This window comes from Ursus arctos, chromosome X, assembly GCF_023065955.2.
Source record: "Ursus arctos isolate Adak ecotype North America chromosome X, UrsArc2.0, whole genome shotgun sequence".
NCBI classification, from domain to species: Eukaryota; Metazoa; Chordata; class Mammalia; order Carnivora; family Ursidae; genus Ursus; species Ursus arctos.
Genome location: NC_079873.1, coordinates 18,519,426 through 18,591,514, shown reverse-complemented (window position 1 = coordinate 18,591,514; position 72,089 = coordinate 18,519,426).

The window sequence follows — 72,089 nt, the reverse complement described above, 5'->3', positions numbered from 1 at the left end:
TCTGCTTGACTTATTTCACTTAGCATTATCTCCTCCAGTGCCGTCCATGTTGCTGCAAATGTTGAGAATTCGTTCTTTCTGATAGCTGAGTAATATTCCATTGTATATATGGACCAAAACTTCTTAATCCAGTCATCTGTTGAAGGGCATCTCGGTTCCTTCCATGCTTTGGCTATTGTGGACAATGCTCCTATGAACATTGGGGTGCATATGGCCCTTCTCTTCACTACGTCTGTATCTTTGGGGTAAATACCCAGTAGCGCAATGGCTGGGTCATAGGGTAGCTCAATTTTTAACTTTTTAAGGGACCTCCCCACTGTTTTCCAGAGTGGCTGTACCAACTTGCATTCCCACCAACAGTGTAGGAGGGATCCCCGTTCTCCACATCCTCTCCAGCAATTGTTGTTTCTTGCCTTATCAATTTTTGCCATTCTAACTGGCGTAAGGTGGTATGTCAGTGTGGTTTTGATTTGAATTTCCCTGATGGCTAATGATTTTGAACATTTTTTCATGTGTCTGTTAGCCATTTGTATGTCATCATTGGAAAAGTGTCTGTTCATATCTTCTGCCCATTTTATGATTTGTTTGTTTCTCGCGTATTGAGTTTGAGAAGTTCTTTGTAGATCTTGGATACCAGTCTTTTATCTGTAGCATCATTTGCAAATATATTCTCCCATTCCATGGGCTGCCTCTTAGTTTTTTTGACTATTTCCTTGGCTGTGCAGAAGCTTTTTATCTTGATGAAGTCCCACAAGTTCATTTTATCTTTTGTTTCTCTTGCCTTTGGAGATGTGTCATGAAAAAGGTTGCTGTGGCCGATGTCGTAGAGGTTGCTGCCTATGTTCTCCTCTAGGATTTTGATGGATTCCTGTCTCACATCAAGGTCTTTCATGCATTTGGAGTTTATCTTTGTGTATGGTGTGAGAGAGTGGTCAAGTTACATTCTTTTGCATGTAGCTGTCCAATTTTCCCAGCACCATTTATTGAAGAGACTGTCTTTTTTCCACTGGATGTTTTTCCCTGCTTTGTCAAAGATTAGTTGCCCAAAGAGCCGAGGGTCCATTTCTGGGTTCTCTATTCTGTTCCATTGGTCTATGTGTCTGTTTTTGTGCCAGTACCATGCTGTCTTTGTGATCACAGCTTTGTAGTACAGCTCGAAATCCGGCATTGTGATGCCCCCAGCTTTGTTTTTCCTTTTCAACAGTTCCTTAGCGATTCGTGGCCTTTTCTGGTTCCATACAAATTTAAGGACTATTTGTTCCAGTTCTTTGAAAAATGTCATCGGTATTTTGATAGGGATGCATTGAAAGTGTAGATTGCTCTGGGTAGCGTGGACATTTTAACTATGTTAATTCTTCCGATCCATGAGCATGGAATATTTTTCCATCTTTTTGTGTCTTCCTCAATGTCTTTCAAGAGTGATCTGTAGTTTCTTGAATATAGATCCTTTACCTCTCTGGTTAAGTTAATTCCAAGGTAACATATGATTTTTGGTGCTATTGTAAATGGAATCGATTCCCTGATTTCTCTTTCTTCAGTCTCATTGTTTGTGTATAGAAATGCAACTGATTTCTGAGCATTGATTTTGTATCCCGCCACATTACTGAATTGCTCTATAACTTCTAATAGTTTGGGAGTGGATTCTTTTGGGTTTTCCATATAGAGTATCATGTCATCTGCGAAGAGAGACAGTTTGACTTCTTCTTTGCTGATTTGGATACCTTTTATCCCTTTTTGTTGTCTGATTGCTGTTGCAAGGACTTCTAGTACTATGTTGAATAATAGTGGCGAGAGTGGGCATCCTTGTCATGCTCCTGACCTTAAGAGAAAGGCTTCCAGCTTTTCCCCATTGAAAATAATATTTGTTGTAGGCTTTTCATAGGTGGCTTTTTATGAGATTGAGAAATGTACCTTCTATTCCTACACTCTGAAGGGTTTTAATCAGGAGAGGATGCTGTATTTTGTCAAATGCTTTTTCTGCATCAATTGAGAGGATCATATGGTTCCTGAGTCTTTTCTTGTTGATATGATGTATCACGCTGATCGATTTGCGAATGTTGAACCACGCTTGCATCCCAGGTATGAATCCCACTTGGTCATGATGGATAATCCTTTTAATGTACTGTTGGATTCTATTAGCCAGGATCTTGTTGAGGATTTTGGCGTCCATATTCATTAGGGAAATGGGTCTGTAATTCTCCTTTTTGATGGGGTCTTTGCCTGGTTTGGGGATCAAGGTAATATTGGCCTCACAGAATAAGTTTGGTAGCTTTCCTTCTGTTTCTATATTTTGAATCAGCTTTAGGAGAATAGGTATTATTTCTTCTTTGAATGTTTGGTAGAATTCCCCAGGAAAACCGTCTGGGCCTGGAGTTTTGTTATTTGGAAGGTTGTTTATCACTGACTCAATCTCTTCATATTTAATTGGCCTGTTTAAGAAATCAATTTCTTCCTGTTTCAGTCTTGGTAGTTTATAGGTTTCCAGGAAGGCCTCCATCTCTTCCAGATTGCTTAATTTATTGGCATAAAGCTGTTGATAAAAGCTTCTAATAACCCTTCCAATTTCATTGGTGTTGGTTGTGACCTCTCCTTTTTCATTCACAATTTTATTAATCTGGGTCCTTTCTCTTTTCTTTTGGATAAGTCTTGCCAGTGGTCTGTCAATTTTATTGATTCTCTCAAAGAATCAGCTTCTACTCCTGTTGATCTGCTCTACTGTACTTCTGGTTTCTGCTTGATTGATTTCAGCTTATTTTTGGTCAACTGCTTCCTCGTGCGTGGATTAGGCCTGTCCCTCTGTTGCTGTTCCAGCTTCTTGAGGTGAGAATATAAAAACTGCATTTTAGATTTTTCTATTCTTTTGAGTGAGGCTTTGATGGCTATGTATTTCCCCCTTAGGACTGCCTTTGCAGTGTCCCATAGGGTTTTGGACCGTTGTGTTTTCATTCTCGTTGGTCTCCATAAATTGTTTAAATTTTTGATTTCCTGGTTTATCGAATCATTCCTGAGCAGGATGGTTCTTAGTCTCCAAGTGATTCAGTTTCTTCCAAATTTTTCCTTGTGGTGGAGTTCCAATTTCAAACTGTTGTGGTCTGAGAATATGCAGGGGATAATTTCAGTCTTTTGGTATCGGTTGAGACCTGTTTTGTGTCCGAGAACATGGTCTATTCTTGAGAATGTTCCATGGGCATTAGAATAGAATGAGTATTCTTTGGTTCTGGGGTGTAGTGTTCTATATAGATCTATGAGGTCCAACTCGTCGAGTATGGCATTCAAAGCCTTTGATTCTTTGCTTAGTTTTTGCAAGGTTATTCTGTCTGTTTCTGATACTGGGGTGTTGAGGTCCCCTACTATTAATGTATTTTTATTTATATGTCTCTTTATTCTGGTTAAGAGTTGGCTTGTGTATCTTGCTGCTCCCCTGTTGGGGGCATATATATTTATAATTGTCATATCCACTTGTTGGATACATCCTTTAAGAATAATATAGTGCCCTTCTGTGTCTCTAACTATAGTCTTTAGTTTAAAATCCAATCTATCTGATATGAGAATTACTACCCCAGCTTTCTTTTGAGGTCCATTTGTGTGAAAGATGGTATTCCATCCCTTTACTTTCAGTCTGAATGTATCTTTGGGTTCAAAATGAGTCTCTTGTAGACAGCAAATGGTTGGGTCATGTCTTTTTATCCAATCTGCAACCCTTTGGCGTTTATGGGAGCATTTAGGCCATTTACATTGAGACTGAATACTGAGAGAGATGATTTTAATTATGCCGTGTTGCCAGTAAAGTCTGTGTTTGTATCGGTTGTGACTTTCTGTTCTGTATCACTCTTGGGGCATTTTTACCTTTATAGAACCCCCCTTAATATCTCCTGTAGGGCTGGTTTCGTAGTTACGAAATTGGTTAATGACTGGCGGTTCTGGAAGGTCTTTATTTCTCCATCAATTCTGAATGACAGCCTTGCTGGATAAAGGATCCTTGGCTGCATGTTTTTCTCTGAAAGAGATTTAAAAATGCCCCCCCCCAACCCTTTCTCTCATTCCGGGTCTGTGTAGACAGGTCTGACGTAATTCTGATACCTTTGCCTTGGTACGTGAGAAATTTCTTTGCCCTGGCCGCTTTCAATACTGTATCCTTGGATCTAATATTTGCGAAATGCACTATGACGTGACGTGGCGTAGGTTAGTCATGGTTGAGCTTGGGAGGGGTCCTCTCTGCCTCTTGGACACGAATGTTTATTTCCCTCGCTATTAGGGAAGTTTTCAGCTACAATTTGTTCAAATATCTCTTCTAGATCTCTCTTTTTCTCCACCTCCTCGGGGATGCCGATGATTCTGACATTGGATCGTTTCATTGAGTCAGTAATCTCCCATAACCTACATTCTTGGGCCTGGATTTTTTAAATTCCAGGTTCTATTTTCATTTTTTCTTCTACTAACCCATCCTCCAATTCGCTAATATGTTCTTCTGCCTCATTTACCCTGTCCGTCAGAGCCTCTAGTTTTGACTGCATTTGGCTCATAGAATTTTTAATTTCTGCCAGATTCGCTCTCATTTCCGCCCTTAGAGATTCTATATTCTCATTAACATTTTTGTTAATACTTTTTTCAAGTCTACACATCATCTTGAGCATTGTTACTCTGAATTCCATTTCTGATAATTTGGTTATATCCATACCCATTAGTTCTGTGGCAGAGGCCACAGACTCACTGTCTTTTCTTTGCTGGGGGGTTTTCTCCTTCTCATCATTCTGATGAGGAGAGGGTGCGGGGTTGTCTAGAGCCCAAATTATTGACCGGGACCCAGGCCTTGCGCCCTTGTTTTATAGGGATCTTAGGGATGTGGGCTTCTTGATTTTTCAACGTGCCTTCTGGGGGAGGGGCCTGCCGCGCCGATACTCAGGCAACCCTGTTTGGGTAGGGTCTCTGTGTCCCCTGCGAGGGGGGATGGGGATGGGCACACTGTGAGCTGGTGTTTCCAGGCTTTTGTTCTCTGGCGGCTTTCCCTGGCGGTTTTCTGTGCCTCTTCTGAGAGTCAGAGCAGCAGTGGCCGAATCTCAGCCTCTGTCTCAGAACAGAGGGGATAGCGGGCCGTTCTCTTATGATCTGGCCACTTTAACTCTGTTTCTGTTGGTGCTGCTAAACCCTGCAGCATCCCGGGATGTGCGCCCCACACCCGGCGTCCCAGCCCTCACTTCCAGGGCCGGCGCGTCTCTGTCCTTTGTGTTTCTAAGGCTGCCAGCCGCCAGCCACCCCCGCGCGCTCCCAGAGCTCCCGGTCTCAGTTTGGATCCAGTGAGCGCACCGGAGTTCCGTGAGAAGTATGGTCGCGTGCGCTCCCGGCTCACGGTCTCAGTCTGCTGTCTCCCGGGTGCCGTGCCGGTCCGCGAGTCCGCCTGCTCCCCCGTGCAGGTGGCTACTGCTTCCCGGCACCCGAACGCGGCGGCTCCCTCCCTCTTCCGTTTATCTTCCGATATCTGTGCGCGGTTTCACGGCTCCCCGCTTCGTACCTCAATACTCAGCGCTGGAGATGTTCATTTGTAGAGATCCAGATGCATCTTCCTGCGTCTCAGGCTGATTCCGTGGATGTTCAGGCTGGTCTGGTACCTATCCAGCTCGACTCAGGGGACCGGCTGAAAAAGGGGTCCCCTACTCCTCTTCCATCTTAACTCCTCCCTCTAAACTTGTTTTTTAAAGGCACACCTAAAATGAAATAAAAACTATGATGTTCATTGAACAATTGTATCTGTCATTTAGATAATCTTGCCAGTGAGTTTTGTAAAGAACAACTCATGCTCTAGAGTTAGAGTTTGAATAGAAATTTGTTTCTCAGGGATATGATTACATTAGATTGAGATAATTACAGATGAACTCAACATGGTAATACCTTTTAAAGACAATTATAAAGACAAAAAAATTATTGTAGTTGACATACAATGTTATATTCGTTTCAGGTGTACAACATAGTAATTTTGACAATTTTCAACATTATTCAGTGCTCACCACAGTAAGGGTAGTCACCATGCAACATTATTACAATATTGTGGACTATATTCCCTATGCTGTATTTCTCATCTCTGCAGCTTATTTTCTAACTGGAAGTTTGCACTTCTTAGTTCTCTTTACCTATTTCACCCATCCCTGTATCTCTCTCCTCTCTGGCAACCACCAGTTCTCTGTATTTATAAGTCTGTTTCTGTTTATTTGTATGTTTGCTCATTTTTTTTTTTTTTTTAGATTTGACACTTAACTGAAATCATATGGTATTTGTCTTGCTCTGCCCGACTTCTTTCACTTAACATAATACCCTTTAGGTCCATCGATGGTGTCACAAATAGCAAGTTTTCATTCTTTTTTATGACTAATATTCCATTGTATATATATTATATATTTTTTATCCATTCATCTATCGATGGATACTTGGGTTGCTTCTGTATCTTGGCTCTTGTAAATAATGCTGCAGTGAACATCAGAGTGCATATATCTTTTTGAATTAATGTTTTTGCTTTCTTTGGGTAAATACCCAATAGTGGAATTACTGGATTGTATGGTATTTTATTTTTATTTTTTTAAGGAACTTCCATATTGCTTTATAGAGTGGCTATACCAATTTATATTCCCACCAACAGAGCACAAGTGTTACCTTTTCTCCACATTCTTGCCAACACTTAAGACTTCTTGTCTTTTGGACACTAGCCACAGGTGTGAGGTGATATCTCATTGTGGTTTTGATTTACCTTTTCCTGATTAGTAATGTTGAACATCTTTTCATGTGTTTGTTTATTATCTGTATTTCTTCTTTGGAAAAATGTCTATTCAGGTCCTCTGCCCATTTTTAAATTGGACTGTTTGGGGGATATTTGGTGTTGTCTGTTCTGATCTTTATTATTTTCTTTCTTCTGCTAATTTTGGGCTTTATTCTTTTTCTAGTTCATTTAGGTTTAAGTTTTGATTGTTTGAGATTTTTCTTTTTTTGAGGTAGGTCCTTATAGCTATAAATATCCCTCCTATATCTGCTTTCTTTGCATTTTTGAAATGATTGTGGATTGTTGTGTTTCTGTTTTCATTTGTGTCCATGTAGTTTTTGATTTCTTCTTTGATTTCTTTGTTGACGCATTGGTTTTTTAATGGAATGTTATTTAGCTTCCATGTGTATGTGTTTTTTTCCAATTTAAAAAAAATGTATTTCTAGTGTCATGCTGTTGTGGTCAGAAAAGATGCTTGATATGATTTCAATCTTAAGTTTATTGAGAGTTGTTTTTGTTTTATTAGTTTCAGAGGTAATTTAGTGATTCATCAGTTGCATATAACATCCAGTGCTCATTACATCACATGCCCTTCCTAATGCCCATCACCCAGTTACCCCATCCCCCCAAGCTCCACTCCTCCAGCATCCCTCAGTTTGTTTCCTATAGTTAAGAGCCTCTTAGAGTTTGTCTCTCTCTCTGTTTTTGTATTATTTTTCCTTTCGTTTTCTTATGTTCACCAGTTTTGTTTCTTAAATTCTACATATGAGTGAAATCATATAATTGTCTTTTTCTGACTGACTTACTTCACTTAGCATAATACCATCTAGTTCCATCCATGTCCTTGTAAATGGCAGGATATCGTTCTTTCCGATGGCTGAGTAATATTCCATTATGTATACCACATCATCTTTATTCATCTGTCAATGGACATCTGGGCTCTTTCCATTTTTGGCTGTTGTGGACATTGCCGCTATACACATTGGGGTGCATGTGCCCCTTTGAATCGCTATGTTTGTATCCTTTCAATAAATACCTAATAGTGCAATTGCTAGGTCATAGGGTAGCTCTATTTTTTAACTTTTTGGGGGTTTTCCATACTGTCCTCAAGAGTGGCTGCACCAGTTTGCATTGTTCCAACAGGGAAGAGGTTTCCCTTTTCTCTAGACCCTTGCCAACACATGTTGTTTCCTGACTTGTTAATTTTAGCCATTCTCACAGGTGTGAGGTAGTATCTCATCGTAGTTTTGATTTGTATTTCCCTGATGCCCAGTGATGTTGAACATTTTTTCATCTGTCTGTTGGCCATTTGTATATCTTCTTTGGAGAAACGTCTGTTCATGTCTTCTGCCCATTTCTTGACTGGATTATTTGGTTTTTTGGGTGTTGAGTTTGATAAGTTCTTCATAGATTTTAGATACTAGCCTTTTATCTGATAAATCATTTGCAAATATCTTCTCCCATTCTTTAGTTGCCTTTTAGTTTTGTTGACTATTTCCTTTGCTGGGCAAAAGCTTTTTATGTTGATGAAGTCCCAATAATTCATTTTTGCAGTTGTATTCCTTGCCTTTGAAGACAAATATAGCAAGAAGTTGATGTGGCCAGGGTCACAGAGGTTGCTGCCTATGTTCTTCTCTAGGATCTTGAGGGATTCCTGTCTCACATTTAGGTCTTTCATCCATTTTGAATTTATCTTTGTGTATGGTGTAAGAAAGTAGTCTAGTTTCATTCTTCTACATGTGGCTGTCCAATTTTCCCAGCATCATTTGTTGAAGAGCCTTTTTTTCCATTGGATGTTCTTTACTGCTTTGTCGAAGATTAGTTGACCATAGAGTTGAGGGTCCATTTCTGGGTTCTCTATGTGTTCCATTGATCTTTGTGTCTGTTTTTGTGCCAGTACCACACTGTCTTGATGATTACAGCTTTGTAATATAGCTTGAAGTCTGGCGTTGTGATGCCACCAGCTTTGCTTTTCTTTTTCAACATTCCTGTGGTTATTCGGGATCTTTTGTGGTTCCATACAAATTTTAGGATTGTTTGTTCCAGCTCTGTGAAAAATGTTGATGGTATTTTGATAGGGATTGCATTGAATATGTAGATTGCCCTGGGTAGCATAGACATTTTAAAATTATTTGTTCTTCCAGTCCATGAGCATGGAATGTTTTTCCATTTTTTGTGTTTTCTTCAATTTCTTTCATACAGGAATTCTGCAAAGTTGCAGGATATAAAATCAATGCACAGGAGTCAGTTGCATTTCTATACACTAACAATGAGGCAGAAGAAAGAGAAATCAAAGAGTTGATCCATTTACAATTGCACCAAAACCCAGAAGATACCTAGGAATAAACCTAGCCAAAGAGGTAAAGGATCTGTACTCTGAAAACTATAAAACGCTCATGAAAGAAATTGAAAAAGAGACGTGTTTTGTGGCCTCACATGTGATCTATCATGGAGAATGTTCTATGTGCACTTGAATACGTATCTTCTATTTTTGGATAGAATATTCTGTATATATCAGTTAAGTCCATCTGGTCTAATGTATCATTGAAAGTCACTGTTTCCTTACTGGTTTTCTGTGTTGGTGATCTATTCATTGGTATAAGTGGGATGCTGAAGTTTCTAACTATTACTATATTATTGTCAGTTTCCCTCTTTATGTCTGTCAATATTTGCTTTATGTATTTTAGTGCTCTGATGTTGGGTACATAGATATTTACAATTGTTACATCCTCTTGTTGGGTTGGTCCTTTTTAAATTCTGTAATGTCCTTTGCATCTTGCTATAGCCTTTGTATGAAAGTTAGTTTTGTTTGATGTTAAGTATTGTTACCTTGTCTTTTTTTTTTTTTGCTTCCATTCGCATGGAATATCTTTTTCCATTTCTTCACTTTCAGTTATGAAGACTTCGAAATACCGATCAGATTACAGAACATCAGGAACTTAACTATATACCATATATAATACATATATGCATATATAACTTTATAATGCCATGATGTTTAGAGTCTCTGTCTCCACGGAGTTTATGGTATCTCTTTACAAGTGAGAAAGGTTAGTTCTTTTTCAAGATTACTTTTGGGGTGTTTTGTGATTCCATACAAATTTTAAGATTGTTTTTTCTGGACCTGTGAAAAATACCATTGGAATTTTGATAGGAATTGCATTGAATCTGTAGATCACTTTGGGTAGAATGAACATTTTAACAGTGTTTTTCCAATTCATGAACACAGGGTATATTTTGTATCTTCTTTGTTTTCTTATATCACTGTTTTACAGTTTTTAGTGTACAGATCTTTTACCTAGTTGGTTAAATTTATTCCTAAGTATTTCATTATTTTTGATGCTATCGTAAATGGGATTTTTTCTTACTGTCTTTTTTGGATAGTTAAATATAAGTGTATAGGAACCCAACAGACTGTTGTTTGTTAATGCATCCTACAGCATTACTAAGTTTATTCTAACAGAATTTAGCTAGAATCTTTGGAGTTTTCTCTATAATCATGGCATCTGCAAAAAGACAATTTTACTACTGCTTTTCTGATTTGGATGCCTATTGTTATTATTGTTTTTATTGCCTGATTGCCCTGACTAGGACTTCCAGTACTATGTTGAATAGAAGTGGCGTGTCACCATACAGTACATCATAAGTGTTTGATGTAGTGTTCAACGATTCATTATGCACCCAGTGCTCATCACAAAATGTGCCCTCCTTAATATCCATCATCGAGCTACCCCATCCCCCCACCTCCCTTCCCTCTGAAACCCTCAGTTTGTTTCCCGGAGTCCATAGTCTCTCATGTTTCGTCTCCCTCTCTGATTTCTCCCCCTTTAGTTTTCCCTCCCTTACGCTATGGTCCTCTGTGCTATTCCTTCTGTTCCACATATGAGTGAAACCATATGATAATTGTCTTTCTCTGCTTGACTTATTTCACTTAGCATAATCCCCTCCAGTTCCATCCATGTCGATGCAAATGGTGGGTATTCATCCTTTCTGATGGCTGAGTAATATTCCATTGTATATATGAACCACATTTTTATCCATTCATCTGTTGAAGGACATCTTGGCTTAAGGGCTGTTATTAATTCATCTTTAAATATTTGGTAGAATTCACAGTCAAGCCATATGGACCTGGACTTTTCTTTGTTGGGAGATTTTTGATTACTGATTGCATCTCATTTTTTTTAAGAAAACCAGATTGGATTGGACTAGAAAGCTTAGAATATTTCATTGAAATTGAAAATAAATGAGGGACAAGTTCAACTGATGTTAAATTTCCAACACCAAAAAAGTGTCATTAGCTACAAGTTAAATACGAAATGTTTTAGGATAGTGACTAAAAGGATAGACTCTGCTCAAAGATACTTGCATTCACATTCTACATCTCTAACTTCTGAGTGGAGCAAATTTCTGCACTTTGCCATATTTGTTACATTATAAAATATATATTATAGTAATTGTGATTATTTTGCAAGCTTGTTTTCAGGATTAAATGCATCAGAAAACCTGATATTACTATTTTTCATTGGAAAAATACTAATTTATAATGGCGCTTTATCACTTTGGTTCTCCTATTCACTTTGCATATTCTAGGTAGTCATAGGACAGATTCTTTTGAAATTACTGTGCAAATGAATTATAGGTAAATCTTTATATTTCTCAGCATACTTCTCATTTTACATTCATTCACTAAAAACAATATGCAGCGATTATCCCCCTCTTTTTCCCTAGTTAAGAGAATGTTCAAATGGGTAAGGTAAATTTTTCCTATCCTAAATTTTAGGCATACAAAGTGGAGGAGAAAAATTATATTGCTGATGTGCTATAGTGTTGGCATGTTGAAGCAACAGAGTTTAATTTAGCATTCTAAAGTACAATTTTCATATTGTCATGGAAAAATGTCATTATTAGAATGTGGTCATTAAAGTCTTGATAAAGTACATTAGTCTTAGAAAATAAGATTTATAATTTTCATCTATTATATACCAACAGGTTTCACTTCTTTCAAAATTCCACTACTCCAATATGGGTAATGACTCCTTTTTATTTCTACTTACTTATTTATTTTTGAACACTTAATTACATTTACTTTATTTTTCGTTTTTTAAATTCCAGTATAGGTAGCAACAGTGTTAAATTAGTTTCAGGTGTATAATAGTGATTCAACAATTCTATACATTACTCAGTGCTCATCATAGTAAGTATTAATCACCTATTTCACCCATCCCTCTCCACCTCCCCTCTGGTAACCATCAGTTTGTTCTCTATAGTTAGACTCCATTTTTTGGGTTTTCTTTATACTTTTATTTTTTAAATTCCATATAGGAGTAAAATAATAGGGTATCTTTCTTGCGCTGACTTATACCACTTAGTGGTATACCTTCTAGATCCATTCATGTTTTTGAAAATGGCAAGATAGCATTCTTTTTCTTGGCTTAGTAATATTCTGTCACACACGCGCGCGCACACACACACACACACCCCACTTCTTTACCATTCATCTATTAATGGGCACTTGGGATGCTTTCATGATTTGGCTATTCTAAATAATGCTGCTATAAACTCAGGGATACTTGTATCCCTTTGAATTAGTGCTTCTGTACTTTTTGGGTAAATACCTATAGTGAAGTTACTGGATCATAGAGCAGTTCCATTTTTAAGTTTTTGAGTAATGTCCATGTGGTTTTCCACAGTGGCTGCACCAGTTTGCATTCCCATCAACTGTGCAAGAGGGTTCCCTTTTCTCCACACCCTCACCAACATTTGTTATTTCTTGTGTTGTTGATTTTAGTCAACTGCCGGTGTGAGGTATCTCATTGTGGTTTTGATTTGCATTTTCCTGATGATGAGTGATGTTGAGCATCTTTTCATCTGTCTGTTGGTCAAATGGCTGTTCATGTCCCCTGCCTATTTTTAATTGGATTATTTGGTTTTTCTGGTATTGAGTTTTATGTTTATTTATGTATTCTGGATACTACCCTTTATCAGATATGTCATTTGGAAATATCTGCTCCCATTCCATAGGTTTTAGTTTTGTTGATTGTTTCTTTGCTGTGCAGAAGATTTTTATTTTGATATAGTCCCAATAGTTTATTTTTGCTTTTGTTTCCCTTACCTCAGGAGAAATATCCGGAAGAAAGTTGCCACAGCCAGTGTCAGAGAAATTATTGCCTGTGCTCTCTTCCAGGATTTTATGGTTTCAGGTCTCACATTTAGGTCTTTAATCCATTTTGAGTTGATTTTTTTGGATGGTATGAAAAAGTGGTCCAGTTTCATTCTTTTGCATGTAGCTATACAGTTTTCCTAACACCATTTGTTGAAGAGACTTTTTCCCATTGCATATTCTTACCTCTTTTGTGGAAGGTTAATTGACCATATGTTTTTGGGTTTATTTCTCGGATCTTTTCTGTTCCATTGATCTATGTGTCTATTTTTGGGCCAGTACCATACTGTTTTGATTACTATAGCTTTTTTGTATATCTCTTGAAATTTGGGATTGTGATACCTCTAGTTTTGTTCTTTCTCAAGACTGTTTCGGCTCTTTAGGGTCTTTTGTGGTTCCACACAAATTTCAATATTATTTGTTCTAGTTCTTTGAAAAATGCTGTTGGAATTTTCATGGGATTGCAGTAAATCTGTACATTGCTTTGGTAGTATGGACATTTTAACAATATTTGTTCTTCCAATCCATGAAAATAAAATATCTTTCTATTTGTGTTGTTCTCAATATCTTTTATCATTGTTCTATAGTTTTCAAGTACAGGTCTTTAATCTATTTGGTTAGGTTTATTCTTAGGTGTTTTATTCTTTTTGGTGCAATTGTAAATGGGATTGTTTTCTTAATTTCTCTTTCTGCTACTTCATTATCGGTGTATACTTGTGCAACAGATTTCTGTACATTGGTTTTGTGTCCTGCAACTTTACTGAATTCATTTATCAGTTCTAGTAGTTTTTTTTTTTATGGAATCTTTTGGGTTTTCTATATTATTATGTCATCTGAAAATAATGAAAGTTCTTCTTCCTTGCTCATTTGGATGCCTTTTATTTCTTTTTGTTGTCTGATTGGTGTGGCTTGGACTTCCAGTACTATGTTGAGTTGAGCTGGTGAGAGTGGACATCCTTGTCTTGTTCCTGACCCTACAGGAAAAGCTCTCAGTCTTTCCCCATTGAGTATGATGTTTGCAGTGGGTTTTTCATATGTGGCCTTTATTATATTGAGGTATGTTCCCTCTAAACCTACTTTGTTGACATTTTTTTTTTATCATGAATACATGTTGTAGTTTGTCAAATGCTTTTTCTGTATCTATTGAAAGGATCATAGGTGTTTATTGTTTCTCTTGTTGATGTGATGTATTATGTCGATTGATTTGCAAATATTGCACCACTCTTGCATCCCAGGAATAAATCCCACCTGATCATGGTGAATGATTTTTTTTTAATATACTGTTGGATTCGTTTAGCTAATATTTTGTTGAGGATTTTTGTGTCTATGTTCATCAGGGATATCGGCCTGTAGTTCTCTTTTTTTACGGTATCTTTATTTGGTTTTGGTATCAGGATAATGTCAGCCTCACAGAATAACTATGGAAGTTTTCTTTACTCTTCTAATTTTTGGAATAGTTGAGAAGAATAGGTATTAACTGTTCTTTAAATATTTGGTAGAATTCTCCTGTGACACCATCTAGTCCTGGACTTTTGTTTGTTGGGTGTTTTTTGGTTACTGATTCAGTTTCACTGGTGGTAATCAGTCTATTGAAATGTTCTATTTCTTCTTGCTTCAGTTTTGGAAATTATATGTTTCTCATAATTTATTTCTTCTAGGTTGTCCTATTTGTTGGCATGTAATTTTTAATATTACTCTCATATTTCTTTGTATTTCTGTGGTGTTATTATTTCTGCTCTTTCCTTTCTGATTTTGTTTGAGTGTTCTCTCTGTATCTTTTTTTTTTTTTTTTTGGATGAGTCTGGCTAAAGGTTTATCTGTTTTGTTGATTTTTTTCCCCCAAAGAACCAGCTCCTGATTTTATTGATCTTTTCTCTTGTTTTTTAGTTTCTATTTTGTTTGTTTCTTCTCTAATCCATATCATTTCCTTCTTTCTACTTGTTTTGGGTTTTGTTTGTTCTTTTTCTAGGTCCTTCAGGTGTAAGATTAGGATATATATATATATATATATATATATATATATATATATATATTTATATTTCTGTCTTGGGGTAGGTCTGTATTGCTATGAACTTCCCTCTTAGAATCACTTTTGCTGTCCCAAAGATTATGGACCATTGTATTTTCATTAGTCTCCATGTATTTTTTTTTTATTTCCTCTTTGCTTTCTTGGCTGACCCATTCATTGGTTACAAGCATGTTATTTAACTTTCATGTATTTGGGCTCTTTCCAGATTTTTTCTTCCAGTTGATTTCTAGTTTCATAGTGTTGTAGTTGGAGAAGATGTACAGTATGACTTCAATCTTTTTGAATTTGTTCTGTAGGCTAATATATTATCTTGAGAATATTCCACGTGCACTTGAATGTGTATTCTGTTGTCTTAGGATGGAATGTTCTGAATATATCTGTTAGATATATCTGGTCCAATATGTCATTCAAAGCCACTGGTTCATTTTTGATTTTCTGTTTGGATGATATCTTCATTGTTGTAAAGGTGGTGTTGAAGTCCCCTACTATTATTACATAGTGTCCTTCTTTGTTTTTACTACAGTTTTTGTTTTAAAGTCTGTTTTGTCTGATGTAGATATTGCTATCCAAGCTTTCTTTTTGCTTCCATTTCCATGATAGTTATTTCTCCGTCCCTCATTTTCAGTCTTCAGGTGTCTTTTTTAGGTCTGAAATGAATCTCTTGTAGGCAGAGTATGGATGGATCATGCTTTTCTTAATCCATTCTTTCACTGTATGTCCTTTAATTGGAGCATTTAGTCCATTTACATTCAAAGTAATTATTGGTTGGTATGTACTTATTGGCATTCTGCTACTTAATTTTGGTTGTTTTTTTTGGTTCTCTGTTCCTTTCTTGCTCTATTCTGTCAGTTTGCTGGCTTTCTTTAGTAATGTACTTGAATTTCTTTCTCTTTATTTTTTTGCATATTTATTGCCAGTTTTTGGTTTGAGATTACCATTCACTTTCTACATAACATCTTCTGCATATGTCAACTTGATGGACACTTTAGTTTAAATGCATTTTTTACTTTTCTTCCCCTGTGTTTTATGTTTATGATGTCATACCTTATGTCCTTTTATTTTGTGGATCCCTTGGCTGAATTTATACTTTATTGCTTTTGTCCTTCTTACTTTTTTTTTTTTTTTTTTACTTCTGCAAAGGGTCTTTCCTTTCCACACCAAGAGTCCTCTTTAATATTTCTGGTAGGGCTGGTTTAGTGGTGTTGAATTCCTTTAACTTTTGTTCATTTGAGAAACTCTTCTCTCTCCTTCTCTTCTTAATGATAGCCTTGCTGGATAAGGTATTCTTAAGGTTTTTTTTTTTTCTTTTTTCACTCTGAATTTATCATGACACACATATTTTTGGCCTGCAGTGTTTTTGCTGGAAACTTAGCCAATGGCCTTATGGGGTTTCCCATTTGTATAACTCTTTTCTTTTCTTTGACTGCTTTTTAAAATTCTTGATCACTACTTTTTGCTGTTTTAATTACTGTGTTTCTTGGTGTGGATCTCCTTGGGTTGATTTTGCTGGGGGCTCTGCGTGCCTCCTGGATCTGGATTTCTGTTTCCTTCCTCAGATTCAGAAATTTTCAGCTATTATTTGTTCAAATATGTTTTCTGCCTCTTTTCTCTCTTTTCCTTCTGGGATTGCTATAATGTGAATGTTATGATGCTTGATGGTGTTGCTGTGTTCCCTAAATATCTTTTCATTTTTTATTGTTTTTCTTTCTTCTTTTTAGCTTGATTGCTTTCCATTACTCTGTACTCCAGGTCACTGATCCTTTCTTCTGCTTTCTAATTCCATCTAATGTATTTTAAATTTCAGTTATTGAGTTCTTCATCTCTGATTCTTTATGTTTTCTGTCTCTATATTCAAGGTCTCACTGAGGACTTTCACTCCTCAAGTCCAGTGATTATCTTTATGACCATTTCTTTAAATTATCTATGAAGCATATTATTTATCTCTGTTTTGTTTAGCTCTCTTGCTGTGATTTTGTCTTATATTTGGGACATACTCCTCTCTCTTCTCATTTTGTTTAACTCTCTGCGTTTCTATATTTTAGGAAAATGACCACATCTCCTGCTCTTGAAAGTAGTGGCCTTATGAAGAAGTGGTCCTGTAGTGCCCTGCTTTACAGTGTCTCCTGTTCACCAGAGCCTGGTGCTTCGGAGGTGTCTCCTTTGTTTGTTGTGTATTCCCCACTATTGTGGCTGAGCCACTTTTTCCTTCAGTCCAGTTGTCTGCAAAGACTCTCTTTACCTGTTATGGGCAGTTTGGTCCCTGTGTTGTTACTGGGCCAGTCTGGGGCTGCCTTTATCTTGAGTTGAGTCAGACCAGACGTTTGCTAGAGATGCAGTGGCACCGAACTATAGGGTGCTTCTCCTGTGTTGTCCCCTGAGAAACTTTCTTTGGTGGTTGGGGCCTGTAGTGAGACCAGATATCTGCTCCAAGACCGCTGCTGGTTCCACAGTTGGACTGCTGTGTGCAGTTTTCTTCTCCTCTCCTTGGAGTAGGAGTCACTTTGGAATGGTGCTGTCCCCTGTCATGGCTACTTGCCCAGTGCGAGGCTTGTGGTAGTGCTTTGGATGGGCTCTGGCCAAGAGGATTTTGGAGGGGGTGTATTTGCAAGGGAATGTGTGGGGGGGGGGCATTCCCTGTTAGCAAGTGAAGTGAAGGGGGTTCCTGCTATGCTGGTTCCCACAGGTGTCTATGTATTTGGGCTGGGAGGTGGGTATGGGAAATTGTGACGGTCAGCTCTTTTGTTCTCGGAGAAGTCCCCCCAAAACATCCCTGTACCTCCAACACATGCTCTGAGATTAATAAATAAATCTCCCTTCCACCCAGGCATTTTTTCAAACTGCTGTTTCTGTGCTGTATCTCAGCAGGGCTGTTTATTGTGCTGTCTCTTTAAGGGCTGTGATTCTGCTCTCCAGGCTCTCTCAAAACCCAGCCAGCTGATACTTAAAGTTCTAGTTGTTGAGCTCCACTTTGATTTTCAAAGCCAGATGTTATGGGAATTCATCTTCCCTATGTGGGTCCCCTGTGTCTGAGGTGCCTGGCATGTGGTCTCATCCTCTCCCCTCTTTGCACCTGCACCATCCCTCCCTCCCACAGTCTCATGGGTCCATTTAGCTTCCCACCACATCACTGGCCTTCCTACCCTCTTTGATGTACCTCTTCTCTACATTTAGCTGTGGGGAGTCTATTCTGCCAGTCTTCATGTGTGTTACCTGGTTTTATCAGGGGGTTGAGGTGAGCTTAGGGTCCTCCTACTGTGCCGTCTTCCCTGGAAGTCTTTGGAGTGATATCTAGTTTTATAAGTAGTTTCAGTCTTAGAAAAAAAGTAGCTTCAATCTTGATAATATAACCCTGGTACAGAGATTAATCAATATGATAGTAAGTGCAGAAATTCCCAAAGATGCATCTAGGTTCTTCATTCATGTTTTATTAAACAAAGAAACAGGCACAATCATTTCCTGTAACATGTAATCATGTTTATGAAACTATAACAAACGTTTCCCTTTGCAGTTAAACAAATTTAAAAATAATCATGAAAAGAAAGATAAAAATTGCATGCTGCAATTTGTGAGGTGTCATACCTCAAAATGACAGAAACATATTTTTCAGAGCACTTAACCTTGAAATTTGAAAATTACTTTTATAATTCAAATTTATTTTAAAATTTTCATTAAAGTCTTTAATGCAGAAAGAAATCTATTTCCACATATTCTATACAAATTATTACAGAAAAACACAAACATCTTTCAGCTGTTACCTTTGGGCATTTATCTGCATTTCTCTAAATAACATATTTTTATTTCTGCTTGTTGATTTCCCAGATTTGAATATTATAGGTTGACATCCCAGAAAGGAAAATGAAGATTTAGTTTCCTTTTCTCTCCATCCATAAACATTCAGACTTGTCTCTCTGTTTTCCTATTACAGTTATATCATAGTGTAAGTTCATGCAGCTTTCAGTGTTTATGTTGAACTATATAAACACTATCCATAACTGAACTGCATAATATATTCTGAGTCTTTTTTTTCTATTTCTTGCAACACATTTTCCCCTGAAGCTAATAATTACCTTGTATTATAATTAGTTCATTTTCTGTGCACTTGTCAGTAGTTCAGCTCCTTTCCCAAATTATCTAAATCTTGCCTTAGTGCATTCAAATACATCAGGTATTTAGTTCAGTTCCAAATTGGACTAGTTACTTTCCATGACTGGTACATGTCTGTCATCCCAGGATACTTGTGTTTCTGAGATCCAGGTTTGCTGCATTGTATTTCTTCCCCTGTTCTGGTTAAATGCTTCATTTTGGTACAACACATGTTTTAGTAGCTAAATGAGAAAGGGAAGCCAGGAGATAATCTTTGGATATGTTGCATACCTGAAAAAGTTTTTATGTGATAGTTCGGCTGAGTATAGACTTAAAGATTGGATATAATGTTCCCAAAAAAGTTTGGAGGTGTTGCTCCATTGCCTTCTAGCTTCTTGTGTTGTTGTTGAAAAGTTAGAAACTGTCCGATATCTTTTTTCTAAAGATTTATTTATTTGAGAGAGAAAGGGAGTGCAGGGGGGAGGGGTAGAGGGAGAGGAAGAGAGAGAATATCAAACAAACTCCCTGCTGAGTGCAAGCCTCACACAGGGCCCAATCTCACGACCTTGAGATGATAACCTGAACAGAAATCATGAGTCGAATGCGTAACTGACTGAGCCACCCAGGCTCCCCAACAGTCCAGTTTCTGATCCTTTGTATGTCACCTGCTTGTCCTCCCCTGACCCCCCCCCCAAAGTTTATAGTATATTCACTTTGTCCCAGTGTTGTTAAATTTCATGGCAGTGCTTCTTTGGTGAGGGCCTGCTTTGTTGTATTATCCTGGGTAGTTGGTGAGTCCTTTCAATCTGGAAATGTATCTGGAAAATTCTGAATTTTATTTTTTGCTGATTTTCTCTCCATTTTTTTCTCATCTCTCTTCCTGGAACTCTATCACTATTAGTCATGTTGAAGGTTGGAACTTATGGCTTGATCCTTTCCTTTTTCTTTCATTTTTCATTTCTGTCTTTTGTTTTACATTTTGGAAATTTTTCTTCATTTTATCTTCTAAATTTTTAATCTAGCCTTTCATTTTATGTTTATTCTCCAGAGATGAACCATCCAGTTTCTTGCTTGGAGCATCAAAGCTTGGATGCTGAAATTCTGGAGCTGATGGCAGAGAGATCAGTGGTCTCAACATTCAGTGAGTGAATTTTCCTTTAATTCTCTGATTTGCTGTATGCTACCTTACTTTCCACTATGCCTAGTATTCCTTTAGGGCCCTTTGAGTTCCATCTCCAGCTTCTCTACCCTGCTCTGTCTTTTAGGAATCTGACCTCTATGGAAATTACCAGCTGGGATTGGGTTTGGCCAATGGGAGGGAAGTGACTCTACACCTGTATTACAGGGAACAGGATGGCCCTTCTGTACAAATGCTTTTCTTCCTGGTAGTTGATCTCTCCCCCTGCCCTTCCAGTCCTGCTTTTGGTAACCATTTCCTTTTCTTGCTAGGCCCAGGTACTTCCCTGTAACCACAGATGGACGTTAGTTTTCCTTTGTCAAATTAAAATAGATATTTGGGTCATGTGTAAAGTGGAAGTGCAGATATATTCTGCATTAAAATAATGAGATACATATGTATGGAACTTGCAAAATATACGTTAGTAGGTATTTGGGGATGGTTTAATTCTTGACATAGAATTCCTCACAGAAAAAAAGTAACTTACTTGAAATGGATTTAAAATAAGATTTCTGTAATTGAAATTTAGTTTATGCACAACTTTATACAGTATGTCAACTGATTAAGGCAGACATGAAACTGAGAACAAAGAGGATTAGTGACAGTGGGAAGTTGTTCAAATTGAGTGTGAAGGCTGACAGATTTTGAATACTCACATAGAAGAATGTATACTATCTAATGACTCTAGTTTTACCATTTTGGTTTAAAAATTATGCTCTTGAATCCTTAGCCAAATTAAGTGATTTTGGTTCTGTGGATTGATGAGGATGTAATTTTATAACTGTAGGGCATGGCTAAAATCGAATATGGCAAGCACTGGAAAAACACAGCCTCTTTTACATTTAAGGCTCTTCAATTTGTCATTACTGATTAAGAGCTATCTGGATTGGCTCTTCTGGTCTAATTATCCCAAGAGCTATCTCATTACTAGGAGATGCTCCCATGAGATCACCATCTGTTTTATTCCTATGCATTATGGGCATTTCAGCTTTGATTTTGGGTGGTACTCTTGGGCTCTACAGTGGATCACTACCAGACTGTACCTTCAGTAATATATCTCAGAAGCCACATGTGAATTGAATCATAGAAAAAGGAATCTTAAAGGGAAATTTTAGCTTAAACTTATCTGCCAAGGACATCGTTTCTTAATCATTGCATGAGCCACATTTCATATAGTGATTAAATTCATGCTAACTAAAAGGTTCAGTCTGTTTCAAGGCCGTTTATTAAAGCAATTATTCTCTTAAGTAAAAGGTGTTAATAGGGAAAATCTTCATACCTATTGGCATAGGAGAAATACAGTGGCAGTTTACCTTGGAAATTTCAATGATGCCGAATTTTTAAAGTCATAGTGTCTACTAGAACCTTGTTACTCAAGATTTGGTCTTCAGATCAGTAGCTTGGACATCACCTGGGAAATTGTTAGAATCGCAGACTCTCAGGATTTGTCCCAGACCTTCTAAATCAGAATCTGCATTTGAACAAGACCCTTAAGGTGTTTGTGTACGTGTTAATATTTGAGAAGTATGAGAATAAAGTATAGTTTTGTGGTCATTGGAAACATGAAGATGCACTCACATTTGGCTCTGGAATATCTTATTTTCCACTGCTAACAGTACCTTCAAAAATAGCAACCTGCAGCACAGATTTTTTTTTTTTTTTTGCATTTTACCCTGGAGTTACATGGCTTATTTTTAACTAAAATATTAAGATGAACTAAGAAGGTATTATATGATAACATGGTAGATGATGTTATAATTTTGAAAATGTGTAATTAAAATTCTGGTAGGAGCAACTTTCTAAATGGGAAAAACTTCTCCCTGATTGCCTCACAGCAACACATCCATGTTCTATTTGTAATACTGAATTTCTTCTCTGAAAAAAGCCCAGGCTGTCCCCTTCTCCAGAAGGTACACAACATTACATTTAGGGGCTGAGAGAACAAAACTGCTTCTTTAACATATCTCTAATGTGAAGTGTTTGGAAGAATTAATCTAATTTACATTGCACTTACAAACAACCAATGACACCTTTTAAACATGCTATAGAAAGATTAATTGGAAATTTTTGGAAAGAATAGGTTTTCATTACTTTGTTGCTCCTTTATTTGAAATCTCTGAACACCTAAAGTATGCTAGAGTAATGTAGCTGTACAAGGAGCAAAGTCCCCTATAGCCTGGCTGTCATATACTTCTTCCTTTCTTCAATAAACATGTATTGGTTATCTACTGTGTACCATAAATGAGAATACAAAGACTAAATCTCCATTCTAGGGTTGCTTGCAATCTCACAGGGAAGAAGGTCAAAGACACCAGTACAATGCCATATTATAAATGCTATAATAGTGTTGGCAACACACGATGGAAGATAAGCAAAGAAGGGCCTAATTCATTCCTGGGAATCGGAGACTGATTCATAAAAGGTGACTGCTGTTGGCATCTTGTTAGTGTATGATTTATGATACAAATATGCACAAATGTTGGCTTGTGCTCTCAGAGAAGGTAGTTGAATGAATCTTTAAGTATTGCCAAGCCTAATATTGGCAGTTTTGATTAGACTGAACATTGTCCAAAATGTAACTTGATGGACAAGATTAGAATGAAATGATGTCTGCTAACATAGTAAAACAAAAGTAAATGGTTTCGCGAATGAGTCTGAATGATTAGCATTAAAATATGCCCCCCACGCCCTGAACAGTTGTACTATTTGCTGCAGTGGAGATAACGGGGCATTAGTAGGATAATCATAAAGATAACAGCTGACATCTGCAGTTTATATAAAGTAACTTCATACTCATTATCTTATTTAATTTTCACAATAACCACATGAGGTAGGTATCATTTGCATTTCTTAGTTGAAAAAATTTTGTCAAAGTAGGTAGGAGATCCTGGATAGAAAACCAGATATTTAAGACTCCAAGGTTATTAATATTCTTTCTTCTAGAACTAGAGCTCTCAAATCTCAATAGAAGTCTCTATTAATCCAGATGTTATAAAGAAACTTCCCTCCTGACCTGGGGCAGCTTCATTGGCGAGAATTTCAGAAGGCTGGTATTGAAAGTTGGGTTTTTCCTCTGAACAGAAGCTCTTATTTCCCCTGCCAAATCCAGTAGTCCTTCTTTACCCTTTGTCTTACGGTAACCAGCAAACTGTGATGGTTGAAAGTGGGAGATTCAGGCATAATGGAATTGAAAATTACTCTCAGGTTTTTAACTTGAGCATGGATGAAAGGTGGAGCCTTTAAGGGAGATAAAGAATAAACATAGGCTTGGGTTTCAGGAGCAGACTGAGTCCTAGTACTGTGAAATTTGGGAATTTGGGTCAATTTAGGTCTTGTCTGTCATCACTAAGTGGTTGGGCATGGCACCACGTGTCTTGAGAAAGTGGTGGTCCCGGAGCTGAGAGTCCTGGGTTATGGTTGGGTATTGTCCATCTCATTTGGAAGGGACCTGACCACTGCCTGGAACATAAGCACAGTTGGACGAATTGGCATCAGTCAGGATGTCAACTTTCAGCCAACAGTCTGATCAATGCAAGGGGATTGAGAAATCCCAAATCAGAGAAAACCAGGGCTTAGAGCTAAGTCAAATGGCCTGGGCTAACATGGCAAGGTCAGGGAAAAAGAGTCAGGTCAGTGACATACAGGAATCCTACCTTTTAGGCGGAACCCAGAACAAAGTATGTGTTGAAAATGGAAAGTTCCTCCCAGATATGTTCAGTTTATGATAAAAATCACTTGCTTTTAATTTTTTTGATGTTAGGTAAGAGATTTTGAAACACTCCAGCATTATTTAGGGCTGGCTCAGGAATCATCAGGTTTAAGTCAACAGGTTTGGGCAAAGCTGAGGAAAGTGTAATTTGTTCTGTTCAGTAGGAATGGATTATCACACATATTACAACATAATTTATATTATTAGTTTACTAGAAATGCAGTACAGTGGCAAAATCGAATCCATCAGATTTAATATAAAATTCTTTGATGGTATTTGTGGTCCCTCAAAGATGTCCAGGTCCTAATCCCTAGAACCCATGAGTATGTTACCTTACATGGCAGAAGGGGCTTTGAGGATAGGATTAAGGTTAAGGGTTTCAGGATAAGCAGATTATCCTGGATTATCCAGGTGATCCCAATCTGATCTCATGAGTCCTTGGAATCTTCTGGCAGCAGGAGAAAGACTCAATGAGCCATTGCTAGTTCTGGGATACAGCGATCTGTTTAAGGAACTGAATTCTGCCAAGAACCATGATGACCTAAGAAGCAGATCCTCCAGAAAGGAACATAGCCCAGTCCATGCCCTCATTTTAGTCTGACAAGACTGGCTTGCTATGTCTTTTGGACAAAGTTTATAACCTCTTCATGCTTTCTTTTTCTCTTCTGTAAAATTGATATGGTAGTACTTTTCTCATAGGGTGGCTGTGAGAATTAAATGTTGAATGAGAATTTAATGATGGCTTCCAGTGGGAATATTGAGGAAGAATTCGATAAATGGTGGTTATGATTTGTTGTTGTTGTATTCTAAAATTGCTCCTTCTGTTGCTGTCACCATTGCTACCATAATCAAACTGAGGAAAACAGGTGTTTTGGAAAAGTATACATACCACAGTTAAAACTCATACCCACCTTACTACTTTGAGTTTATTATGGTCCAGTACCTACTATTTAGCAATTTATAAATGTTGCATCATTTGCACAAGTTTTTAGTCACATTGACTGCTGAGTTTTGAAGTCTGTCTGTGTGGCTTAGAGCATAGACTCATGTGTATAAGTGTGGTAGGTGGTATTTTCAAAGATGGCCTTAACAGTATCTCCCATCTCATACACTGTTTTGCACTGCGATCTGCCATGCCCCCATCAAAAGGTAGAGTCTGTTTTCCCTCCCTTTGAGTTCTGTCTGTCCCTGTGACCTGTTAGGAATGGCATACTGCTCGAGTGATACTGTGTAACATCCAAGGATGAACCTTAAGAGATATGCAGCTTCCTCATTTGCCTTTTTGGAATGGACCTTTTTAGAACCCACATATCTCACGTTATGAAAAAGCTCAAGTACTTATGTGATCCTATCCAGAGGAGAACTAAATTCTTCAGCTGAAACACTTGGCTGAGCAACCATTTGGCAGCCAGCCACATGAATGTAGCCTTTTTTTAAAATAATTTTTTATTATGTTAGTCACCATACAGTATATCCCCAGTTTTTGATGTAAAGTTCCATGATTCATTAGTTGCGTATAACACCCAGTGCACCATGCAATACGTGCCCTCCTTACTACCCATCACCAGCCTATCCCAATCCCCCACCCCCTCCCCTCTGAAGCCCTCAGTTTGTTTCCCAGATTCCATAGTCTCTCATGCTTCATTCCAGATATCCCTGTGTCTCAGTCAACATCATGTGAACTAGAAGAAATGCCTGGTCTGTTTACAGAACTATGGAAGATAATAAATGGTTTTTGTAAGCCACTGAATGTTGGTAGGCTTGCTATACACCAATAGATAAATGAAATACCAAGTTCGGGTGATGAATAATTTTCTTCAGAATCTCTAAGTGCCCACGGCGATCTGTGGCTATAGAATTGCATAATTTTGCTAGTGAGGACTAGCAGTGCAGGTATTAAGCCACCATTTGGAATCATCTTTGCAAGTTTCAAGATCCCTTTGAAGAAGTAGAGGCTAAAGAGGGGTGAGGGATAATGAATAGGTTTTCAATACTCATCATTTAGTGTGAATTAAAGTAAAATTTCCTTCTACTGATGTCAAAGATTCCGTAATTTAGTACAGTGTATTACTTTTTCAGCTTCTCATGCTCACAACTCACCTTTTGCTTTCTTACTACCATTCTTTCACTCCTGTGTTTTCCTCTGTTTAAAAGGCCTCTCCAATGTTGAATTTCTTTTTTTTTTTTTAAAGATTTTATTTATTTATTTGACAGAGATAGAGACAGCCAGCGAGAGAGGGAACACAAGCAGGGGGAGTGGGAGAGGAAGAAGCAGGCTCATAGCGGAGGAGCCTGATGTGGGGCTCGATCCCAGAACGCTGGGATCACGCCCTGAGCCAAAGGCAGACACTTAACCGCTGTGCCACCCAGGCGCCCGCAATGTTGAATTTCTTGATTAATACCTAGTTATTGTATGAAGGCCAGCTCAAATGCCACATCACTGATTCTCTCAGTCAAAAATTCTGTGTATGCCAGAATATGGCATAGCATCCAAATCGGTTAGTAGGCAAAATAAAAAATGGTGCCTAACTTGTATACATGAACTATAGGAGTAAAGACTGGTCAAATGTCTACTGAAAATACCAAATGTATCAGTGGAGTTACACATACATGTTTAAAATTACATTATGTAAGATATCAATTTTTTTAAACTGCTTTGTTCTGGTCCCACAGTTTTTGAACATTTTTATTCGGTTTCTAAACCTTCGACATCGTTGTCTGTATGATCACGAAAGGTCACTACTTTTGTTCTTCTTACATGGTTTTCCAGAAGATACCCTTTTCTCTTCCACTGATATTGTTCAAGATATTCCACTTCCTGTGATACTGCCGATAGAAACTTTAACCCATACTGCAAAAAACCCATTCATTCCTGTGTGTTAAGAGCAGTTTTACTTCTTTATTTTCTATTCTTTCCTTTAGGCATTTATTAGTGATTTCCACAAATTAATCATGTATCATCATTTGCAAATGTAAGGTCACATGCCCCAGGAATAATTACTGAATCAAGGTCAAATGTATTCACCTTTTTAAAAAAACTCATTATTTCAGCTGAAATTGATTGACATTTAAAACCTGTGTTTTCAACCCTGGCTTCACCCTCGAATTACCAGAAAAAACATTAAGAACTATGAGTAGGGCACCCTGGTGGTCCCTTCCTCAATACTATTATCTAATTTATCTGGGATGGAACCTCAGAATTTTAGTTTTTTTTTTTTTTTTAATTTTTTAAAACTAACTTTTTTTTTTTTAAGATTTTATTTATTTATTTGACAGAGATAGAGACAGCCAGCGAGAGAGGGAACACAAGCAGGGGGAGTGGGAGAGGAAGAAGCAGGCTCATAGCGGAGGAGCCTGATGTGGGGCTCGATCCCATCACGCCGGGATCACGCCCTGAGCCGAAGGCAGACGCTTAACCGCTGTGCCACCCAGTCGCCCCAGAATTTTAGTTTTTGAAATGTCTCCAGATGATTCTAATGTGCAACTAGAGTTGAGAACCACTGATCTAAAACTAGCCTGGCTAGAGTAGTGGTTCTCAAAATAAGGTCCACAGACCAGCAGCAACAGCATCAACTGCGTATTTGTTAGAAATTCAAATGCATGAGCTCTACCCTAGACCTAAACAGAAACTAGGGATGAGGCTCAGCAGTCTGCTTTGACAAGCCTTCCAGGTGATTTTGATTACACTAAAGCTGGAAGCCCAATGATTTAGGCTATTGTTGGAATAGTAATTTGTTCTCCAAATTAATTGATAGAACAATATGTAACGTGACAAATTTATAAGGAATCTAATATAAGGGAGAGGTAATTTGGGGGAAAATGACTTGCCTAATATGCAGACATGTATAGTAACTTCTTATATGGTGCTTTGACTCCTGTAGTGCTTTAACTGTGTATCTTTTAAGCACTGGGCAGTGGGTAGACCAAAGAATTCTCGTATGAGGGCTGACTAGCTCTGTGTATCTTGAAAGGACAAGCAAGTGTTCTCTACCCAGAGGTACCCACTAACTCAGGGGCTACAGGAATAGGTGCATATAAAATACAGGTATTTTGGCCCTAAAATCCTATATGTCTCATTAAAAAATATATTTTAGGAAGATGTTATTCACCAAGGTATCTTAGGGCCCAAGTAAAGGCAGGTAAGACCCCGAAAGCACAAACCTCCTTTTTAGTGGTTATTTTAGGATTCAGCCACACATGGCTTATTCCGTTGTACAGATATAAGAATGTAGTGTTCTAGTGTTATCTCAAGGCCTTAATTTAGGAATTATAAACCTTTGGTTTCCACTCTGGAGAAGGAATCAGTAATAACTTTAAAATACCCTTGAGTTTCCTTCTGCTCATTTATCTCCCAGATCTATACTTCATGTTTACTCTCCGTGATATCCTTTTTCTTTTAATAATTGACTTCTGAGATTCATAAATTCTTGAAAGCATGGAGAAAAATGAAAATTTGTCTCTTTGAGAACAGGGGCAAATAATTTTTTAAGAGAGAGAAATGAAAAGATACAGTTATTGTTTTTAAAGCCAGTGGCAGATTGTGCCGGCAATAAAGGTAAGCTTGTGCAGTGCTTTATGGAATCGAAGGTGTCGTCTTTACTTTCCCTGCATACTTAGCCTATTCATCCGTCCTTTCAAAACCTCCAGCATTTTTATAAACATGAAAAACACAACCAAAAAGCCTCAGACCTTTAATTGCTCTTGAAATATGCTGTAGGAAAAATACAAGGCTGATGATGTGTACATTGAACATTCATTGCTTTGTAACACTATTAGAAGAAAACAAACACGTTGAGATGGCACCAATTTTGATCACGTCTTTCCTCAGGGAGTGCATGCAGGAGCAATCCCATGAGTTTGCATGAGATGTGAAGCGAATTTCTTAAAAAGGATAAGGGGGACATGACAGTGGTCTGTGGGGGTGCCTGGGTGGCTCAGTCAGTTAAGTCTCTGCCTTTGGCTCAGGTCATGATCCTAGGGTCCTGGGATCGAGCCCCAAGCCCCACATCAGGCTCCCTGCTCAGTGGGGGGCCTGCTTCTCCCTCACCTCTGCCCCTCCCCCGGCTTGTGCTCCTGAGCTCACTTGCTCGCTCTCTTTCTCTTATAGAATCTTTTCTTTTTTAAAAAGAAGAAAGTTGTGTCTGCTATGTATCACACAGTAGACTTGGTTGCTCAATACCACCCCAGTCTGTTTCTACTTGCCTTCCTGTGCCCAAAGATGGGAATATTAAAGATCACATTACCCAGATTCATTGAAGCTGGCATTTCTCATGTGATCCAGCATTCTCTCAGGGAGTATATGCACACTAGAGGTTAGGAAGTCAAAAGCAAACACCATATGGCATGGCCCAGCCGTTCTTTTGGTATGCATGGTGGAGAAATAACTTGTTTCTTAGGAGGCATGCGTGGAGAGGTTGATATCATTGGTGTCAAGTAGAGGGCAGTGACAAAAACAACACCTGGGTGTTTTCCTGGGACATTTCTATGATGTGATTGAAATTTCTCTTGGCTACATGGCTGTTGGCTATGTATCATCCAAACTCATTTGTTTGAATCCTTTCAAAACTACTTCAAACATCTGGCCAAAAAAATAAAAATAAAGGTAAAATATTTTTGAAGGAAAATTTAGCACCCAGGACAACTTCGAGTTTTTTTTAAGAAGGGAAGGGATATTATAAACAAGGTAAATACTTTGAAAAGAATAAAGTGCATTTTCCATCTGATTCTCTACATCACCCCAAACTCCGACACTCCCTTCCCCTTCTGCAGTTCTTTACATATCCATTGCCAGTGCTTGTGTCTTGTACCAAAATGAGTTTTGGAGTCTCATAAGCTGAGGTGGCATCTGTGTTCCATCTCTTACTAGTTATGTGACCTTTGGTGAGTCAGTATTCCTCTCTGAGCCCACATTGTAAAACAACATCTTCCTTATTCATGTCTGTGTACCATCACGTTGTTTCTCTTAAATGACTTATTTAAAATAGATATGGACTCTGGGAAACAAACTGAGGGCTTCGGAGGGGAGGGGGGTGGGGGATTGGGATAGGCCGGTGATGGGTATTAAGGAGGGCACGTATTGCATGGAGCACTGGGTGTTATACGCAAACAATGAGTCATGGAACACTACATCAAAAACTAAGGATGTACTGTATGGTGACTAACATAACATAATAAAAAATTAAAAAATTAAAAAATTTGTTACTCTACATCAAAACAAAGCTAATGGAACCAACTCACACATGTGTATGCATGCACATACATACCTAACTATGTCAGGTTCCTTAGTTATCTGTTGAGGCTGCCATATATCGTGTTTGCAATCTGTAAGTCATAGGCACTTGAAAGTAGACCTGACTCTTCTCCCTTTAGAATCTCTATCCCTGGTTTTAGGAGAGTCCAGTGTCACCTAGAGCATTTACGTTTAACAAATAGGCTATTAAAAGGAGACTTATGAAGGACCAGTGACAAGAACGGTGGAGAACCAAGGAATCTGATAGAGCCAGGTTGTGTGTGTGTGTGTGTGTGTGTGTGTGTGTGTGTGTGTGTATGCATGCACACATGTTTGAGTCTGGTTTTATTTGGTGGCATATCAGGGCAACTCAAATTAATATTTCCATTTGTTTTAACTGATTTGTTATATGTGAATTGTATATGAATATGAATGATAAAGATAGGATGTTTTACAATACCAAAATAAGAAAGACTGTTTTAAAAAGATAATTTTTAAAATTTTTAAATTTTATTACTGAAGTATAGTCAACATACAATCTTAAATTAGTTTCAGGTATACAATATAGTGATTCAAAAATTGTGTACATTACTTGGTGCTCAACAAGATAAGTTTAGTTACCATCTGTCACCATACAATGTTATTACGTATTATTAAATATATTCCCTATGCTGTTCTTTTTATCCCTGTGACTTACGTATTTTATAGCTGGACGTTTGTACTTCTTAACCTCCTTCACCTATTTCACCCATACCTTCATTCCCTTCCCCTCTAGGAACTACTAGTTTGTTCTCTGTATTTGTGAATTTGTTTCTATTTTTTGTCTGTGTTTTAGACTCTGTATATAAGTTAAATCATATGGTATTTGTTTTCTTCTGACTTATTTCACTAATATTTCGTTCTGTATAAGTATATACCATATTTTCTTTATCCATTCATCTATTGATAGAAACATGGGTTGCTACCATATCTTGGGTATTGCAAATAGTGCTGCAGTGAACTTTGGGGTGCATGTATCTTTTCAAATTAGTATTTTTGTTTTATTTAGGTAAATACTCAGTCGTGAAATTGCTAGATCATTTGGTAGTTCTATTTTTAATTTTCTGGGGACCCTCCATACTATTTTCCCAGGGGCTATATCAATTTACGTTCTTACCAGCAGTCCATGGGGGCTACCTTTTCTCCACATCCTGACCAACACTTGATATTTCTTGTAAAATGATCATTATTTATTCCAAAAGTGTTTTCAGATAGGAAAAGAAAGATTTTATTTTATTTTATTTTTATTTATTTGAGAGTGAACACAGCAGCAGTTGGGAAGGGCAGAGGAACAGAGAGAATCTTAAGCAGGGTCCATGCTCAGCACAGAGCCGACTAGGGGCTCAATCTCACAACCCCGAGATCATGACTTGAGCCAAAATCAAGAGGAAGTTGTTTAACTGACTGATCCACCCAGGCGCCCCAGGAAAGAAAGATTTTATCTCATTGCCAGTGATTTTAAAGCAGAGTTGAAAGATAACTGAAAAGGGACAGGAATCTACAGTGTGCTGCTGGAGGAGCAACCATCTACAAAAACTGTCATGATTGCAGAGGGAGATCTCTGATCAGTCTAGTTTTTTAAAAAGCATTCCCAAAGCAATATTTCATTATATGTAGAAACATACCTCTCTCTCTCTTTCTCTCTCTCTCTCTCTATATATATGTATGTATGTATGTATATGTATCACGTGATACATATATATGATATGATATATCACGTCTTCTTTATCCATATTACTAAGCCATGAAAAGAATGAGATCTTGTCATTTGCAACACCACGAATGGACCTAGAGGGTATAATGGTAAGTGAAAAAGGTCAGAGAAAGACAAATACCATATGATTCCACTTGTGTGCAATTCAAGAAAGAAGACAAATGAAAAAAGAAAAAAAAGACAAACGAAAATATAGACTCTTAAATATAGAGAAAAAACAGGTGGTTGCCAGAGGGGAGGTGGGTGAAATAGATAAAGGGGATTAAGAGTGCAGTTATTGTAATGAGCATGGAGTAATGTATAGAATTGTTGAAACATTACATTGTACACCTGAAACTAATAGAATACTGTTTGTTAACTATACTTCAATAAAAAATTTTTTTAAAGCATTCCTGAAAGGAAGATGGATTATAGAAGAAACAAGAATTAGAATTACTTAATTCTTAGGTATTTTTATTTTGAGGAGAATGGTACTAAAAGTATAGCAAATAGAATGAAAATGATGAAGAGGGAAGTAACCCAACAGCTATGTGATGAATAAGGCATACCTAGCTGCTTTAAATCAATCTGTCTTCAGAGCTAGGTAGATACAGGATCCATCCTACAAGGATACAGGAAAACATGTTTGTATATGATAAAAACATATAAATTATTCTTGAGAATTTTGGGCAAAATGTCTGCAGTTAGAGAACACATATTCTAGTATAACAGTAACTTTTGTTTGTTGAAATTATAAAACCAGTTGTAAATATATTATGATTGAGCATTTTGTGAAAAAAACCATGATTAGTAGAAAATAACGTAGGTTCACTAAGAATAAGTCACGTCAGACTAATTTTGTTACACAGTTTTTTAATTGTAGATGGAAAGGTGAGAGAAACTTCATAGACATAATATATTTTGATTTAATTAATATATTTTATAAAAATATTTTATGGAATCTATGTAGGGAAAACAATGGAGAAATGTATGCTCTATGATACTCAGTTAAATGGATTTATGGTTTGTCAAATAATTTGAGCTTCTTATCCCACCCCATGTATAGTCCTTACTTCAAAACAAGTAAGATGTATAATGTCTTTGCCCTTGGTCTTGTCCTACTCAACATTTTAATGATATGTATAATGACATAGAAGGCATACTTATCAAATTTGCAGATGACATAAAGCTTGGAGCAATAGCTAATACGCTGAGTAACTGAATCTTAATTCAAAACAATCTTGACAGGCTGGATCTCTGGCCAAAGCTAACAAGATGAAATTTAATGGTTATAAATGTTAAGTCCTGTATTTAGGTTCAAAAAATATCAACTGTACAAATGCTGGGTGAGAGAAAATTTGGCTTAGAAGCTGTTTTTTTGGGGGGGGAGCTTATTTTTTTCTGCCTATAAATGCAACCTGAGCCTCCAATCTCTGTTGGTGGAAGCCCATTCATTGAAAAAATATTGGTTACATCCCCACTATGTGCCAACTACATGTATTATCTTCTTCAATTCTTATAGTATCTCGCCAAAAGAGTTACATTTATCCTTACTGTATGGGTAAGAAAATTAATGAGTTTGTCCATCTGTATGCTGCTATTAAATGCTAGAACTGCAGTTCAAATTTAGCTTTCTCTTTGCAGGTTCAGCATTTCAGTATAGCTTTGCTATTCGGTGTATGGCCCATAGATCAGTACCTTGTTAGAAATGTGGGATCTCAGGCTTCTACCCCAGACCTACTGAATCAGAATTTGCATTTTAACTAGATCCTGAGGGGAAATGTCTGCGTGGTAAAACTTAAGGAGCACTGCATTGTATCACACTTGCCTCAGGTTACCATTATAGAGACAGGATGTTACTCAACATTTTGGGAGACTGGCGTGTTGACCATGGTTTCAGCAAGCCTCAGAGGGTAGTATTATTTTTCTATGCTGTCTGTCAGTAATGATACCTGCACAGGTTAGATAACACCTGACAATTCTTACTCATTTCTGTATGCCAGATTTTAAGATGGAGTATTAATCAACTGGCAGGTCCAAAAGACAGTTAAGTGATGAGAGATGTTAAAAACAGTTCCTCAGAAGAATTAAAGAAATCATGTATAGCATTGAGAAGAGTCTCAAATCAGGCAGGATAGTTTTTTTCAAGTATTTTGCAGGGTGTCCTTAGGATAAAGGACTTAAAATGTCATTGGTTTGTCTTTTCCATTCTTTTTTTCTCATCAAATATTTATTGCACACCTATTGTGTACATGTTATTGAACTGTACATATCATTAAATGTAGAAAAAGACCAAGGGCAGAGATATTTTACCTTTATTTTTTTGGTGAGCAAAGACTACACATAGGGTTGGGTAAGGAGCTTGTCATTGTGATAACTGTTGTGAACAAGAGAGACAAGGTGGCTCTTCTAAAGGAGGTAACAACCCACTGGTTATCTAGTAAACAGTTCACTTTACGTATATTAAATAAACATATGTCAATATTTCAGAAAATGGTTGGTGTTCTCCAGCTAAAGAAGACTTGGGGGAAGCTAGTTTAGTTTGAGGGATCAAGTGGTCAAGGAAGACCTCTCTGAGGAGATGACATTTGAGCTAAATCCTGAGTGACAAGATGGAGGCAGCTGCTTGAAGAGCTAGTACAAGAGTGTTACAGATGGAAGGAAGAGTAAATGCAAAAGCTGAGAGTAAATGCAAATGAGGAAGGAGTGAGACTGGCATGGTTTAGGTTAGTCCCAAACTGGGTATTAAGAGGTTGAGAGGGCCAGATGTCCAAAGGTAGATTTTGATTCATGGAGTTTGGAGGACCTTTCTACCAATGTCAACATCCGGTGATGAAATGAATAGTGAGCTCCCTGTCACATTATGTCACATAGCCAGTGGAGGTTAGATGATTCATCAGAGAAGATTCAGAGCAGAATCACAGGAAGAGATTGGAGGTGGTGTTCTCCAAGTCTTATCCACCCTAAAAGTTAAGACCCTGGTTAACGATCATTTTAAAGATTTCTAAGAAAATGTGTTTGCTTCTTATCGCTAGGGTTCTACCTGTAAAAAAAAAAAAAAAAAAGTTGCTATTCAAAAAAGCCTGTGTTACTACTTTTCTCCTTCTGCCTACCCCCACCCTTGACGTGTTGCTTTCCCCTCTCTTATTGCCTCCCTCTGCTTACCCCCTTTCATAATTGGATGCATAAATCAATCCCAGGGGAAATTATGGCTATAATTAAAACATTATATTAGCTTAATTATGAATAAATAGCTCCTCCACAGTTATCTCAAGATTGAATGTATGCAGTGATGGCTAGAGTACCTTATTTCTCCTCTGTGTCACTCTCAGCTATGGTGGCAGACTGAAACGGTAACTGATCAGTTACCATGGTTTCCAATGGAGGCAATGTAGCATGTAATTATTGCATACAGCTATCATTACTAAATTCTGTATGGCATTTTGATGTAATTCAATAAATAATTTGAGTCATAACTCTAGAAGAAGGGTACAACTGCTTGCAGGGTAATATTTTAAGAAAAAATTACATAAAATATTTTTTTCCATACAGCTTGCCTACCAGGGGCAGTGATGAATAAAATTTGGTAGTTGGTTCTAACTGCTTTTGTCTTACCTCAAGAAAAATTGGTAAAAGGAGGTTTCAGGTGCCTTGGTAGGTAAAGTAGTGTTGATTCGGGTACTAAATGAAGCAAGACACTTCATTTGATTTTTAGCATGGTATTTAGTGAATCTTATTTCTTTAGGTTTGTACATCTTTAAAAATGAAATAAAAATTCATGCTTTGTGAAACATGTAATAGAGGAGAAAGAGAGACTTTTAAACCAATCTACCATCTCCTCCCTCCCTACAGATTCCAGAGCAAGTTTCCTCAATTTGTCACTGAGTGCTAACTAATTAAGGAGTTGTCACTTTCCTGGCCTCCTCTCAGTGCTATGCACACTACAGGATATAAATGTGGGTGTGAGGGTAATTCTTCATTATGTATTCAAGGGAACTGCCAAGTGTTTGCATTTGTATTGTTATCATTTGAAGATAAATCATTTCAATTTATTTTAATAAAAGGCAAGCAGACATGTAACTGCTTTAGGCTTCTTCATGCCATTGATAACCCACACTCAACAGATTTTCCCAATCACTTGCTTTCTGTATTACTGTGTGAGAAAGCCAAAGTCTTAACCAAGTCACAAATTGGCACCAACACATGGAAACAGAGAGAGACTGATGCAAATTTGTTCTTAATCTTTTTATGAACTATGTATTCTTCTGTAAGGTTTTTAATTCATCAGGAGTAATCTGGAATACTTGTAGGAATCTACTCATTGACTTCTCTATCTCATACGTTCTTTTCCTTGTCTTTCTCAAGTGCATGCATGTTGTCATATGCTCTTTGTCATTCAAGATGATGTGGGTAGATATAGAGAAGTAGAAGAAAAGGGATATTATACACAATTGCTTCTCTCACAAAGTGTATGGTCTACCTGAGGGAAATGAGAAGCACATACAACACAGACAGCATAGCAGCAAGAAAACAGACATTATAGTGTGTCTGAACTGTGTTTAATACCTTCTCCCATTTTACCTGCAGTGCTAATTCACCTCTCTGGGTCTCCGTTCTCTAATATGTCAAATGGGGATACTCAAAGCTGGCTAACAGTGTGCATACAATAATTCAATCTGATAAAATATGTGAAGTTTATACTGTGCTTGGTACATTGTGGATATTCAATAGAAATAGAACCAGAAATAATGATGAAGGTCAAATATTTCACAGAGATGCTGCACATGATATAGTTGGGTAGGAAAAGGGATAGGAGTGATTTGGGGAAGACATCACAAAGTAGGGTTTAAAGTTAGACCTGAAGGGAAGACATGTCTCAAGGTATGAATCAAGGTGAGTCTTTCAGGTGAAGACAATAGCATATAGAGATGTGTAGATATCTTCACAATTTTTTTCTCTCAATATGACCTCCTTTAAAAAATTATTTTAGCATTGAACTGTGTTTTGCTTTTTAAGCTATATTTGCGTTTGCAGTTCTGTAAGGTCATGTTGAGATTTTGTTTATTAGGTTGTTTTCTTGTTATTTTAAGAATCAGTGAACACATGCTCTGTTTCCCACCAGCTATTAGGTGAAAATATCCTAAGGCACTGCTCCCAGGACTGCCAAGAAAGCAATACAGAAAGGGCCAAATATAAGCAAAATATGGAAAGTGGAAGTCTTCTGCAACAGTTTTGCTTTGGCCCAGTGTGTTCTTATGTTCATCCTTTCCCCATTCCATACATTTATTCCTTTTATCCAATAGGTTCATGTTGTGCCTTGCCTGTGCTCTCCAATTCCAGTACAGCAATGGGATAAATGAGTATCATTAAGCCTAAATGATGACTGGCCGTAAACTTGGTACCACTCAGGAAGTATGGACATTTTCAGAGTCAGGCAAGAAAGAAAAAGCAATGTCATGGTAGACCCTGTTTGAAGTGTGAACTTGGTATTACTTAAAGTATAGAGCATTAGTGAAAACTCCAACTTTAAATAAGGCAGACAACCTAGCCATCTGTATTGAAAGTGGGGGCAATGGTTAGGTCAAATAAGAATGGATATCTAATTCAGTATGCTTTTAAGGAGATGAGAGGGTATTTGAATGGACTCTTCCCTTGGGAATGGACCTTCATGGATTTCATGTTGGTTGAGAGGCAGCTCTGTCTTCAGAGTCATGGAAGTGTCTCTTTGCCTGTCCCTCTCCCCATTGTATCTGCTGAGGGATGCTCTAAATTAGGAGTGTGTTGCAAGTGAATGCTGCTGGTAAGGCAGACCAGTGTTTAAGAAATTTAGTTTGGAGATGTGTAGTAGACATATACATCCCATATCTCCTTTCACTGAAAGATTTATTCTCTCCATTGCTAGAAAAACTGCCAGCAAATAGCCTCCAATTTTCAGCCTCTTCAGGGATTGTCACAGTTTCGGATGGCATCTTGTCTAACATCTTGGCCCTTCCTGAGGTGGCTTACATTCTTTCACTGATAGATGTGGAAGTAAAAAGGCATGGCCCTCTTGATCCAGATCCATGGCCATTCTAGCTCCAGAGCTCAATATGGGTTTTGCTGAAGCTGCCATTGGGCATGGGTTGTAGCTGAACCTCTCTGCATACTTCTGCTTCCTTCCCTCCCTTCCACAAGTGTTGGTAACAGGGGCACTATTTAATAAATGCCCTATATGCTTAACTTTATCCTAGAGGGTGATTACCAGGGCACCCAACTTGCAGTAAGATCTTTTTTTTAAGGTAAAGTCAGCTTCCCACTCTGTGTAATGTGGGACACTTGCAGGAAACACAGGAGTTTGTTGTATTGAGATATTTGTTCTCTCAGGGTCAGCATGATTGGGTCTGGCCTAGAGTAAATGGAAGCTGAGATGGTCTTTCAGAGTCGCTAGATGCCTTGACCACTTATCCAAGGTGCTTTGCAAGCAGTTTGATTTTCTGTATGAGCCATGCCATTTGAAAGTTGGTGAATGCACTGTGTTTTCAGATATGCTCCAAAGACACCCTGTTATTTCTAGGAGGTATAGTTAATTTTTGCTATTAGACATTATCATCTCAAGGTTGACACATTTTTCATCTAAACAGTTGGAAACTGAAAAGAGATCCTAAAATTCTGATGGACTAAGGTGTACGGTAGTTAAGTTTTGTTTGAAGAGTAAAAGAAGATGGGAGTTGATACTGAACCTGGAAAAGTGTCTAGTTAAGGACTCTTTACAGCTACTTTACAAATAAATCAAAATAGCTGAAGTTTATTCTTTTAGACTGTGCTCTGCTACTGCTTTCTTTTTTTCTGTACCACCCACTCCGATTTGTTGATCTCCAAAAGCCACACATAGCATTTTTTAATAATACATTATATTAATTTCACAGCTACACTTTAAATAGTGGCACAGCTGCAGTTGTCATTGAATAGTGTATGAAATAACCTTGGAGTAGTAACTTGTTTATTCTTACAGTGATTTAGGTTTAACTGTATGTGGGCTTTGCCTTAACTTATAAAAGGTATTTGTATAATCCTCATTAATAACTGTAATTCTAGAAGTTAAGAGTTATAATAGTTCACATTTTGATAATACCATTCATACTAGTACCTGAAGTACTTTGTGAAAAAGGAATTCTAAAGGGTAGAACTGCTGTTATTTGGGTTTTAAATATTTGTAGTCTTTGGATAGAAAGAATCATTCTAAAGTCACTTGGACATAGAGTTTTCCTTTGTTTACTTTAGCTTCCAACAACGTTGCCTCCTTTAGAACATAAAAGAATTGCTTGGCAGTGTTGGCAGGGGATGGATAATCTTATATATGTTTAAAATATTCTTGAAATTACTGCAATATTATATTTAAAATTATCTGCCATTGGTGTGCTGGAGCTGGTTCCCACCACCTGTGAGAGCTGATTGTGGCACGTCTATTCTTAGCACTGTGTCCAGTCACATCATGATGGTAGCTTGAAATTAGCTATGGTGGGACTATTTACACTACTGTTTAAGTTAGAAATCAGCACCCCATCCTAATGGAGGCAGTTATTAAACATTTACCAGTATATCACTGTTATCTACTCATACATACCCTTCACATTATAAAGTATAGTTTTACATGGAAAAAATTTAAAAGACCTAGTGTAGCAAAGTCAAAAGAATGGGGCAGGAAACAATCAAAATCCTAGAAGAGAATACAGATAGTAACCCCTTTGACATCGGCCATAGCAACTTCTTACTAGATCCGTCTCCAGAGGCAAGGGAAACAAAAGCAAAAATAAACTATTGGAACCTCATCAAGATAAAAATGCTTCTGCACAACAAAGGAAACGATCAACAAAACTAAAAGGCAACCTTTGGATTGAGAGAAGATATTTGCAAATGACATATTGGATAAAGGGTTAGTATCCAAAATATATAAAGAACTTACAAAACTCAACACCCAAAAATCAAATAATCCAGTTTAAAAATGGGCAGAATACTGATGGCTGATGAATGGTAAAGAAGATGAGTGTGTGTGTGTACGTGTGTGTATGTGTATGTGTGTATACTAGAGTATTATTCAGCCACAAAAAAAAAAATGAAATCTTGCAATTTCCAATGGCGTGGAGGGAGCTAGAGTGTATTATGCTATGAAAAATAAGTCAGAGAAAGACAAATGTTGTATGATTTCACTCATGGATGGAATTTAAGAAAAAAAAACAGATGAACATGGGAAAAAAAAAAGCAAACCGTAAAACATACTTTTAACTGTAGAGAACAAACTGAGGGTTGCTGTAGGGAACCTTGGCAGGGGGATGGATTACATGGTTGATGGGCGTTAAGGAGGGTACTCGTTGTAGTGAGCACTGGGTGTTATATATAAGGGATGTATCTCTAAATTCTACTCCTGATATTAATATTACACCATATGTTAAGTAACTGGAATTTAAATAAAAACTTGAAACAAGCAAAATGGATGGAAGACATGAGCAAACATTTCTCCAGAGAAAACATACAGATGGCTGACACATGAAAAGATGCTCAACCTGACTCATCATCATGGAAATACAAATCAAAACTACAGTAAGACAGGGGCGCCTGGGTGGCACAGCGGTTAAGCGTCTGCCTTCGGCTCAGGGCGTGATCCCGGCATTATGGGATCGAGCCCCACATCAGGCTCCTCCGCTGGAAGCCTGCTTCTTCCTCTCTCACTCCCCCTGTTTGTGTTCCCTCTCTCGCTGGCTGTCTCTCTCTGTCAAATAAATAAATAAAATCTTTAAAAAAAAAAAAACTACAGTAAGATAGCACCTCACACCTGTCAGAATGGTTAAGATCAACAATAAGGGAAATAATAGATGTTGGCAGGTTGTGGAGAAAGGGGAACCCTCTTACACTGTTGGTGGGAATGCAAACTGGTTCAGCCACTCTGTAAAACAGTATGGGGGTTCCTCAGAAAGTTAAAAATAGAGCTACCCCACAATCTAACAATTGTACTACTAGGTATTTAACCAAAGGATACAAAAATACTGATTTGAAGGGACACATGCACCCTGATGTTTATTAACATTATCAACAATAGCCAAATTACGGAAAGAGCCCAAATGTACATTGACTAATGAATGGATAAAGAAGAAGTGGTATATATACACAGTGGAATATTACTCAGCCATCAAAAAGAATGAGATCTTGCTGTTTGAAATGACATGGATAGAGCCAGAAAGTATTATGTTAAGCAAAATAAGTCAGTCAGAGAAAGATACCATATGATTTCACTTATCTGTGGAATTTAAGAAGCAAAGCAGATGAACATAGGGGGTAAAAAAAAAAAGGCAAACCATGAAAGAAACTCATAACTATAGAGAACAAACTGAGGGTTGCTGGAGGGGAGATGGGTAGGGGGTGGGTGAAGTAAGTAATAGGCATTAAGCAGGGCACTTACTGTGATGAACACTGGGTATTGTATATAAGTGATAAATCACTAAATTCTACACATGAAACTAATATTATACCATATGTTAAGTAACTGGAATTTAAATAAAAACTTAAAAAGAATGGGCAATATCATTTCTGAATTTCAAAAGAGTCTGGAATCTGGAACCTTGGTGAAAGATGGATGAACTCACAAGTTTAGGTAACTTTGGAAAGGTAACTTCCTGCATCTTATCCTATGCCTCAGGCCAAGCATTTTCTAACAGGAATGCCACTTGGCAAGTGTTTTCTATGGCCAAGTTTATACTCTAAAAGAAAGCAGAAGTGCTTTCCTCAGGGAGTTGAGGTGACTTGCTTTCTGGATTTGAAGGTATTGTACCTGAGGTCAATGAGTTAATTAATATATGATGAATCTCACTAGCATCTTGATATAAATAATTAACTTAGCTTTAAGCATGTTGCTTCAAGGTGGAGCTAGAGGGTGATGAAAGAGTATCCAGCATTTGCAGAATTGAGATAGACCATCATCTGTCCAGTCAGAAAGGTGGCCAGAAACTTGGAAATCTTGCCTATGAAGCAAGCCATCCTCTTTGCCTCCCTCAGGGTGTGTGAATTCTGGCATTTTCACAAGACAAATATGAACACATTAAACTTTGTAGGTAATAAAGCCATGGTTGAAATATAGAATATGAAACTTTCCATGTATTTATGCTTGGACTTTTGTACCTAGGAGGTTTATAGTAAGTGTATGCTCTCATATTGCTCCTCACTGAGCCCTTAATAGTTGTTTACCTTAAAATATGTAATTACCTCTAAATAGTCCTTAAATATTACACAGAAATTATAAATTAGGCAGTGCATTTGGTTGTAATAAGTAAGTATTCTACACAAAACAGATGAAAGCTTGCGGTAATAGAAACTAAATGAAATAATGATACACATAGAAGACTGTGAAACGATGGCTAAAAGGAACAAGATCACAGAAAAGTCCTCTTCTGAAGCCAAATTAGCTAAACAGAAAAAGTAGTTTGTCAAAGGCTAAAAATAAGCAGTAATCAGACAATTAAAAGTCAGAGAAGTTTATGCTATCAACTTGAAAGTGACAGAAAAACAATTCTGTGTTCTAGGGCAGCAGAAAATACACTTAGCAAAGGAGAAGTCAGTAAAATCCTGACAATTTTTTTAATACCACTCATTTTGGGATAAAACATAATAAAGGGATAAAAAAGCAACACTGGGAAAAATCCAGAAAAAAACTTTGTGACCATATGCACTTAAATTTAGGGGGCAAGAAGATTGCAAGTCTTGTTTTCCAAGGAAAGCAAAGTTGAGTAAACAGGCCAAATGAACTGGGCCTTGGTAGAACATTACAGAAGGGGAGGACCTGACAAGTGTTTGTACCATTCAAACCAAATGGTGATTTCTTCTCCATTTCCAAAAACTGGGGCAAGGATTGAAAGCACTCAAACTGATCCTTAAAGGAGCAGGAAAAAAAGTCTTAAATAAGGTGTGAATGCTGTCAAGGATAATTCACTAAAACATGTGTCTGAACTAAAAGTTAAGTGTGAAATGTATTAAGTATGAGAGAGATGAAAGGAACTGAAATAGCTATTATAATATAGAGCAAAAAAAAAAAACAGAAAAGAAAAATCAATAAATGAAAAAGGAAAGAATGGGTGAACATAGTAAAAGAACTCAGTCTTGAAAAAAAGCAAAACTAAGATATAGAAGAAAGTGTTGTAAAATTGTTTATGCTGAAGAACAATTTACAAAAGGTATTAAATAAAAGTAAAAAAACAGGGTAAGAAGATAAAAGAGAATAAGATATATAAGAAGATTGTATAGTAAAATTGAGAACTCAGATAACACATGTTATGAGCTTACAAATGAGAAAGCTTAAAATGAGATTTTAGTATAAAAGTTGGAAAACAAAAATATTTAAAGATGTGATAGAGGAACATGTCCCAGAAATAAGGAAAAAAACTAAAACTTAAAGGAGCATACCTCAGAGCAGAAAAAATTACTTGGAGTCAGTGACACTGAGACATATTCTGGTTAATTCATTATACTTAACAATAAGGTCCCGTTCGTAAAGAGCCACAATTATTCACATATTCAGAAAGAAAAATTGATTCACAAGATAAGAAAAATTAGGATCTTCTCAGAATCCCTCATAGTAACATTTAGTGCCATGAGACAGCGGTGGGATTGCTACAAGTTCCACTGGAAAAGAAAGTGGGACCGAAGAATATTGCACAGAGCCAAGTAGTTATTAAAACAAAAAGCCACAGCAGACACTCCTAGACTAGAAAGAACTCCAGGAAGTCTTAAAACTCAAAACAAAAACTCTCAGCAATAATATCAAAGAACTAGATTAAAAATTTGAGGGGTTGTGGCTGCAGATTGAATGCTTATGGGCATTGGTGATAAAGAAGTTTAAGTGGGATAACTACCTTACCGTCCATAGTGTCTGGTCACATCTAAACTCAAAGCAGGTACATTAAAGAAATACTCCAATCTTTAAATATTTTTAAAATTTTTTTCTTTAATATTAAATTTCACACCACTCACATTTTGGGCTAGATGAATCTTTGTTGTAGGGGCTCTCATGTACATTGTAGGATGTTTAGCAGCATCCTTGGCCTCTACCCACTAGATGCCAGTAGTACCCAGTTGTAACATCCAAAAATGTCATCAGATACTGCCAAGTGTCCCCTAGGCTACAATAGTTCTCCTATTTGAGAACCACTGCCTTAGATGAGTCTTTCAGAAGCAAGTCTTTTTGTGATTAAGGAACAATTATAATTATACTCAGCATTTCCTTGAGTTTCACCTTTGTTCTGTTATATTTTACTGGAATTAAATTTAGTATTTCAAAAACAGTAGCTTATATGTTGTATGAATCCATTATGAAAGTCATTTTGGCTATTTATCTGTCTCTACCTGTCAACTGATCTATCATCTACCTGTTATTTATCTCTCTTTGCATTTGTATATATGCACAGGGAGATACTAGTAAAATAACACTAGATGTCTGGTTGATGACATTTTAAGTTAATTGCTTTTTATACTATTGCTTTATTTTTTAAGTGATGAAATACGGTTTCAGTAAAAAAGCTCTTACTCTAAAAACAGTATTCTTAATTTTGTTTAATTCATTTATTTATGACAAAGCATTGTTGTTAAGCCTGAAAAATACACATAGACTTTAATATTTTACTTCATGTAATGCAGCTGAATGGAATAATAGAAAAATGTGTTAAAAGTTGATAATACTGAAAACTTAAAAACCACACAAATGCTTTATTATAGGTTGGCTTAACAAATAAAAATATACCTATTTATTAGAATTATAGTCATACATTGATAACAAGATTGTAGATAAATACTTTTTGTGGATAAATATTCATTACATGGAAAGTTATTAATGCTATATTAAATGAAAAAGTAGATTTTTAAATGTCCCTACTATATTATGCCTAGTTTATATAAATAAAGTGTTATATAGTTATATAAAAAGATGAATTATGCAGATAAAGGTTTTTATCTCCAGGTGATAGGTAATAGGTGGCTTTTATTTCTTTCTCTGTAATATTTTTTTCTATATGGAAACTTTATTATAGTAATTTTATAAATTTATTTTTTAATAATAAGAAATACTATAAAAGACACTTTTAATTTCAAAATGAAGATAGTATCGTAGGTATTCTTGACTCTTAGTATTAAGTAGTTATACTAAATTTCCCCCTAACCTTCTTTGCTCAAAGTTGCATGATGAAAATGGACATTAGGTAAGAAAGGATTTTATACTAAAGAAAGTTAGTGATTTCAGTTTTTGGCCCAAAAATTGTATGACAATCGAGTAAAACAGAACAGACCTTGAGAATAACTCCTCAGGAAGAAAAGTACCATCAGAGTTGCAAGGAAGAGAAGGTCAGCAAAAGCTTTTCAATACCTAGATTACCATTGTAGAAGGGGGGGACAAAGATAGGATTAACCAGAAGAGGAAGGATGGGCTTGGACATGAGTCATCTGTATGTTGGGCAACCATATTTAACCATTTTTCTGCTTTTCCACCTTGTGGGTGTGCTAATGCATGCATGCACAAAACTACTGGTGTGCAGAATCCTATAAAGAATGCAATAGAACATTTAGCATCAACAGCCATAGAACCAACCCTGTGCACATCAGAGATGCATCATAGGATTTCTGGAGCATTTTTTAAAACATTTATCATAAAACACTTATTTTACAAATGAATCTCATTTTTCCTTATTCGTGTAACACATATACATATATGTACAACCGTATATATGCAGTCATATGTATATGATCACTTGTGTAGTACTGAATGCTTTGGCATTTATAAACCTCACTCTTCAATTTAATAGCTTTTATAACTTTGATTATTACAAAGCATATGTCCTTAAATCAGGATTTGTGAACCTTATATAACTTAATAAAACTGAAGACAAGGAAACAGAGAAACCTGAGTTCTGTACTTTAAACTGACACTATTGTTCATGAAGTAATGGATTTCCTAATCAAAAATACTAGCTTAGTTTAAATTTCAAAATGAAAAAAAAAAGGCCTAGGGAAAGTAAATGACAAAAGTAAACAGCAGATTTTACACTAGAACCCAAATACTCTGATTTGTGGTCAGGCATGTTCACCACCAGATATACAGCCTCTTTCACAAATGCAAAGTATCGTGACATTTTTTATTCTGTATTTTAATTCAGTATTGATCACCTTTGCCCTATAACAAAAACTTTTTAAAAAGTTTTTTTAGTTTAAGTTTTTACTGCTTCGGTAAGTAGAGATGAATAAAAAACGGAAAGACAGAAGGCATCAGCAAAGAAATGGAAAATAAGAATTGGAAGGACATTTTAGAATTGAAATATAAAATAATTGGAAGGATTTAATAGCAGAAGGTGAAAGAGGAAAGAATCTGTGGATTTGTAGGTAGATGAGTAAAAATTACCCAATTTTTGAATAGTTGAGTAAAAAAAAAAGGTAAATGAACAGAGCCTGGAACCTGTGAGATAATAACAAAAAAAAGTCTTTGTGTTATTTGAACCCAGAAAAAGAAGAGGACTGACTTGCAGAAAAATATTTGAGGAAATAATGGCCAGAAACTTCATAGATTTGTAAAAGACATGAGCCTACTACAGATTCGAGAAGTTCAGCAAACTCAAAACAAGATAAAGCCAAAGAAATCCAAACCCAGGGACGCCTGGGTAGCTCAGTCATTAAGCATCTGCCTTTGGCTCAGGGCATGATCCCGGAGTTCTGGCATCGAGCCCCCACATCAGGCTCCTCCGCTGGGAGCCTGCTTCTTCCTCTCCCACTCCCTCTGCTTCCATTCCCTCTCTCGCTTGGCTGTCTCTCTCTTTCTCTGTCAAATAAATAAAATCTTAAAAAAAAAAAAAAAAAGAAAAATACTTAAAAAAAAAAAAAAGAAATCCAAACCCAGACACATCATAATCAAATTGCTGAAAACTAAAGTCAAAAAAGGAATCATGAAAACAACCAGAAAAAAAATCACATTGTTTAATGGGGAACGATGATTCAATTGAGAGGTGATTTCTCATCAGAGATGGTGGCTGAAAGAAGGAATTAAAACATTTTTCAAGTGATAAAACAAATGTTCAATCCAGAATTCTTTATCTAGCAAAACAAATTCTTTAGCAGTAGAGGTGAAATAAAGACAATTTCAATTAAAGGAAAACTAAGAGAATTTGCTGCCACCAGACCTGCTGTGAAAGAATTTCTAAGGGAAGATGATCAGAAAGGAGGGAGAGGATACCAGAAGGAAGCTTGAAGCATCAGTAATAAAAAAAAAAAAAAAACCTAAATGGTAAATATCTAGCTTAATATACTAGATTAATCTTTTCCTGTTAAGCTATTTAAAATGTTAGGTCAAAAGAAAAAATTATAATGTTGTCTGATGGGTTTTTAATGACAGTGTTATTCATAAGACAATTACAGCCTAAAGGGAATGGGTAAAGGGACATGTATGGTGGAAAGATTTTCTTTGTACATTTGAAGTGATAAAACATTGATTCTATATATACGGTAACAAGTTCAATACGTATACTTTATAGAGCAAGCATTCCAAAAAAAAGAAACACAAGAAGATAAATTAAAAAAAGATAGTAGAAAATTTAAATAGAATACTAAAAATGTTCAAATAACCTAAAACAAGGCAGAAAAGAGAGAACAGAGGGATGAAAAAGAGAGGGAAAAGCTAAAAGCCAACTGCATTTATATTTGGGGACCTTAATAGTTTTCTCTCAGTAATTGATAGAACTGATAAACAGAAAATCAGGAAAAAATATAGAAGAATGTGCAGTATCATCAATAAACTGGATAGTAACATTTACAGAATATTCTACCTATCAACAGCTAAATACACATTCTCCTCAAATGCACGTGTAACATTCACCATGATAGATTGTACCATGTGGCATATAAAACAAAACTTAACAAATTTAAAAGAATTGAAACCATAAAAAGTATGTTCTATGACAATTAAACAATTTAATTAGAAATAAATAACAGTAAGACAGGAAAATCTTTGATCATTTGGAATTAAAACAATGCATATCTAAGTAGTCTGGGAGTCAAAAGGAAGTCTCTAGAGAAGTTAGAAAATATTTGATTGATAATACAACCTATCTTATTTGTGCAGTGCAGCTGAAGCAGTGCTTTGGTGGAAATTTTTAGCATTTAAATACTGAGAAAAGAGGAAAGATCTGAAATCAGTGACCTAAGGACTTCCATCTAATGGAATTGGACAAAGAAGAGCAAAGTAAACCCAAAACATTGAGAAGGAAAGAAATAATAAAGCAAAGAGGAAGGATCAATAATATTAAAAGCTATAGAGAAAATCAAATAAGTGATACTGTAAAAAAAATCAATTAAATTGTTAAACTGCACTAAGGCTTACTAAGAGTAAAAGACGCACATTACCAATACCAGAAATGGAAAAGGAGTTCTAATTATACACTCCACTTATATTAAAGGGTAATATACACATGATCAAGTGGGATTTATTCTGGGTATGCAAGGATAGTTCAACATCCGCAAATCAGTAAGTGTGATACACTACATTAGCATAGGCTAAAAACCCTACTTTTATCCGTATAGATGCAAAAAAAGCATTTAACAAAATTTAACATCACTTTATAGTAAAAAACTCTCAACAAAATGGATATAGAGGTCATTTCAACATAATAAAGGTCATATATGACAAGCCACAGGTAACATCGTACTTAACAGTGAAAAGCTGAAAGCTTTTCCTCTAAGATGAGGAGCAAGACTATGACACCCACTGTTACTACTATTGTTTGCTAGAAGTTGTAGCCAGGGAAATTAGGGAAGAAAATGAAATAAAAGCCATCCAAATTAGAAAAGAAGTCGTTAAATTGTATTTGGAGATGAAATGGTATTATTTATAAACCTTCCTGAAGACTCTACCAAGAAACTGTTCGAATAAACTCAGTAAAGTTTCAGGATACATGATACAAAGTCAATATAAAAAAATCAGTTGCATTTTTATACACCAACAATGAATTACCAAAAGGAGAAATTACCAGTCCCATTTACAATAGCATCAAAAAGAATAAAATAGGTATAAATTTAACTAGGGATGTGATGAAAAAAACTGTACACTGAAAACTAGAAGACAATGATGAAAGAGACTGAAGAAGAAATAAATAAATAGGAAGATATTCCATGGGCATAGATTGGAAGAATTAACATGGTTAAAATTTCTGTATTACCCAAAGCAATCACAGACACAAATGCAATTCCTATTAACCTTCCAATGACTGTTTTTTCACAGGGATAGAAAAAATAATCTTCAGATTTGTGTGGAACCACAAAAGACTTTGAGTCCCCAAAGCAATCTTGACAAAGAAGAACAAAACTAGAGATAACATCCATTCTGATTTCAAACTATATCATAAAGCTATAGTAATCAAAAATGGATGTTATTGGCCTAAACACAGACGTAGATCAGTGGAACAGAATTGAAAGCCAAGAAATAAACCCATGCTTATATAATCAATTAATTTAGAACAAAAGAGCCAAGAATATGCAGTGGGAAAAACGATAGGGTGTTCAATACATGGTGTTGGGAAAACTGGATACCCACATGCAAAAGAATCAAACTGGACCCCTATATTTTTTTTTAAGATTTTATTTATTTATTTGACAGAGAGACAGCCAGCGAGAGAGGGAACACAAGCAGGGGGAGAGGGAGAGGAAGAAGCAGGCTCCCAGCAGAGGAGCATGAGGCGGGACTCCTTTCCAGAATGCCGGGATCACTCCCTGAGTTGAAGGCAGACACTTAATGACTGAGCCACCCAGGCGCCCCAAACTGGACCCCTATCTTAGACCCTACACAAAAATCAAGTCAAAATGGATTAAAGAATAAAAGACCTAAAACCATAAAGCTCTTAGTAGAAAACATAGTGGGTAAGCTCCTAGACGTTGCTCTTATTAATGATTTTTTTTAAATTTGGCACCCAGAGTATAAGCAATCAAAGCAAAAGTAAAGAATTGGGATTATATTACACTAAAGACCTTTTGTACAGCAGAACAAATCAACAACAAAATTCCTATGGAATATTTGTAAATCACATATCTGGTGAAGTGTCTATATCCAAAATATAAATTGAACTACAACTCAATAGCAAAAAAACAAAGTAACCCAATTTTAAAAACTGGCAAAAGACCTGAATAGGTCTTTTTTTTTTTAAAGATTTTATTTATTTACCAGAGAGAGTGAGCGAGAGAGCATGAGAGCATGAGCAGGGGAGCGGCAGGCAGAGGGAGAAGCAGGGTCCCTGTTGAGCAAGAAGCCCAGTGCAGATCCTGATGCAGGACTCCATCCCAGGACCCTGGGATTATGACCTGAGCTGAAGGCAGATGCTTAACTGATTGAGCCACCCGGGCAACATGACCTGAGTAGATATTTTTCTAAAGAAGACATACAAATGGACAATAGGTTCAAGAAAATGTGTTCAACATCACTAATCTCCAGGGAAATGCAGATCAAAACCACTGTGAGACATTGCCTGCACTTGTTAGTATGGCTATTATCAAAAAGATGAGACAACAGATGCTGGTAAGGATGTGGTAAAAAAGGAACCCTTGAGTACTTTTGGTGGTAATGTAAATTGGTGCATTCACTATGGAAAACAGTATGGAGTTTCCTGAAGAAGTTAAAGTTAAGACCATCATATGATCCAGCAATCCCACTTCTGGGTATATATCTGAAGAAAATGAAATCATTATGCTAAGTGAAATAAGCCAGACAGAAAAAGACAAATACTGCATAATAGCCTTTAGATACAGAATCTTTTTTTAAAAAAAAAGTTGAAACTCAACCACAGAGTAGAAAGTCATTGCTAGGGGTTGGGGAAAACAGGGAGAGGTTGGTAAAAGGGTACAAACTTTCAGTTATAAGATAAGTAAGTTCTTAGTATCTAATGTATAACAGGGTGACTATAGTTGGTAACACTGTTTTGTATAATTGAAATTTTCTAAGAGAACCAAACTTAAATGTTCTCACCAAAAAAAAAAAAAAAAGTAAATACCAAAAAAAAAAAAAATGTGACATGATGGATGTGTTGATTATGAGAATCCTTTCAAATGTATATTATATATATCAAATTATTATGTTGTGTACTTTATATATCTTAGAATTTTATTTGTCAACTACACCTCAGTAAAGCTGAAAAACAAACAAAAGGATAGCAATAGTATGAACAGTTCTCCAGACATTTCTATAAATGAAATAGAGAATTCTCAAACTCACAAACTATCAACACTGATGAATAAGAAATAGATTGTTTGAATAATCCCATAACCATGAAAGATATTGAAGTTACAGTTAAATTCTTCAAAAAGGATATGTACATGCTAAGATGGTTCCACTGGCAAACTCTACCAAACATTTAAGGAAGAAATAGCACTAATTCTACATAATGTTCCCCCAAAAAATTGAAGAGGAAGGAACATTTCCAAATTCATTTATGAGACCAGCAATACCCTAATAACAAAACCATACAAAGAAAACACAAAAAAATAAAACTGCAGACCATTATCCATCATGATCAGAGACCTAAAACTCCACAACAAAATATTAGCAGAAAAAATTCACCAACATATAAGAAGAAGAATACAGGAAAATCAAGTAGATGTTCATTTCAAGTGTGCAAGGCTGCTTTAATATTTGAAAATTGATCACTGAATCCCACAGTATTGACAATCTAAATTAGAAAAAAAACATGATTATGTCAACTGACAAAATTCAACATCCATCATGAGAAAACTCCCCAGCAAATTAGAAATAGAGGCGAACGTCCTGGTAAAGGACAGCTGCAAAACATCAAGAGATAACATTATTTACTGATGAAAGGCTGAACACTTTCCCCCTAAGATCAGAAATAAGGCAAAGATGTCCATCACCACTGCTGTTCAACACTGTACTGGAAGTTCTGGATAGTTCCCAAACAACATGATTGTTCATGGGAAATATCCCAGTATCTACAAAAACTTCCTGGAACTAGTAAATGGGTTTGAGGTTACAGGATACTGGGTAAAAACACAAAAATCAGGTGTAGTTCTATGTACTACCAATGAACAATGAGAAACTGAAATTGAAAAAAATATTAATAGTTGCAAAAAAGATGCATAAGCATACATCTAATGAAACATGTAAAGGAAATGTGTGTTGAAAACTACAAAATGCTGATCAGGGAAATCAAAGACCTAAATAACTGGAGAGGGACACGGTGTTCATAGATTAGAAGATTCAACATAGCAACAATTGCAATTTTCCCTATATTGACCTATATATTTACCACAACCCCAGTCAAAATTCCAGCAGGAATTTTTTGTGTACGTATTGGTTATCTGTTGCTGTATAACAAATTATCCCAAAAAGTAGTAACTTAGAACTGTGTACATTTATTCACAATATGTATGAGTCAAGAATTTGGACGCAGGTTATATAACTTCTCTTTAACTGGTCTGTCAGAGGCTGCAATCAAGGTATAGGCTGGGCTTGTTGTCATCTGAAGTCTTGACTAGGGAAGGATCCACTTCAAAGTTCATGTGATGATTAGCAGGATTCTGTTCCTTATGGGCTCATGGACTAAGGGCCTCAGCTCCTTTGTAGTTTTTGCTTAGAGGCTGTCCTCTGTTCTTTACCATGTGGGCATCTTCAACAAGGCAACTTGTTTCCTCAAAGCTGGAAAGAGAGAGAGAGAGAGTGTTACTTACCTAAGGAGGGTAAATGATTTCAGGGAAGGGTGTTAGAAGCTATTGAAAAGGTAGGGTGACCAGGTAAGACTTTCCTGAGTGAGTGGTTTTAGAGTAAAGATCTGAGGAAGGAGAATAAATGACCCAAGTGTATCCTTGCAGGAAGAGGTTTTCAGGCAGAGGGAATGGCAAGTGCAGAGGTCGGAAGTAGAAGTATGTCTGGAGGTTTAGGGCAGACCAGAGTAAGCAACAGGGAGGGAGGAGATGTGTAGGGAGGGGTAGGTAGTGAGGGCAAATTTCCTGGATGTAAGGGGTCAACAAATCAATAGAAAAACTTTGATCGTCTTTTACAGTGTATGTTAATGGTTTTTAATGTTTCTCAGAGTAAATTATTTTTGTGTGTACCTTGATTTGGGTACACTTTTACTCTACTAGTTGAGCTTGGTTCATATTGCAAATGGCATCATTATTCCTTAGTTGCTCATCATTGTTAGCAACTGAAGTTAGTTGTTAAATTGTTTGTTGGTTTTTCACTGTGGAAAAAAATCTTATTTTGCCTCCCTGTTTCCATCACTGCCATTCTAGTTTCTGAACTCTTTGATGATTCCCCAATTCACTCTTCAGTTGTACAGTCCGGGACAGGACTTGAAGTTTCATTAGAAATCTGACCTGAGATTGTACATAATGACCAAGGTATTCTATTGAAAGTTTGAGGAACACAAAATTAAAGCCCACGTATTTTCAGTTATAAACAAAAGCCTGGGGACACCTGGGTGGCTTAGTTGATTAAGTGTCTGCCTTTGGCTCAGGCTCACGGTCAGAGTCCTGGGACTGAGTCCCGTATTGGGCTCCCTGCTCAGCAGGTAGCCTTCTCTCTCTGCCTGCCACTCCCCCTGCTTGTGCTCACACTCTTTCTCTCTGGAAAATAAATAAATAAATAAATCTTTAAAAAAAGAAAAAGCAAAAAGAAAAAGCCTGAATGTTTCTAAGAAAGGGGATATTTGACTAGTTTGTGGGACAGTTAATTCTTGAATTTTTATTATTAAAGTATGGTTGAAGGACAGTTAATTTTTAATTGATACCCATTTCTTGAAATTGCTATCTGGGGTGAAAACAGTACACTGGTTCTCTCATTTGAACTTCTCAGGAACAGAATATTAGTTTTTTTCTCTGCTCTCTTTGCAGACTTAATGCTGAATATTTATGATTTTTTTAATACATGGGACTCCCTAAACATCGCTGAAGAAAAATCAGAATGTTAAGAGATGATCCAAATTGCAAATCTTTTTCAGATGTTTCCCAAAAGTTTTAGTATATGAATAATGATGTGCAATATAGAAACCATTTATTTCACTAAGCACTAAAACAACTTGTGTCAAGAAGATAAAGTTATACTTTCCCATCTTCCATAGCTGGAACAAAGTCTTGAATGAACTCATGGGCATGTCTTTCATTGCCAAGGAAGAAGGGGGACCTTATTCTTGCAGCCATAGGTACTAGACCACAAAATTAAGTAAGGCACACTGGAGGGGAGGGGAAATCCTTACAGATCTGTTTAGTGCATTCATCTTCCTCTCTTCAGACTGTCCCAGGCTGAGTCTATGCTAGGCAGATAAGAGTGTATCTTATTTTTAAATGCCTGTTTCTTTTCCCGGGAAGAATTTCTCCATGGACAGAGCATTGCCCCTGTATCAGTAAATAAGCATACCCTGGTAGCTGCTTGGGAGGGAATGTTTTCTCCTTGGGAATTCTATCAGAGAAAATCAATATGTCAGATCGATTTTCACTAAATGACAAAAGAAAAGACAGGGCTGTACATATAATTTCCTGCTAATATCATATGTGTATATATATGTACAACTTTGATTTTATACAGAGGGATGGATTGATTTATTTCAAGATACTGGCTCACAGAACTGTAGAGGCTTTGCAAATCTGAAATCTGATGGGATAGACCAGTAGGCTGGAAACCCAGGAAAGAGTTGCAGTTGGGTCCAAAGGAATTGGGCTGGCAGAATTCCTTCTTGCTCAAGGGTGATTGGGTCTTTGTTTTTTTAAGCCCCTCACTAAGTGGATGAGGCCCACTCACCTTTTTATTTTTTCAGAGTTCATCAATTTAAATGTCAATCTGTTCATTTTGTGCCTCATGTGATTTTTGCATTAATTTTGATTTTTGGAAATATGGCATTGAAATGTTTATGGTGAGGAGTGCCTGGGTGGCTCTGTCAGTTAAGCATCTGACTTTGATGTCAGCTCCGGTTGTGTCCTGGGATCGTGCCCGCATTGGGCTCCCTGCTCAGCAGGGGCGTCTGCTTGTCTCCCTCTCTCTCTTAAATAAATAAATAAATCTTCAAAAAAAAAAAAAATAAATGTCAGTCTGATCAAAAAACCACAGAAGTAAGCAGAACAATGTTTGACCAAATATTTGGGCACTGTGGCCCAGCCAAGTTGACAAACACACAAAATTAGCCATCAAAAGTTCATTAACAATTTTCCTTAAATTGTTCATTAATATTGTTTATGTTCTCATAAAAGCTGTTAGATTAATTTATTGCTTTTGTTAGTTTACTTAATAAGTCAATTCTCAGAAGATTAAAAAATATTTTTAAATGAGTACACATTGGTTAAATATTGAAAACACATAATGTAAAAGTGAACAAAAAGAACTTTTCCAGAAGTCCAGATGAGAATGCAGTACAAAGATATTTGTGATTTATGAGGTGCATTTTATGTTGAAATGTTACAGATCCTAATCCTAAATGATGACATGAAACTATTTCTAGCTCTTTCCAGGGCCGCTGCTAGCACTAAATGTGACAATGGACACTCAAGGGAACCCTCTCACTTGGAAGTTTATTAGAATTTAGCAATTACTTCTGAGGAGTACTTTTTTTTGTAGGACCCAGGACTGAAGTGGACCCATGTGTGATACCTGATGACATTTTTTTCAGAGTAGCCTTAAGAAAAACCAGCCTGAAGATGTTCCATAGTTAGATTCTCATCTCCTTGTGACATTTCATCATAAAAGTATTCTAGAATCAGGCCCAGGCATGGTTAGTGGCCCTCAGGAGGGTAAAGTTCACCAGTAATAGCTGCATATAAATAGTCAATTATATAGAAGGGATGGTTCAAATGGCTTTTCCCCAGGAGGAATAAACTTGGAGATGAAAAAAGAACAATGCCTAGATATTCTTTGTGTAAGAAATTGAGAAGTGGCCCTCAAAGCAATATCAAGCCGGCCACCAGAGAGCTTACTGCTTGGTATAAATTGCCTAAAATTTAAAATGTTAATGTCTATGTTACTTTTTGGGTTTCCTCCTTCATGCAATGAATAGCTAATAGTTGAATTAATAAAGAAGGAAAGAATATTATAAATTGTGGGCAAAATTGTACTAATTTTCCCTCTTATGCCAGGCTTGTATTTACTAATGCATTTATATGTGCAGACACTACTAAGAAGTTTATGGGGTTGTATTTTTTTTTCTTACCAATCCTATGCATTTAAAGAAAATCATATGAATGTTATTTATGTAGAAATGGAAATAATGCAAGCAATCCTGTAGAGCAGTAGTTCTCGAAATTCAAAGTCATTTGCAGGGTTTGTTACAACATAGATAGCTGGGCCCTATGAACAGCATTTCTGATTCAGTAGGTTTGGGAGTGGAGCCTGAAATTTGGGATCTAAAAAAGTTTCCTTATGATTTTGGGGCTGCTGGTTCTGGGAGTATAGTTTGAGAACGAGGGTGGAGGATTTTACACATTGAGCATTGCAAGCTTTTGACCTTGAAGGAATTCCATCAACGATGAATAATAAATTCCCCGTTTTTGAAAAAGATCTTATTGGTAGGGGAAGTAGCTTTTTAGGTTATTAATGCAAGATGGTAAATTATTATAATGCATACCATACTTAGATATGTTTTCAAATTTTCAGCTTGAAAGTTTAGACTTGACCCTTTCCTGTCACCAAATAATGATGCTCTTAAAAAAAATGCTGCACTACTTTCTACTCAAGCCTTTTGACACTTATTTATCCACAAGTATAATTGTTCTAAACACACTCCCACTATTTAGATATATCTTTTGCGTATATCATATATATATATGAAAATATATACAAATCTATATACATATATATTTTAATAACATGTGAAGCTGTGGTTGCCTTCCCTATAGATCCTTGTTAAAGTATCAACACCACCTGGGGAATGAACAGTCCTGGCCCTGCCCCAGATCTCCTAAATTCAAATCTGCATTTTAACAAGATTTCTAGGTTCTTCATTTACACATCAAAGTTTGGGGAGTTCAGCTCTAGGAATAATTTCTTAACAAATAAAACTGGTTTTTTCAGTGCAAAAGCAGAAACTTTTTGAAGCACACAATATTAAACAACTGTGGGTTGGCAGGTGGCAGGCTGCAGGAACCAGACCAAATAAGGTGTTAGAGCTGGGAGGCAGGGAATCTCTGAGCTGTTGACCACTCTGAGTTTGGTCATGCTGAGTTTTTCTACTTGTGTAAAAGAAACCCATTAATTAAATAGCCTTGGATTCTAAACAACAGGGAGAAAAATCAATTAGAACACCTTGGAGAGTGAGACAGTATTGGGAAATTTACTATCAGATTCCCAGCATAACTTGAGAGGGAAAGTTAGATATGACCTCTCCATGTCACCAAGTAATACTGCTCGAAAAATAATCATGGGGAAACTACGGGTTTTACCCAAGCCCCCTGACACTTTTTAATCCAGAGATAGTAGCTGTCCTAAATAGGCCTCGATTTCTTTGAGCCAAAGAAAAATGCACAAACTGGCCAGGGCCAATGAGAGGTAAACAAGTTCAGCACTGTTTTCCCATCATTTGTTTTTGCCACTCTTTCTTACGTTCTGTTGGGTTTGAGTTAAATGTGCATTGTGCAGTAATAGTAATAAAAATCACACCATTTGCTGCATCGGAGATTTCATTTCAGAGTAGCTTATTTTCAAGTCCTGAGAGATGATCAGGAATAGCTTCATAAAGCTTCTGTGCAACAAAGACATCCTCTTACTGTCTCCTGACTTCTGCACTCCAGCAGCCCTTTCTTCAGCCTGTAGTTAGGTGGATCTTCTTAAAACATAAGTTATAACATGTCATTCCTCTGCTCAAAACCCTCCACAGACTTTCCATCCCACTTAGAACAAGATTCAGAATCGTTATTGTGACCTCCAGGGTCATTACCCAGTCCCTGGTCACTTCTTCTGCTTGACTGACAGTGTGCTAGAGCCTCAGGGTCTTTGCACATACTTCCTTCACGTGATTCCCTCCCTCAATTCTTCTAGGTTTCTGCCCCAGTCGCTTATGTGATGGGATTTCTGTGGCCACACAGTGCAAGGTGTGCCCTCTATTTTTGTAATCCCCTTAAACATTGTTTGATTCATCCTGACACAGTAGTAAATAATGCTTGTTTTGCTTGTTGTTTCTCTCTTTCCCACTAGAAAAGCTGTTGTCTGTTTTGTATCCCATTTTAATTCTATGCTTGGCACATAGAAAGGGTTCAGTAAATATTTATTGAGTGAGTTATGTAGCTCAGTCAACTCATTGTTCTGTTTAAGTATTAGAATGGTTTCTTTTTTGACACATCATGGTTCAATGAAGAATATTTGCATTGTAGTGGGCTCTTGTTTCCCCTTCTGTTTGAGGGTAAGGCCACAGGAAGACAACTACTCTTTCTTGAGTATTGCCCCGTACATTTATTACCTCATCATTTTTATTCACAGCAATCTTGTGAAGAAGGCATTATTGTCCTCATTTTATAAATGAGTAAATGGAGCGGACACTTTGAGAGTTTAAATTGTTTATCCAAACACATAGAGCACACACAAAAAATGTTATTCTATGGAGTAAGTGACACCATAAAGAAAATGAAACATAATGCGTAGATGGCAAGAAGATGCTAACAACCCTTATAATGGACAAAGGATTAATATGCAGAATCAATACAGAACACTTACATAAACCAACTAGCAAAAGATAGATGGCCTCATAGAAAATGGAGTAAGGGCTATGAACAGGCAGTTTATAAGAGTTCTAAAGGGCTGATAAAAGATGATGTTTCACCTGACAAGTAATCAGGAAACTGCAAATTAAAACAAAATACATTTCACACTCATCAGACCAGTGAAAGTTAGAAAGTCTAACAATATCAATTGTGGGGAAACAGGAATGCACATATACTACTGGTGAGAGTATAATTTGGTTTAACCACTTCAAAGACTTATTTGGTAATATCTGGTAATGGTGAAACTGTGCATACTAGATGACCCAGTGATCGGTCCTCTAGGTATGTATCCAGGGTGATATTCAAAATATTTAATAACTGCTGTCAGGGGTAGCAACCAATCAGAATAAACATATTGCAAATGACTGGCATGGTCATATTGGTATATTTCTTTTGAATATCAGTCCTGTATATGCCTTAAAGAAACTCCTACACACATGCACAGAGACATGTGTAAGAATATTCATTACAGCATTTTTTGTGATACAAGAACCCTGAAAATAACTTTTCACATAATCGTAGAATGGCATGCTATTCAGCAATTTAAATGAATGAACCATATCTACATAAATTGGCTTTGTTAAATTTCACTACATAATGAGAAAATTCAAAAGAATTCGTATGGCATGTTACCACTTCTGAAAAATTTAAAGCACTTGAAATAATACTATATAATTTTTTAATGGGCACATGTACAAGTAGTAAACATATAAAATACACATAGGAAGGATATGCTCGAACTTCAAGACCATATCCCTGAAGTACAAGGAAGGGAAATAGGTTAAGGTAGGAGAAGTTCAGCCTTCTGTATAATCTTAAATTTCGTAACAAAATTTAGTATGGCAAAATATTAACATTTGCTAAATTTAGGTGTAGATGTCTGTTTTTTTTTTTTTTTAATTTGCATGTATGTTTCATTCCTTTTAAAAAAAGGAATGTAACATGGTGGAACTTACATTCAGCCCAGATCTGTTTGCTTTCGAAGCCACAGAGTTTGTCATTACCTAAGCTCCAGAAGAGAGACCCTAACCCTACCTCACAGATGGAGCTTTCTCTTGCCAGTACTGTCAGCAGCATGGTTAGACTCCAGCGTCATGACGCTTATTTGTTTAGTGATCATATCCCTGGAGGCTCCTGATCTATCTTAGGCCACATGATGTGATGCTGGAGGAGTACAATGGTCACACGGTGGGATCGCTGGCAGAATAATGAATGTTTTCTTTGCACACTCCCGAGATTGATTAGGGCACAGGTGTTGGATTGGGCTGTGTGTACTTGTCAGAGATGCATATTTGAGAAGTTTTATCACCACTATAAACACAAGGCTTTGTGCATGCCCATTTCCTCACTGTGCTAGTGCTAGGTAAGGCGGTAGGATGGAGGACTTCCAGCCATCTTGTGAGGTCCAGCTAGTGGCTCTTTCCCTGCCTCTTAGATTTGGCACAGGAGCACAAACATTTTATTTTGGTCTGGGATTTCTCCACCAGCTCATGGCTGCGGGCTCAGGAGGCACCATCATTTGCCATGAAAACCTACAGATGAAGGTTTCTGAATAAATAACAGGCCCAGACGCCAGTGAGAGAGATCATTTGCACTGGCAGTCAAAGCATGTAAAACCAGTGGCCTGGGCCATTTCTTCTTTGCTTTACACAAAATTATGGTGGAGTTAGGGGCCTCTGGGATTTAGAGTAGGGATTGACAGGATGTATATAAACCCTTCAGGGTGGGAGAAATGAGGAGATGTTGGTCAAAGGGTACAACTTCACAGTTAAAAGATAAATTATGAGGATCTAATGTACAGCATGGTAATTGCCATTAATACTGTGTTATATATTTGAAAGTTACTAAGAGAGTGAATCTTAAATTTTCTAGCCACAAAAAGAAATGGTAATTATGTGACATGATGGAAGTGTGAGCTGTCTTATGGTGCTGATCATTTTGCAACATATAAGTGTGTCATGTCATCATGTTGTCCACCTTAAAATTACACAATGTTGTATGTCAATTAAATCTCAACAACAGTAGGGAAAAAAACCCTTTAATCCTAGTCCTGCCATGATATCTGGTATGATTGAATATCTCAAAAACATAAAGGAGCTGTCTACATGATAGCAAAAAAATACTTGGCAAGAAAAATTCCATGAAACCATTCCTCTGAACCCACCAATTTTGCCTTTGAAACATCATTCCCTCAATAGTTTAGTCCACATTTAACCACATGGTTTATTTTCTTTCAAGGTTCTTTGACCTCAAGGGATACTATGTATAGTCTTTAGATTTATTTTTTCTGGCACATCCAATGCTGTACTCTAAGACATTTTCTGAAGCAACCAATGTGATTAATATTTATTCAGTTTCCTATGTGGATTACTTAAATCTCAGCATAATAAACTGATACATTGAGATAACACATCATTAATAAATGAATGAGATATGATAATGGATTAGATCTGTGGTAAATAAGAAAAAAAATCTATGTTGTATTTGAGAGTTATCCTAAATCAATTTCTTTGTGGTTTAAGATGATATGAAAAGTAGATAGTGCCAAGAAGTACTTTGTCTTACCTAAATCACAAGTGTTAACACTGAACAGATATTTTTACTGCTAACATGTTAATACCTAAATATGATAATATGATAATGAAACTAAGTTTCATGTAAAAGTGTTCGGGGGCAGATAAATTTAAGTGATAGGAGTTGTCTTATTTTAGACTTGAACCTTTATTAATTGAACAGTTTCAGATTTTGCAAAGAATAGGCTTGGGAAGTTATGACATAAATATTAGTGTGAGTACTGTCCTTGGAAAAACGGTTATTAAAATTCATTAGAAGTAGATATTGCTCATCAAAGGATCTTACCAAAGTTTGCAGAAAAGGGATCAGTAAAATAAGTGATAAATAACAATGGATATATCAATGAGGTGATTCTCTAGGTAGTATGAAAATGCTCATATTTTAAAGAAACGTCTAAAAAGAACTGTGGTGGTCTCTGTGTGACAACTAGAGCTTCTAGCTGGATCTGTAAAATGCTAGATACATAGAAGCTTTCTTTATAAGAAAAACAATTTAATGCTGTAGTCGCTAAGGTCCCTTTTCTCTGAAGTTTGCCTCCCCTCTAATACAGGGATGGGGTCCTAGCAGCTATGTTTTTGTTAGAGGACTCTATTTCCACCAGTCCCCCCACCCATAACTTTTGACTGGGCCATGAGTGAAGAACACCTGATTCAAATAGAATGCTGTTCTGAACAAATGTCATGTAAATGAATCTTTGTCCCTCATCTACAGGAACAGTTAATTCAGCTTACTCTGCATATTATGTATCTGTTCGGAGTTCTAAGTGACAGAGTGAGGTCTTGAGGACATGGTCTGGTGCAGGCTGTGTGTTCTCAGCAAAACTGGCCACACACACACACACACACACACACACACACACACACACGTATGTACTATAGAAGTTAAGGGGGCAGGTGAGGAGGGGACTCTTTCCCAGAAGCCGAAAACATCCTTTTACACTCTCATCCATGAGAGAGTCAAGTTGAAATGGATTGTTATATGGCTTCATGGGAAGACACTGTAGTGAACAAGGGTGTGTGTCACAGGAAAGGCCTACACACAGAACAAAAAACAGAAATACATACAGACATATGACAAGACCACATTCATTGATTCCAGAGATAATTGAAACCCTCGCGTAAAACAGCATATGGGTCCTCACAGAACACGATCCTAAAAAGCAATTAGTTCAGGCTTCAAAGGGATTTTCCTGAATATGAGAAATGGGTTCCAATTGAAATTTTAATTAGGACCCCAAAACACATCAGTACACTTACTGCTGAAAGTTCACCACAAATTGTAAGCTTTGGATGATTGGTTGGACTTTATTTAAGCTGGGTAAACATCATTGCAGGCATTTTACCCTGTTGGAAGGGCTTGTAGAAAACAGAAGTTTGCAGTCAGAGAAGGGACCAAAAGGGTGACATTTACACGTGGTGGTAAGCAGTAACAGGCTTTTACTGTTGTTTGTGTGCTAGGCAAGGAGGTGTCAAAGACTATGGTAGTTTTATGGACCTGAATGACACTGAACAGCTTCAGCAGAATTTGGGAAGCGAAATGGATGTGTCAGCATAAAGAGGGAGGACCGGGTCTTCCATCTTTCCACTAAATTATAGATTTTTTCCAATCAATACACCAAGAAATCCTGAATTACCATTTTTTTTTATTATTAAGGGAAGGGCACTTCGGTTACAGGAAGGGAGGGGAGAGGGAGAGGAATGTTTTGCTGACTTTCTCAATATTCTGTTAGAAAATACTTGCTCTTGGCTTTTTTTAAATTGGATTTTCAAGCTCAGGTGGAAAAACAAAGATGGCCCATCAGTTTCTCTCGCCTTTTCCCCCTTCTGTGTGAAAAAAATTTTAAATTCCTTGTGTCCAAGAGAAGATTCCTATTGCTTTTGACTATGTATCTCCATTAGGTAGAATTATTCACCCTGAGCCCCTCTATGTTGTTGATTGCAAGGAATTTTCTGGTCAGCTACATTTCAAATCTGTCAGAGCCAGTGATGTACTCCAGGTGCAGCCAAGTGTGAATGCTGTTAAAGCTATTGGTTCAGATGACCTCGATATTGGGTCTTTTCATGACTGCTGCTCAAGTTTTCTACTCTGTTGGTTTTTCACTTCTTTCTCTAATTGCTGCCGACTGTTCAAAACCTGGGCTTGTTTGATGGGCTTCCAATTTTTTATAACGTTATATCAGTTTCCAGTAGAATCCCGTGTTTATAATATCCTCATTAAATAAACACCCAGAGGAGAGGTTTAAGTTGCTTATTTTAGTCAACTCTCATCCTAGTAAAGTATCCCTCATTGGAGCCTCTTCGAAATAATGGAAAATTCATTGCCTCAACACAAGGTACTATATGGCCATTTTCCCAGTTTATCAGTTAAGATGATTTGGACTGCTGGTAATATAATTAATGACTTAAATAATAGAGACATTTATTTCATATAATGCGAAGTTCAGAGGTAGGGGATTCCTGGGTGTATTTGCCGGGTCCAATGTTTATTGGCTGATAGCACCAATGAAGGGTACAGAGGAAAAAGATCAAGAGTAGTCAGAGACATCCTCGTGCGCACAGCTCACATCCGATACCTGTGAAAGGAGGGGGAAGGGAAGAATTAGGTAGTGAGGGTATAAGACTTTACTGAGGTTCTGAGAAACCCAGAACCACCCTAACAGGGAGCTCTACTAAAAATAGAGTCCCTAAAGCAGTCCCATGTTGGGCAGAAATGCCCGAGTCCTGTTGCTGCCCTGTGCTCAGGGACTGGCTAGCCCTTCCTGCAGAGCTTGACCTCAGCTCAGTTGCTGCCATGAATTGTTTGCAGTGGGGGCTGTCAGCTGCCTGTGCTCCTTGCAACTGACCAGTAAGCTCTTTCTTGAACAGAGATCTGAGGGCCATCCCTCCATGGCTGCCACACCGGTTTTATTCTGCAGCACAGTGATGCCATCCAGGATCCAGGTGCTTTCCACATCTATGTTCTGTCATGCCTAGCATATTGGTGGTCTTCAGATTTACTTCGTCATTGTCTAAAATGACTGTTAAAACCTCATGTCTCTCATGTCTTCACACAATTAGGTACAAAAGCAGAAAGGAGAGCTTATCCTTGCATGCCTCTGTTCTTAAGGAAGGAAGATCTTTCTTTAAAGTGGCCAAGCCCTTTTTCTGCAAGGGAGAGTAGGCTGTTCTTTTTTTTTTTTTCTCCTAGCTTTTTGAATCGAATCATGGAGGAGTGGGTTATGCCAGAAAATAGGAGGGAGGTCGTGGGGGTGGGCTGTTCAGTAGGTAAACCCCCCAGTGTCTGCCACCCTCAATATTGCTAAGGTGGCACTTGATAATTTTATTCCCAGAAATTCAGACAATAGAAGTTATAAATTGATTACTGAATTTTTGACTTATTACACTGGCAGGTTATTTTGCTTATTTTCCATTCCCATCCCCCCTAGCCATGAATAGGAAGGCTTTATTGCAGTCTTTCATATATATGTCTTAAATATATATTTTTTTATGTATGTGTGGAACATAGTAGGGGCACGTTCCTTTTATTTCTTTTATTGTTGCTGTGGTCCACAGTTTACTAAATGTCTAAGTGAACAGATCTCCTACCGTATTGTTGAGATTGATCCTTTAAAAGGACTTCTGAAAACTCTGATTGCATTAATCGACGTTTGTAGTTCTGTCATTTTAAACTTTGAATTTACTATCCACGTTTCTCCAGTGCTAGAATGCTACAGACATACTTTCCTATTCTTCTCCCCAGGCCTAGGGAACTTAATGAATAATTAAATGACAAAAGAAATTAATCAAAAGGCATTGTAGTTGAAAGTATTCAAAATAAAAGCACCTCTTCTGGTTCCACAATTAAAATCCAAATATCATTGATGGGAAACTTCTCTTTTCCACCACTGCACCTTAAACGCTGAAAACAATGCCTATGGAACATAGTAGAAGCACAGTAAGTATCTGAATATATACCCAGGCCTAGGGGAGAAGAGTAGAAAAAACATTGCCGAGTATGAAAATACCAAGTGTGAAAATACCTGAAAATATGGTACTTTTTTGGTACAAAGTGAGGTATCCATTTGCTTCCCCCAATGTCTTTCTCATCTCTCCTGTGTTTCCGTACATTCTACACTGCTTCTTTACTGAATTTATAATTTTAAGTACAGAGCTAGTCAGCTCTACTATTCACCTACTGTGGGAAAGCTGTGTGACCTCTCAGAGCATCTGTAAAATGAGATGAAGATGCCCCTTTCTGTGGGTGCCTCACCTTCCTCTTGCTCATTTATTTTGTGCCATTAGAAAGCTATTTCTTTACATGGGCAGAATTCATAATCTTTGTCTTTCTCTTTTTGCTTTTTCACACAATTTTTGCTTCTTCCTAAAGTGAGAACAATTCAGGGACACCTGGGTGGCTCAGTCGGTTAAGTGTCTGCCTTCAGCTCAGGTCATGATCCTGGGGTCCTGGGATAGGTTCTGCATTGAGCTCCTTGCTCAGCAGGGAGCCTGCTTCTCCCTCTATCTGTTGCTCCCCCTGCTTGTGCGCTCAGGCTCTCTCTCTGACAGATAAATAAAAATTTAAAAAAATTTAAAAAAATCAAATGAAAACAATTCCAAATTTTGCATGTAAAACCATAAGAACCCCCAAATTTTATTTCTGCCCAGAAGTAGATTACTTTGAGAGTCTGCAGTATGCTTCCTTAAAAAAGAACCTCAAATGCTTGAGTCTTAGACTTAGTCTTGATGACATATATACTGTCTTTGGTATTGATACAGAAAGTAGTTTTTATTACAAAAGTAAGAAAGCTACATAATTGCTTTCCCCAACCTAACTTTGCAGACACAACCATTATTAAATTCTCTTGTGTCATGACACATCCGTCTCTAAGCACTGACAAGCATGAGTATATTTACATATGGCTATAATATTTTCAAGGAAAACTGGAATCTTGTTGATCAGTACTGCAGTGATATTTTTTTTAATAAATGTTATCTGACCATTTTTTACTTCATTTTGATGCGTGAGAGTTAGAAAACCCTGAATGTGAAATCCATGTAACTGTTTTTTTTATAATAATATTTTTTATTATATTATGTTAGTCACCATACAGTACATCCCTGGTATTTGATATAAAGTTCGATGATTCATTAGTTGCGTATAACACCCAGTGCACCATGCAATAGGTGCCCTCCTTACTACCCATCACCAGCCTATCCCATTCCCCCATCCCCCTCCCCTCTGAGGCCCTCAGTTTGTTTCTCATAGTCCATAGTCTCTCATGCTTGTAACTGTTAAACAGAACTAGAGTTCCCATTGGTCACGTGGAAAAGGACAACAGGCCTCTGTTTCAAATAAGTTGGGAGCCATCCCCAGTTCTTTCTTTTTTTAAAATAAGCTTTACTGAGGTATTATTTATATACAAAGAATTGCACATATTTAATATGTGCAGTCTGATGACTTTGGGCATGTGTAAGCACTCATGATACCATCACCACAATCAAGGAAATCAACATATACAGCACTTGCTTAAGTTGCCCTGTGTTCCTTTGTTTCTGTTTTGTTTTGTGGTGAGAACATTTTTCTTATTATTTTTTTTAAGAATTTATTTATTTATTTGACAGAGATAGAGACAGCCAGCGAGAGAGGGAACACAAGCAGGGGGAGTGGGAGAGGAAGAAGCAGGCTCATAGCGAAGGAGCCTGATGTGGGGCTCGATCCCATAACGCCAGGATCACGCCCTAAGCCGAAGGCAGACGCTTAACTGCTGTGCCACCCAGGCGCCCCCATTTTTCTTATTATAAAACAGAAGGTGAGGTATAGGCCAGTAGATGTTACCAGACAAAACAAGAAACAGAAATAGAAATGCTTTGTCTCAATGAAAATAAAATAATGTACTTACTTTCACTTATTCATTCCTTTATGAATTTGTTCAAGTATTTACTGTGCTTCTACTGTGTTCCATAGGCATTGTTTTCAGCGTTTAAGGTGCAGTGGTGGAAAAGAGAGAAGTTTCCCATCAATGATATTAGCATTTTAATTGGGGAACCAGAAGAGATGCTTTTATTTTGAGTACTTCCAACTACAATGCCTCTTGATTAATTTCTTTAGTCATTTAATTATTCATTAAGTTACTTTTGAAGCAGTTATTTAAAAATGATATGCAGTATCATTTTCATTACAATAAAAGTGATATAGAAAGTTTAGAAAAATATTAAAACCACCTGTAATTTCATAATACAGCAAACTACGACTGTTGTTAATGTGTGTCTATGTGTGTCTATCCCATCTGGTTTTTTCTATCTAGATACATGGACCAATGTGAATTTCTAAAAAACAGATGTGTTTATAAACTTGCCCTTTAACTCTTAAATATTCTTTAAGAACATGATTTCTCCTAGACCAAATCAGGAATAGTTATGCTAGTTTATTTAATTAGTATTCTGTCATTGGACTTTCCGGGTTGTTTTCTAAAATTTAGTTCTTCTAAGCAACCCTGTGATAAATAGCTTTGTATATATATCTTGGTATGGGTATATGATTATGTCCTTACAGTAAATGTCTGGATGTGGTTATTATTGGGTCAGAGTGTATTAAACATGAACTGATTTTATACATAATGCCAACTACCCCTCCAAGGAATATAATTTTACCACATTATAATTTATCAATGTTTATCTCCCTGTATCCTTATTAGTATTAGGTATTTCCAGTCTTATTTTTTTAATCCCAGACTAATTTTCTAGAGAATAAAATTAGGTCATTGGTTTAACTTTCTTTCATTTGATTAGAAAGAAGTTAAGCAGTTTTTCACATTTACTGCTCACTTGTCTATTTGGTGAATTGCCTTTTACATTCCTGCCCATATATCTATTTTGGGCTTCACCCTTTACTTTTTCTTGGTAAAAATCTTGGTATATTAAATATCAATTGCTATGACTGTTTAATATATTTTAAATTATTATTCTGTTTCCTTTGCCTTGTAAGTTATTTTTGACATTTCATTTTTACATTTTTAAACCTATTAATATTTACCTTTAAGTTTCTGTGGTTGCTTTTATGTTTAATTTTTTCTACTTTAATACCAGAAATTATTCTCCTATATGAGTGAGCTTCAAGTTCTTTTATTTCTTGTATAAAAAGCAAGATGCTAGTAGGGATTTTTTTTTCATAGTAGAAGTTTTTGATTGTTGATCAGTTGTCCAGGTATATATGTGTGGTATGTATTTTTGAATTTTTAAAATTTGTTTTGGAATAGACTTTCCTTTCTTAAAGATTCCACCTTTATTGTATACTATACTAGCTTCTTATACAGATTTGGTTCTGGACAGTTCTTTCATGATTTGTCAATCATACAGGATAAAACTATTGTAACTGTTAGGTTTAATAGTGTATTTAAATATTTGTGTAATTTCTCTTAATTTGAATTTTTCAAAATTGTCTCAGTAGGGATGCAAAGTAGTATAGTACAAATGTCAGCATTATTGGTAGATAACAAGAACTATAGAAGGTTTGAAATGGAGGAGAGCAGGTAGGATCTTGGGGAAGATGTAGCACTTAGATTGGACACAGAAGGATGAGTCTCATTTGATCTGGCAGAGAGGGAGGAGAAAGGGTTTGCCAGGATTGTGGTGAATAAGCATTACGTAATGGGTGATGGGAGAAGCAGGGCGGAAGGGATGTAATATTTGTCTAGTACCTATTGAATGTGAATCACCATACTAAGGATTGTATAGGAATGACTGAAGTTAGCTGAAGCCTCATACTGTCTCCTGTGTCAGTGCATGCCCAGTGATCTGCCTTCACTCTGTTCTAGTTTGGATGCAGAAATCAGTATTTCTTTGAGTTTCAAAAAAAAAACCAAACCAAACCCCAAACCCCAATTTACTCACCAAACTTTTGTCAATCAATGTGAACCACAGTTTCTTGACATCAACACCATAGATATTTTGGGCTGAAAAGTCCATCATTTTGGTGCTGCCCTGTGCATTATAGGATGTTTATTCCCCAACTTGTACCCACTAGATGCCAATAACAGTCTTGCCGCCTAGGAGGGACAACCAAAAATGCCTCCAGACATTGCCAAATGTCCCCTAAGGGGCAAGTCAACTCTAAGAATCACTAATATAGGTGATACCAAAGACAGGAAGGTTGGTGGGGGGTTTTATGTTGAACAGTGCCCAAGAAAAAAATATCCTTTGTTTTCCTTGCTGAACTCCCTTTCTTGGTTTTTCTGCAGTTGAGTTTGAGGAGTGGTGTTTTGCTTGATCTATTGCAAGGTGTCTCAACTATGGTACTACTGACATTTGGGTTACATGATTGTTCTGGGGGGCCATCCTGTGCATCATGGGATGTTTAGCAGCACCACTGGGCTCAACACAGGAGATGCAAATACCCCTCCCCTGAGTTGTGGTAACTAAATCTGTCTCTAGACATTGTCAGATTAGCCCTGATGGGGATCAGTGATGCAGATTATTCTGACAATAGGAAAGTTGTGGGGGTTTTATTCTGCACTGCCAGAAACAGCCAGCAATCCCTGTACCAATTGATGAAAGATTACTCCAAACTTTGTCATGAAAGAGAGAAGGCAAGGGGGTCAAGGCTCAGAGGCGAAGACCTTTTGCTCTTCGTTGCTCCGGCTTTTATTGGTCCTTCATATGATGTGTGACAGGGGTCTTACTGAAACTGGGAGGATCTGTTTACCGGGAAGATACTATATGCTAATTTTGGGCGTATTCTACGAGGTCTGCTAACATAGCCTAAGGGACAATGCCTACATTTCTTAGATTGCGGGGAGACTGTCTGGGCTAGGAAAGTTTCGGGAAGGCAACTCCCCGGGGCATTCCAATGGCAGAGCAGTCACTAGGCCTCAGCGTTCCAAAGGCTTCCACTCTTCTCCGAAACCTTCCCTGCCCTTAGCGGCCTCCGTGTTACATTTCAACAAACCAGGTATTATGGCTGATTTCATGCTCTTCATTAACCCCAACACTGTGCAACCTGTAAGATATCATTTATAAGACCTTTTTTCTTGGGGCACCTGGGTGGCTCAGTTGGTTAAGCGTCTGCCTTCCGTTCAGGTCTTGATCCCATGGTCCTAGGATCAAGCCCCATGTTGGGCTCCCTGCTATTTGCTTCTCCCTCTCCCTCTGCCCCTATCCTCCCCCCTTGTGCTTGTGCGCTCTCTCTCTCTCTCAAATAAGTAAATAAAATCTTTAAAAAACCCTCTTTTCTCCTCTGAAGTCCTTTCTTCGTTATTATGGAACTAGTTTTCCTGGTTTTGTTTATGTTCTTTCAAGAATTGCCCCTCTCAGCACTAATAAAGTTTTGTGCCAAAAAATTGTGTTGTGTGGGGCTGTCCTGTAGATTGTGGGTGTTCAGCAGTATCCCTGATCTCCACCCACTAGCTGCCAGTAGCACCTTCCCACCTTCTCCCCGAATAAAAGACCAATGTTATCTCCAAGTACAGTTTAACGTCTGCTGGAGGGAGGGGCAAAAATGCCCCTGGCTGAGAACCACTGTTGTATCTCTGCTTACCTTTCTCCCCACGGTGGCTCTTTTGGGTCGTTTCTTTGAGAAGAAATGTACATTTCTCTCCATTTCTTACACATTGGTGTTGAGTGATAATTTTTGTTATTACTTAACATGATTGAAGAAGCTCATGATCTCAAAGTGGTTTGTTACACTTTTCTCTAACAAGTAAAGTGTTGCCCCTAAGAAGAATTCTGACAAACTCCACCTAACTACACGTTCATCATTTCTTCTCCAAGTGAACGGGAGTGGGCCCTTTGAGCTTCCCTCACAGGTTCTGCAATAGACAGCTTTTGCGTTAGGTAAATCTGCACATACATCTCTGTTTCACTAAATCTGAGCATTTGGGCAACCTGAAGATAAGCATATTGTCTTGCACATATTAACTGTATTAAAATGAAAAGAATATGTTAATACTGGAATCAGGCATATCTGGGTTAAAGTATCACTGAACTCCTCTTTAACCAGAATAAGTAACCTTAGGCAAGTTAGTTCCTCTGACCTTGTTTCATTCTCTGAAAAATAAGGGTAAGATTTCCTTCTGAGTGGGTTTTTTCTAATAAAGATTATAGATTATAAGATAAAGCAACTTTTCATGTATTAGCCATTCAAAAATGCTAACCACTGTTGTGAATTTTATCAAGAGATATTGAGGCCTATATTAAGAGCTTGTAAGCCAGACTGTAACCTCAAACACCTATACCTATTTACCTCTTTATTTCATTTAATTTGATGACTTGTGGTCACAGCTGGCGATGCTGGGGGGTGGGGAGAGCGGGGGAAAGATGGTTGCATTAATTTTTTCAATTTGCCCAAGATTGTAAGTCTTGACTAATTCTAATGTTTTCATAAACATTGAATTTTAAAATTTAGCGTCTTTAGGAGGACTTCTTGCAGCATGAGAAGATTCAGATTGCCTCTAAATAAAACATACAAGATAGAATTAGAAATTAGGGAGTTCAACTAGAATTGGTTCCTCTGGCAAAAGTGTCATTTGGTCGAGTTTTTATTGTTTTTCCCAGTATGTAAGATATATTTTACTTTCACATTAATTTTTCTCATTATGTGTATATGAAGTTTTGGCCTTTTCCAGAGAAATTGAAAAACAAAATATGACAGAAAATAAAGACAACCTGTGAGTCACATTTCAAAAATCAATAAAAATGCAGAGATCACTACTGTGGTCATTAAAAAGGCTTTCATTGTTTAATTTGTTACATGAGGATGTGACTTTTTCTTCCTAGATTAGAAAATAAAGTGTTAAAAAAAACCCAAAATTTAAAAAAAGGAAGTGTTAGTAAAGGCTGGGTTATACAATTCTGGTTATAATACAGAATTTAGTGGTGAAGGGGACTCTAAATTATTTAACCATACCAATTTCTTAGTGAAGAAAGTGAGCATGCCTACAGTAGGTAAG